This window comes from Corylus avellana, chromosome 4 (assembly GCF_965113065.1).
Source record: "Corylus avellana chromosome 4, dhCorAvel1.hap1.2, whole genome shotgun sequence".
Classification (NCBI taxonomy): Eukaryota; Viridiplantae; Streptophyta; class Magnoliopsida; order Fagales; family Betulaceae; genus Corylus; species Corylus avellana.
Window position 1 is genome coordinate 16,302,344 of NC_142493.1, and position 72,089 is coordinate 16,374,432.

General features: G+C 37.3%; 4 protein-coding genes across 6 annotated transcripts in view; 2 read left to right on the top strand and 2 right to left on the bottom strand.

The window, feature by feature from the left end:
• Positions 1–4,289: 4,289 nt before the first annotated feature.
• Positions 4,290–25,960, bottom strand: IAR1 (ZIP metal ion transporter family). Its single transcript, XM_059589508.2, has 11 exons — positions 25,312–25,960; positions 18,396–18,479; positions 18,224–18,273; positions 16,481–16,532; positions 12,704–12,823; positions 10,619–10,899; positions 10,046–10,198; positions 9,829–9,936; positions 4,774–4,875; positions 4,639–4,683; positions 4,290–4,557 (listed from the first exon to the last, which is right to left on the bottom strand). Exons 1-11 carry the CDS (start codon positions 25,610–25,612, stop codon positions 4,405–4,407), a joined length of 1,449 nt encoding a protein of 482 aa, XP_059445491.2. The 5' UTR covers positions 25,613–25,960; the 3' UTR covers positions 4,290–4,404.
• Positions 25,961–27,522: 1,562 nt separating this feature from the next.
• Positions 27,523–28,798, top strand: LOC148586371 (uncharacterized). The gene is made up of 2 exons (XM_088515593.1): positions 27,523–28,423; positions 28,566–28,798. The coding sequence occupies exons 1-2, from the start codon at positions 27,523–27,525 to the stop codon at positions 28,796–28,798; spliced, it is 1,134 nt and encodes a 377-aa protein (XP_088371719.1).
• A 28,403-nt stretch (positions 28,799–57,201) lies between these two features.
• LOC148586372 (uncharacterized) lies at positions 57,202–58,393 on the top strand. The gene is made up of 6 exons (XM_088515594.1): positions 57,202–57,279; positions 57,358–57,450; positions 57,528–57,629; positions 57,716–58,084; positions 58,180–58,188; positions 58,319–58,393. Exons 1-6 carry the CDS (start codon positions 57,235–57,237, stop codon positions 58,391–58,393), a joined length of 693 nt encoding a protein of 230 aa, XP_088371720.1. The 5' UTR covers positions 57,202–57,234.
• Positions 58,394–63,528: 5,135 nt separating this feature from the next.
• Positions 63,529–72,089, bottom strand: part of LOC132177675 (65-kDa microtubule-associated protein 6) — an 11,219-nt gene continuing 2,658 nt past the window's right edge. Inside the window, exons 2-12 of one of the 3 annotated variants that reach the window (XM_059590103.2) lie at positions 70,055–70,258; positions 67,745–68,011; positions 66,209–66,424; positions 65,982–66,137; positions 65,734–65,893; positions 65,463–65,614; positions 65,123–65,210; positions 64,972–65,045; positions 64,805–64,879; positions 64,167–64,516; positions 63,529–63,928 (exon numbers count right to left, since the gene is read on the bottom strand). In XM_059590103.2, coding sequence (XP_059446086.1) covers positions 64,181–64,516; positions 64,805–64,879; positions 64,972–65,045; positions 65,123–65,210; positions 65,463–65,614; positions 65,734–65,893; positions 65,982–66,137; positions 66,209–66,424; positions 67,745–68,011; positions 70,055–70,258 — 1,728 coding nt within the window. In that variant the 3' untranslated portion in view covers positions 63,529–63,928; positions 64,167–64,180. Of the gene's footprint in view, positions 63,943–64,166; positions 64,517–64,804; positions 64,880–64,971; positions 65,046–65,122; positions 65,211–65,462; positions 65,615–65,733; positions 65,894–65,981; positions 66,138–66,208; positions 66,425–67,744; positions 68,012–70,054; positions 70,259–72,089 lie in introns of all 3 variants that reach the window. The other 2 variants (XM_059590102.2, XM_059590101.2) reach the window with 2 other exon arrangements.

The following is a 72,089-nucleotide window of genomic DNA, read 5'->3' on the forward strand; positions in this document are numbered from 1 at the left end:
TGCAAAACCCCGATAGTTTGATAGCATGCATAATGAAGGCTAAATATTATGCTAAGGGCCCAGTCATTGACTCACAATTAGGGAGTAAACCTTCCTTCGCTTGGCGAAGTATTCATGGCTCGCGAGATCTTTTTGAAGAAGGTCTAATTTGGCAAATCGGAAATGGTGAAAAAGCCCTGATTTGGGGAGATAGGTGGATACCCTTACCAACTACATTTAAGGTCCAATCTACATGTAGTCAGTTATCTAATGAGGCCAAGGTGAGTGTGCTGATTGACAAGGATTCTTGCTAGTGGAAAAGGAATCTCCTAAAGAGATATTCAGTGAAGAGGAAGTGAGGGCTATCCAGCAAATATCCTTGAGCAATACAAACCAATCGGACAAGCAAATATGGAGAGGAACAGCTAATGGGCTTTCTTGGGTTAGGAGCGCCTATTATCTTGCCAAGGAGATGGAGGACCGGGCAAAAGTAGAGAGCTCTAAAGGTAGGCACTGCAGTGAGGTATGGAAGAGGTTATGGAAATTAAAAGTGCCTAATGCAAAAAAGAATTTTATTTGGCGTGCTTGTCATGATATTCTTCCGACCAAAGATAATTTGATGCGAAGAAAGGTTGTGAAGGACCCGAAGTGCCCCATTTGTGAGCTGGAGATAGAGACGACTTTCCATATATTGTGGGAATGCCCGTGGCAATGGATGCATGGGGCTAATGCAAATCTAACCTTATTAAGGAAAGGAAATAAAGTCCTAATAAAATAAAATAAAATCCTAAGATAAAATTGACAATTAGCAGGAATTGTGACAATCTTTCCTTTTGTACTTCCATTGTCTGAGAACGGATAAAATTCTGATCAAGTGACGCTACTCCAATATTATTTTTGATATTTTCTTTATTTTCGTTTTTACCAAAAATAAAGGTAAATATCGTCCTACATCAGACACTCCCACTTGAAAAAACTCGTCCTCGAGTTTTCTTTGGGACATGGCACATGCGGCTCCTCTAAAGAAAAGTACTTGGAGAAATCTACATAAATAGCATCAAGACACGATTTTTCCTTTTTTTCAACTTCCACAAAAATTTCTCCAACGATTTCTTCTTGGATGTCATCTTCAGCTTCACAGTTTTCTTCAAAGGAATCGGCAATTTTCGTGGTGATTGTAATGAGTTGCACCTGTGACGGAGGATGTGGTGGTTGTTCTTCCATTGGTGTAGTCGTTGGAACAAGTATTTGGTGCTCCACAAATTGTTTCTCTAACGGCAACTCCATATTAATAGCATCAACATCCTTTTCACTATAATTAATATTCTCTTCATAGACGGAGCACCTATTTGGAGATTTATGAATATGGTTACGGACATGTCGAATGTGGCTTACATCATCATCAAGGAATCTGTTAACATAAGGATACAGAACGGGTTTCCTTTGGATCCCTTAGTCATCTTGGGTATCCCTGTGCTTCCGAAGGGCACGCATTTGCATGCTTTCAAATGTCTCCCACAACTGGCGCATCTCCTGTTGCACTGTTTGTCAAAACTCATGAAATTCGGTTATTGAAACAACATCTCTTTCACGAACGTCGTCGTTATAGAAGTTGTTGTTGTAGTATAAGTTGGCCATCGAATCCAGATAATGCCGGCTCGGATACCCCATGAATTTGGCTCTTGAAAGAGCCCCTCCTCTATAAGCGGCATTGTTGGAGAAGTTTGTCACCGTTGCGCTGATTGGCCATGATCAGGATAAAGCCTGCTTTTATACCAATTGAAGTAGCGGAAGACTAAGGTAACTAATCAAAGAGCAGCGTCTTTGATTTTGCAAGGAGAAGCGCCTTCGTCTTCTACCCAAAAAGATCAAAACAAGCTCGCCTGCTAAAAGAAAGATAAAACTCCGCAGAGTATTTGAAAGAGAATTCTCTGATTTGATAATAATTCAATGAGTTTTGTTTTACATAATAATCTAGCCTATTTATAGAAGAGAAATACTTATAGAGAAAGTAAACCTAATCCTAGTAGGAATAGTAAACCTAATCCTAGTAGGAATAGTAAACCTAATCCTAGTAACAATAGTAAACCTAATCCTAATAAGGAAAGGAAAATAATTAAAGCAAATCTAACTCTATTAAGGAAAGAAAATAAAGTCCTAATAAAATAAAATAAAATCCTAATATAAAATTAACAATCAGCGGGAATTGTGACAATTTGTCCTTTTGTACTTCCATTGTCTGAGAATGGATAAAATTCTGATCAAGTGGCGCTGCTCCAATATTATTTTGATATTTTCTTTATTTTCGTTTTTACTGCAAGTAAAGGTAAATATCGTCCTACATCGCCTGTAGCCATGCTTAGATATCTTCTAAGATACTCAAGAATCTCAAGTTTATGGTGTACTGACTTGAGCTAAATGGATCCGGCAATGGTTGTCATTGTACACGGTGACATACTATTGACGAAGATGGTGGCCAATGGTTGACCAGAAGCAGTAACTGTAGACGATACTTAGGGGCGGTGGCAGCCAGATAAAAGGTTGCCAGAGATGATGGTGATCGAAAAGTGGCTAAAGATGGTAGCAATGGAAGATGGCCGGAGACGGTGGCTATTGGAATCTCGCTAAAGATGGTGGCTACTAGAAACAATGGTGGTTGGAGATGGGAAAAAAAATTGGGCCAACAACAATGGGTTAAAACATGGCCAATTATGGACCCTACGAATTGGGCCGCTTTGGTCCGATGAATTGGCCAACAAAAAGGGCTTGGGCCAACAAAAAGCCAAAAGATCAACTAACAAAAAGGGCCATTCTTTTCAAAAGAGAAATGACCTATTGTTTAGGGGTCAAATTAGTTAAACCACCTATATGACTCGTCATTTACAAAGTGAAATGCTAGGAGTCAATAAGTTACTCATATTTGACTCATATTCTCATACAAATTCAATAGATCAACCATTAGATTTGTGGGGTCTGCCATTGACTTTTATGGGTCCACATAAGTCCACAAATCTAATGGTTAATTTATGAGATATGATGGACCAAATATAGATTAAAATGGTTGTCGGAGATGGGCCAACAACAATGGGTTAAAACATGGTCAATTATGGGCCCTATGAATTGGGCCGCTTTGGTCCGATGAATTGGCCGAAAAAAGGGTTTGGGCCAACAAAGAGCCAAAAGATCAACTAACAAAAAGGGCCATTTTGTTTCCAAAAGAGAAATGACCTATTATTTAGGGGGTCAAATAAGTTAAACCACCTAAATGACTTCTTGTTTACAAAGAGAAATGCTAGGGGTCAATAAGTTTCCTATATTTGGCTCATATTCTCCTACAAATTCAATATATCAACCATTAAATTTGTAAGGTACACCATTGACTTATGTTAATCCAAATAATTTAAGTTAGTCGACAAATCAAATAGTTAATTTATAAGATATGATGGATCAAATATGGAGAAAATATTGACCCCTAATATTTCTCATTTACAAAAGAGAAGGATGAAAGCATGGTGGAACATGGAGGCGTATGAAGCACGTGGCATGATTGGCAAAAGCTTTTGGTGGCACATGACACTTCTGATTTGGTTGAAATCAACCAATGAGCTTTCAATATATGCTCAAAAGACAGGGATTCGAAGCAAAAGGATATTGAATGGTAAGAAAACAAAAATTGGAGTCCATAGGGCCATTAGGTGTTGAAGATTGGTGTTATCCAATGGCTATAATACAACGAAAGAAATCGAAGAGCAATTCAGAATTTGAAAATGGCAACATAATACAATCGAGTTTCAACTGCTAAATCAAAGAGTTACATATGATAAATTACATTGAAATTCAAATTATAGGTACAAAAATAGAAAACAAAATACAGGTCATCCTATCGTTTGGCTGTTGTAAGTAGAATCATGAGCAGCAGCAACAATATCTTCTGATATTTGAATCGTATGCGAGGAGGCTGGAACTTGATAACTTCTGCAAGATAATGTTGCAGATGTAGAAGTTGACTGGATTCAATTGCTGGTGTGGCGGATAAAGGAAACATGTTCTAACACCTTCAAGATCTCTGTACCCTTCTAAAATCAACTAGCGGAATTCAGAAGGCAAAAACCATGCAAGCTATACAAGCTGCTGTGAACAAATAATTGAATAAACAAAAGCATCCAATGTTTGGAAAACAAGGATTGTCCAAGGGCCCACTCAGGGTCCCCTTACAAATTTTCCTCGTTTTCCAAGTCATCAATCTCGTTTCTTATTTTATTTTCCTTTTTTCAATTTTTTTTTTTTTTTGTAAGCACAAGTCATCAATGTCCACTACTAACACCAAGGATGCTGTTGAATAGACATGAAAGAAACATCTTACGTTGATACTTGTTTATCTGAAGTTTTTTCAAGGTACATGTCTGACAATTGTTTAACACATTTTCATTCTACAAGGGAAATACAAAGCGCAACAGCCATGCCCAGTATGAGTGAAGTTAAATGGATTGCTGTACATTTCAATGTTGAGTTGCCCTTGTTATTCATTTCTGCAAGCACTCCAACTGCAATGTATATAAATCCACCTGCAGTAAATCCCTGCACAAATAACATTTCCTTGAGATCATGGCTCCAAAAAGTAATCATTAACCAACGCATTCCTTGCCCAATGCTTCTCACCTCAATGAAAGATGACTGACCAGGATCTTGTCCCAAGAGCAAAGCCTACAGTAACAGCAGAAAATAGATTTCTCTTTCAAACCTTTGAGATACTAATAGCAAGGGATTTTGCCATCCCTAGGAAGACAAACTTACCAGTGCAGTTCCTGCTAGTGCCACCAGTGCTGAGAGGAAGTTGAAGAAGAGAGCTTTGGAGACGCTGAAACCAGACATCACAAGAATACCGAAATCACCAACCTGCAAAAGGGCAGAAGAACCAAATGAACCAAGCTATTAACTCCCAAGAACAAAGTATAAAATAATTATTACAACAATATAAAAATGCTGAATAGGACTCAATGGGGGACAAAAATAGGTTTTATAGGATAATAGTATGGCACATTAATCACCAAATATTGTAAATTCAGAGTAGACTTCTTTTACTTCTTTTAATTGTTGTTACACCCCCACGACGTTTAGGGGGTGGCCGCAGCCTCCGAGGCTCATCTGGGGTGGCTTATTCATAGTAGACTTCTTTTACCTCTTTTAATTGTTGTTACACCACCGCGACGTTTAGGGAGTGGCCGCAGCCTCCCCCATCGCCATCGGAGGTGGCCAAGCCACCCCCAAATCCACCGGGGGTGGTCGCGCCCCGACCTTGGGGGTCCACCCCGAGGTGCTCTGGGGGTGGTTGCCGGCCACCCCTGAAATTCTAGGTTTTCCCTTTAAAGAATGGTGGGGTTTTTGGTAATTTTGTTTAACTTCAATTAGAATACATATATTGTAACCAAACTAAGGAATAGGAATAACTATTCCATTCCACTTTTCTCTATTCCTGGTAATAACTATTCTTTTTCCTAACGGAATACTTAATCCGCGAACCAAACAAGCCCTAAATATTGTAAATTCATAGTAGACTTCTTTTAAGCGCATACAATGTTACAGGGAGCTACAAATCTACTTCAAGCGCATACAAGACCGTATTTTCTCAACCAACATCACAAACAGGAATGCAATCATTTCTAAATTTTATAAATTGACGAAATATGAATTCTGCCATTCAATACCCTAAATCACGAGAGAGCAGAAGAATCCACAAAGCTTGGATCTGTTTGGCCATCTCTACTGCAAAGTTAAATATTAAACCTGCCAACCCGAGATAAGATGCAAATAACCAAAGATGAGTATTTACCTATCACAAAGGACAGAAAGATTCACCTACCAGTTCGGGTTCAACAGCGATTTCTATAGATTCACCTACAAGTGGCAATTGAAAGAACTACAAGCTCAACTTGGCTAAGGAGCTAATAATTTGATTTTTTTTTTTTTTTTTTTTGGTAATATTGTATATATTAAAAGCGCAGAGGGGCACAACTTTAGTACATAAGAAGTATATAAGAGAACGCCTAGACGAAAGAGAAAATAGAGCAAGGAAATCTGAAAAGCTAATAATAAGAGGAGCTCGGTAAACAGTTGTCCAAGTAAAGAGAAAAAAAGAAATAGGACTTGAGCTCTTCTAAGGTCCTCTCAAGATTATTGAAGTTCCTATCATTTCTTTCCCTCCATATACACCACATAAAACAAAGAGGCACCATCTTCTAGACGACCGCACTCTGTGAATTACCCCCGGACCACCAGAAAGCCATTAAGTACACCACACTATTAGGCATAAGCCAGGAAAGTCCAAAGCGACTCAAAATGGCGTCCCATAAGGTGCTAGCAACCTCGCCGTGGAGTAGGAGATGATCAACGAATTCCCCATTCAATTTACAAAGGCAGCACCGATTAACCTCAATAAGTTGTCTTTTCCTAAGATTATCCAGAGTTAAAAATTTTCCCTAGAGCCAGCCGACCAAACAAAGAAGGCCACTTTGGAGGGAGCCTTAGTCAGCCAATTACTCTTCCAAGGGCAAGAGGGATTGTCTTCGTATGCAATGATCTTATAGAAAGATCTAACATCAAAGATCCCTTTGCGAGACGGGATCCACCAAAGCTTGTGGCCAGAAGAGCTAATAATACGGGATCCACCAAAGCTTATGGCCAGAAGAGCTAATAATTTAATGAAATGATCAGTTCCCAAAATTGTTATTTCCTCCTCATTTCCAAAATTTGAGAAGCAGCAGTACAGATAGGACCCCCCTAGATGCATTTTCCAAGGATCATGCTGTAGATAACCAATACTGTTTGAAACGAAGTCTCCAATGTTTAACAACCATCAAGATGTTGGAAATTCAAGGTCTTCGCTTTACCATGGTATGTGGTAATTCATACAAGTCTGAGTAAAAAGTATCAAAATCAAAAGAGGTAACTAGTCTCGATTTCAATAAATCATTAGTACGTTTCCATCAAATGTACCTCAAATGAAATGTGAAAATTTATACCAGAAATTGCAATACCAACTCATACAGAAACAATCAAACTGCCACTCATAGAGAACCAGTGGGCATATTAAAGGATGAAGACCTACAATCTACAGATATACTCAAAATATACATTTCAGCATCAAAAATTTGAGTCCCACCCCCCCCCCCCCCCCCCCCCCCCCCCCCAATCTGAGGAGTGCATGCTACCACGCATCACAGTGGTCAAAAGTCAAGAACAAGGATAGAACTTATGATTATGGAAACCAAGTCCCAGAATTCACCCCAAAATCTAAGCGGTGAATTCTAAAGCATGCATCATAGAGGTAGTAAGGACCAAGTAAAGAATAGAACTTAAGTTACAGAAACTGAGTCCCAATATCATTTCATATTAGCATTCTTACGTCTTCCTTTTATTTTTCAGAGCTAGAGAGGCATTTGAGCACTGGGGAGAGAGAGAGAAGTGTGGGGAAGGGTGGGACCATGATGGAAAATTAAAATTACCAATATAAACACATGTTGCAAAGATAACATTTGCAGCATGAAAATGGTTGATGGTTACTTTTATCTGTGACATAGCAACCAGCCATATGACTACAAGGAAACAAGCATCCACGTGGGAGCGACATGGACAATACATTAACCTGAACCCCAAGCTATGTCTCAAGGCCAAGTAAATGTACCATAATTCCTCACTGTCTCATGCCAACGGCAAGTTGAGCCTTATTTATGCTCCCTTCGCCACCAGACTTAGATGGCCAGAAGAACATCAGAATCTATCCTTCCTCAATTGGCCAAGCAGTAAGTCCCATGATCAAGCCGCAACCAGTTTAGTATTTCCTTTAACAAAGACTAAATCATTGCCTAAAAGGCTCTATTATTCATCAGGCAACACAATTATATCGTGAAAGGCCCATAGTCCAAATGAATCCTGCAACAGGCACATCCAAGCCTATGACTATCTATGTGGCTAGACCAGGCAAACAGGGCCATAATCATTAACTATTCACACAGAATTTGGCCCGCGCACATTTTCTTTGCCACCAGACTTGAGCTTCTAAGCTTCAGATCTCAACACTCCTTTATGAGCTGTAAAAAGACTCGAGTGACAAGCACATCCAGTTAAATACCACCCAAAATAAACTTTATGTAGTCAGCCATAAGCAAGCCTGGAATAAAAGAAATTGGGCCCCATGTACCTAATCTCCTCTGCCGCCAGACTTGGCCTTCTATAGCTTGAGCATCCTTCAGATAACGATGAGCCACAAAAAAAGCTCTCGCGAAGAAAAAAGATAGCTTTCTAAACATCCAAAAAATAAACCTAATGCTGTCAAGCAAGCCTGGAATCAACTCACTCACTGTCAGATTCAAATATGTCAACAAAACTCATGGACAGACATGCTAAAATTAAAGTGTTCAACATAGACCCGAAGCCCACTCCTTGGGGAGACGGTCACAGTTAACTAAGGTTGGGCTTTCTCCACCTTTGTGCTCCTCACTAATCCAAGACATTGCTTGGGAGTTCCTCAGTCATAGTTAAACAAAAATGGGACCCATAGATTCTCTTACTTGTTTCTCTTTAAAACTCAAATTTCTCAATCCCAAACATAAAGCCCAAACCCAAAGTAAGCATTTAATGCCAAGAATAAGCGTTGCTCGCCAAAGCAAACCATACTGCCCATCTCTACACACTTTTCCCCTTTATTTGATGCAAATCATGCAACCCAGGTGCTTCCTACACTACATCTATTTTCTATACATCTAGCGAGGTCATCATGATTTCTCATGCTTCCTATTAGCCTCTTTGGGTCTCTCACCATGGACAAAACTGATTTATGTATTGGGTTAGAGGAACCCTTTATTGCTCCGATTAGAATCCCTACTTTCGCACATTTTGCAGCGCTTAGATGTCAAACTAGCGGTATCACCAGCAAAATGTTACTTCTACCAACTTGATCTCAGTAAAAAAAACCACTCCCAACCTCCTCCATTTCCTCATCCTTCCAGTCATGGACATCTTATAGCCATGTTGCTAACACAAACAACGCGATCATATTTTTAAGCAACAAAGGTCCTCATCCTCTCTATCTTTCCATTTTTCACGTCCTACCACTCTAGAATCACTTCTAACAGCTAGATCTGCGCACAAAGCCACAGGTCCCTCACTCTTGTCCCCATCTTCATGTGTATGTTATAAACATGGGGAGAAATGCAAGCACAACCAGCTAAGAACAACTACAAAATGTTCCATGGATCATCTCTCTCTCGTCTCCCTCTCCATCCTGCAGTCATTACAGTCAGAACAATTCTAACATTCATAGGCTCGATCTCATCTTCTCCTAAATGCTACTCTAACATCCTCTTACGTGGATCATATATTCTATTTCGCTCACCCAACATGAGCTCTGTAAGCCCATATATCATGTTTTTATGTCTCCCTCTCCTAGCCTTTTTCTCTTTTGCCTTCCCCATATGCCAAACTGATGCCATACTTACTTTGTGCCCTCTTGCTCTTTTGGTAGTGATTGGCAAACAGGATATTCCTTGGATACAAAGTGACCTCATCACTACCTCAAGGCCCAGCACTGCAGACCTACAAGCAGGCACCAACAATCACTTATCCTCTCTTTAGTCAAAACATGTCTTTTAGACACAAAGTGGCACATGTCAACCCCATCAAAATGACTTCCAATAACCTTAGCTTAGAACAATATGTTACTATTTGTTTGAAAAACATTCTGGGTTCAACTTATAACGACATTGGTCTCAGAAAAGGCATATAACATTATACTCATCAAATGAATAAAAGGGAAATTTCATTAAAAATGTATATATAAAGAAGAACTTGAACCTCTTGAGGAAGCTCATGTGCAAGCAAAAACAGAGTTCTAGACCACCCGCCAACAGATCCATAAAGAAGGAAAGCACTTCCTAGAGCCATTCCATCAGTAAAATTGTGCTGTTATATTAACAAGTAAAACTGTGTTATGCGAATCCATAATTTCGTTTCAGACTTGCAAAAAATTAATTAGGAAAACGCTAGAGAACAAATAGTATGGCACACGTACAACACCATCAGAAAAGAGATTGAGATAACCAAACACAAGATTTGTTGAGGATTGAGTGGGTTCTTTCTCTTTCAAATCAGTATCCTCGGTGAAGTTATTTGCAGCAAAATCTACATCGGCTTTATCTTCTCTAGCACCAGCAACAGTGCTTCTCTGCAGGATGAAAGCATGACAGAAAAGGTTCAATATACGTTCCTATGATTCCATCAAAATAAACTAGCCAAACCCCAACTCTGGCTTCTGCACAAGATACTAAAAAGAACGTGCAGGACCTTCATATTTCCAATTTGTGAATTTTACAGATTGAATGTAGGTTTTAAGTCACACTAATGAGAATTAAGATACAGTAAGAATCTTCTATGCACAACAAACATGCATGGATGTTTTATCTGTGTTGTATGAGACTGTGACTGGTCAGACAGCCTTTAGCATGAACTGTCATGTCTAATCCTCACCTTGCCTGACCTCAACTCTGGGTTCAACATTCTACCATGTCCAACCAATGGACTGGCCATAAATCAGAGCAGATCTCATCCAGCGCCCAAACTTACACATAATATACCAACTCCTCACCTTCCGAAGATGTTCACGCTGGGTCAGATCATTTTCCTTCGAAGATTTTTCTGACACTTCACCTGACACTTTTTCTTCAGATGACATCTCCAATGTCTTTCCTTCTTTTCCATCTAAAGATACTGACTGCACAATGTCATGAGAATTATTATCATCATTCAATATCTTACTGCTCTTATGATGATGGTGGTGATGACCATGACTCCATGCATGAGCTCCTCTGGAGTTCTCTTCAACATACCTCACCACCTTCTCTACAACAAGAAAAAGTACAATACCAGCTGCAACAACCAATATATCACAATAAGAATTCAAGGTATTGTCACACAAATCTACAACGCCCCTGATAATAAACAGAAAAGCAACAAAATCAACAAAAAAACAAAGCAATAGGACTAGATAGAAGAGATTACAACATAGAATTATATACTTCTCTTTTAAAGGTAAACACAACCCACGCACTCAACCGAGAAGAGATACAATAAATAATTATATACTTCGCTTTTATAGGTAAACATTACCCACGCACTCAACAGAGATTGAACCAATGACCTAAAATGTTACATACAAGCATCGAATCATCTAATAAGACATTAAATAGCTCTTATCATTTTCTTTCTTTTCTTAGGGATATAAATTTTTCAATAGATTTTGAGAAAACCTTTCCAGTTTTAATTGGTATTGCCTGCGCAAAGAATGCCTCTGCAGCGGCTCACTTGGAGTTTTTTTGTGGTTCAATCAGTGGAACGTGAGCTTTGCTAGAGCGACTTATGATTGGGAGATGGATGTCTTTACCACATTTTAGGGTGTTGTATTCAAGTTGAGTAAGTCAAGGAAGTGATTATAAGCTATGGTGGGTCTCCTCCAAAAGAGGATTGCCTAAGGTTAGATCCTTCTATTGTTCCTTGGTTTGTAGCGAAGGCTGCTGCTTCCCATCGAAAAGTATTTTGTGGATTAAGGCCCCCTTGAGGGCAGCCTTGTTCGCTTGGTCAGTGGTTCTAGGTAAGATCCTTATCATGGATAACCTAAGAAAGGGGCATGTCATTGTGGTGGATAGATGATGTATGTGTAAGAAGAATGGGGATTCCGTGAACCATCTTCTTCTTCATTGTGACATGGCTTATGCCATTTGGATTGCTTTTTTCGATCGTTTTGGTTTTTCTTGGGTTATGCTTAGATGTGTAGTTTTTCTTGGACTACTGGCAATGTGCGGAGTGCGGCTGTGTGGAAGATGGTATCTACGTGCCTTTTATGGTGTTTATGAAAGAAAATAAATGACAAGAGTTTTTAAGACCGTTAAGAGGACTTTGGAGAAGATTTAGTCCTCTTTCTTCAAAACTTTATATCTTCAAACAATTGCTTATGTTTCTCATTTGTCAATTAGTTATAGTGATTTTCTTGTCTTTTTTGCTCCTTCTAGCAAGATGCTTCATCTTGTATACTTCCTATTTGCTAACGATTTTGGAAATTGTTTTTTTGTGTTTTGATTTGAAAAGAGTTTTTTTATGTGGTAGAAGTTGATAAGTGTGTTCCGAGGGGTCCATATTTGACAAGTATTGTCTGTAGGGTCCACTGAAGAAAATGTTTAGCGAACTTTTAGTGTTTGGTGTTTTCAAAGAAACAAAAACTAAACATGCTTGTTTTGAAAAATCACACTTTTTTCAAGTGTGGAACCTAACTTCTTATTTTAAAAAATAAAAAATAAATAGAGAGGTGGCCACATGGCCTGCCCATGCAACTACCTCTTACCTATATTGTCATCATTGTTGTTATTATCATTATTATTATTGTTGTTGTTGTAAAGCCTTTCTAGGTTGGAGCTATGAACCATAATATTTTTTTGATAAGTAGGTTGGAGCTATGAAACATAATATTTTGACCAGTACCAATAGCAATGGAACCATGCAAAGTATGCAGAAAAAATGTCTACATTTCCTCTACACGAATTTGCTCATCAATCATCAAGACACATTTAGTCATCCATTTAAATCATGTACGTATATATCCATACACATAAACAAGTTGAAACAAGAAAGCATAGTTGACATGGTTACTAAGAAAAGCATCAACTATATTACTACTAACCAAGGATAGACATTCCTACAGAGAGGTCTTTCAAAGAATGCGAATGTGAAAGATCATGTCCAAGATGATCATGATGAGCATGATCTGCATTGTGATCATGCGAATGGGAGTGTTGGCCACCTGCAAAAACATAAAGAAATTAATTCATGTCAGATAATAACATAGTTAAACCTTTAACACTTCTTTTTTTTTTTTTTCAATTGTTGACCCAAGAATCAACCTAAAAAGGAACAAGCTTTTAAACAAAGTTTAATTAAACTTTTGTAAGGTTCAAAGCTTCATATCAAACATGTTTTAGGCACCAACAAAGCAAAATTGAAAAGTCTCTAAGAACACCGCCAAAAGCAGAAATTTTGAGGAGAGACACAGAGAGATGATGGAGCAGTTAGTTCTAAAAATGAAGCTGGACATCTCCAAAATAAAATAACCTAGAGAAATAAACCTAACAGCAATGAGACTCGAATTGAGAAAAGCCTAGTAAAAACCTTCAATGTACCAGTCACCTCAGAAAAAAGTAAAATATGGAGACAGTAGGATACCATTGGCAACTTCTTTTAGCTTTTAGAGAATATTTGACGTGAATTTTTTTTTAATAAGTAATCGAAATTCATTAAAACGCAAAAAGGCGCCCCCAAGTACATAAGAAGTATATAAGAGAAACCAACAAAAAAAAAAAAAAAAATCAAGAAAGTCATTTTTTTTTTAATAAGTAATTGAAATATCATTAAAAGAGCAAAGACACAACCCAGGTATACAGAAGTATATAAAAGATACACCTAACCAAAAAAAAAAAACCAATAAAAAAAAATGGGAAACTACTTTATCCCCCTCGAGCTACCATCCTTTTTGCAATGTCCCCCAATGTTTCAATTTTTTCAATGTCCCCCCAATCTACCATTGGGGTTGCAATGCCCCCCTTCCGCAACCCAAAATAACAAAAACATCCTCCACAAGATAAAAACTAAAATTGAAATATTGGAGGAGGGACACTGCAAAAAGGATAGTAATTAGAGGCGGGTTAATGTAGTTAACCCAAAAAAAGAGATTAAGAAAATCATGATAACTAGACAAACTAAAATAGTCTAAAGCAGTTGTCCAATGGTAAAGAGTAATAGAGAAAAAAGACTATAGTTCCACTATCGTCCTTTCGCAGTCTTTAAAACTTCTATCATTTCTTTCTTTCTAGAGACACCACATTGGATAAGACAGAACCATCTTCCAACTACACTCTGAAGACTACCACACTGCCCTCTCCAACACGCGCAAAGGTCTAGCCCAACACAAACGAAAAAAGCATCCCATAAAGCACTAGCAACAGCACATGAAGTAAAAGATGATCTATAGACTCCCGACTCCGCTTACACATACAACACCAATCAACCACTATGACATGCCGCTACTTCAGGTTATCCATGGTGAGGATCTTCTCTATGGTGGCTGACCAAACAGAAAACACCCCTCTCATGGGCAACCATCCAATGGTATAGGGCCTTGAAGGCCTTTAATTCCACCACCGTCCTCTCGTTATCTTCAAAGCTTTGATCGTTTCTTTCTCTTTTGATACATCACATTAAGCAAGATAGAATCATCTTCCATACTGCTTCACTTTTAAGGACTACCAAATTGCCCTCTCCAGCAAGTGAATGGATCTAGCACTCGACGAGGCATGAACCATACTAACCCCAAAAAATCGAAGATGGAGTTTCATAAGTCACTTGCTATAACACCCTAAAATTATTAGCAAACTAGGAGAGGAAAAATTCTTTTTTGGCTGAGTTGGGCTTAGAATAAAGTGGTATCTTAACAAGACCCCACTCTCCTCTACTACGACAATAACAGGGGGAGCCTCCCAAAAAAACCAAAATCTCTCCCTTTTTCCTTCAATAGCCACCAAAGCAGGAGACCAAAAGGAATCAAAGTGTGGGCTTGAGGCCTCTCTCTCTCTCTTTCTCTCCCCACTTTAAAGAGTACTAATGATTGGGTAATTGTAATTTTGATGATTGTTTCAAGAATTAGCAAATTTTGTAGAGAATTGGACAATTTGGAGGGGAAAACCCTGTTCCCATATATTGCATGTCACGATTTTGTCTCAATTGTGGAGTATTGATGTTAGCTTTGGTTTCAAATGGTTAAAGTGGGTACCGAAATGGGTTGTGATTCTTGGATTAAATGTTGTCTCAAATTGTATGTCGAGTATTAATGTTAGTTTTGGATTCAAATTATTAGTGGGCACCGATGTTGTAACACCCTGGCTCAAACCATGATAATTAAATTTGAAACTTGGAATTAATAAGTGTGGGTAGGAATTTTAGAAGTGTAAAATAAGTCAATAACTAACATGGGTAAGGCCACACTTAGAAACATTTTACTGGGGAGTCCCGTTCGAACAGGCTTTTACCTACATTTGAACGAGATTTACCCATATTAGAACAAGATATGAATAAGGCCACATGTTCGAGATTTAAAATCTCATTCGAATGAGAATAGTCATGTTCCTAATTTAATAGGTAAACTCCACTCACTAGATTAAAAGGTCGATAATCCTTAAGATTAATAGCAGATATAATCTTCGGAATAAGAGCAATGAAAGTACCTTTTAGACTTCTTTTAAACTTACCTCTAGCATGGAAATCAAGGAAAACATTCATTATATCTTCTTTTAAAACACCCTAACAAGAAGAATGGCATAGAGTAACTGTTAAGGCCCACTGAGGCCTTATTATTGTTCAAAGCTTTCACAACCTCAAAAACCTCACCTTCCTCAAACACTCTTTCCAACCAGTTGGCCTCAACCTCACCAATAGAGTCAAAAAGAAAGGTCACAAATCAAGAATTGCACCCAATTCACCCCTATCAACCCCAGAGCAAACTCCACCAGCAGAGGTTCTGGGATCCTCTGAACACCAAGACGAAACCCTTCCAATCTTGATATGTCCCTTCGGTCCTGTCGTATTAGAATTACTAGATTTATCCCTAGGCGATGAGGAAATTGCCAAAGACTTCCTCAATCTAGCCAGCACTTTTGCATACAACCTACTATCAAAAGCCTTAACCATAGTTTCTAACAACAGCGCCAACACACTTTCCACCCAAGCCAAGCAAAGAATGACCACCTTTATGAACCCCAATTGTCTTAACTCTAATCCCACAAACGCATAACAAGTGGAACAATTCTAGAACGGTGCTGAACTCAAAGGTGAGAGCTTTCCGCCTCTTTCCAGCTCTACTTTCCTGGAGTACGATATATCCCCTCCAACAACCCATACCATACTCCGCCACAAATGCCCATGCATATTAGAATACACATTGGGCAAGGAAGGCTGTGTTCTAAACCCTGGAGGATTTCACAAATTCCTTCATCCCTCTTCTTGAACCATAACCTCGACTGTTGCTAAAAACCAAGATACACTAACTTACCTACGAAGATTGATTGAAGGTTACCCCTACTCCTTTCATAAAGTCGTAACACTGAAGTCCCCTCCCCCACTACAAACTTGAAGGATTTGGATTCAATAAACCACCACCTTGAATCCCCCATAAGAAAGAAAATTTTCAATTAAAAGAACTAACCTTATATCAATGCTGGAAAACTAATAGACCGAAAAGCACTGTACTCGCCTTCATGCATCGACGAGAGAGAGGGGAGGCAACAAAAACGGCATCATTGTAGAGGGCATAATAGAATAGCCAAAAGACACGCCATTTTACATGAATTAAAGTTGTAAACAAGTGGACACATCATTAATGTATAGAAATAGTATCTGATCTAAATCATACCAAAAGCATGCGGTAATTGGTGAAGAAAAGCATCTCCTAGCATAGCTCCTGCCTGAGAATGGCCAAATCAAACTAACCAAATTAATTGACATAACAAAAAAAAAAAAAAAATGGAAAAATATATATTATTGATAATAATGAGCTCTGAATTGGTGAATATATGATAAATACCAACAACAACAACAATAATAATAATGACCTTCGAATAGGTGAATATATCTGTTGAGTGTATAAAAGGATGAACAATAATGTAAGTGAGTGGCCAATCGAGAGCAACTCAACTAAAAGTTTGACTCAGCTCAACTTGTCTGCTTAACAAGTTGAGTTTAAGACTGGATTAAGGCTCATGACCTGATCTAAACATACAATTTTTTTTTCTTTTGGGGGCTAGGTTTTATTGATTTGTGACATCAGATTTGGCCCCCCTAGAGTTCCTTTTTGACACTCTCTCTCTCATACCGCAAGTATGAGGCAAGAAAAAATAAATATGTTTCTGGCAACTAGCCATTGCGAATGACCAAAGGTGGAAGGCATAGCTCCTCCTTTACGTTCTTCGGGTTTTTTGTCTCTTGAATTTCCTTGAAAAATCTGGTTTTTCATGTTAAATTTCAGTTTTTTCTCTTTTAATTCTTTTCTTTTCTTGTTTAGCAATCTCAATTTCAAAGATAGGTTGATCTTAATGAATTATTTACATACTACAGAATTTGATTGGTGCAAATAGAAAGATTTTTTGAAGCATTTTTGCTCCTCGGTTCATTAACCCTCTTAGCCAACTTTGGCTCATCGTTTGAAATGAGCCTAATCAAGTTGAGCTCAAGCTTGAGGATCTTTTTCATGAGCAGAGCTCACGAGCTCAAATTGAACTTGAGCCAGTTCAAGCCCAGGCTGCTTGGTCTCAGCTCAGCTCAGCTCATTTATACACCCACCACCACCCCCCCCACCCCACCCCCCCCCCCCCCCAAAAAAAAAAAAAAAAAAACAATTGGAAAACATTACCATTCCATGGTTTTTAGAGATGATTAAATCAACACTCATCACATTGAACTTCATTCCAATTTCAGCTGCATGAATGCATAAGCTAATAACGTAATCCGAGGTTGGTTACAGAGGACATACTAGGCACATCGAAACTATGCCAATCAATAAAGGTTTTTGGTCAGGAGAACGTGTCTACGATGGTTGTTCAGGTCATTTGGTTGCTTTGTTGCAGATTTGATTTTCTAGCAGAAAAGAACCTACACTTTGTGTTGCTTCCTTGTAATATCAGAGGAAACATGGGAAACTCAAGCACCTATACCCAAGGAATGTCACTTTTTGTATACAATTTCAACTTTCATAAACTTCTATATTGCTGACATTCTAGACAGTTATATCAGTCCAGACTAAAGAGGAGACAAAACTTGTCACCGTTAGAACTAAATAAATTCAACTAAAACCAGCAACATGATTTTCAATGCTTATAACAAGGATTTGAAGCATAGTAATAAGAAATCGCAAAAGTTCATCATCTTCTTTTTTGTTTAATAACTTCAACATATTCACAAAAGTGATAATTGTCAATCAATTTATAATTCATAGTTGCCATTAAAAAGCATCAGTTACAAAAACCAAAGGTGCAGTAGCCTTAGTAATTGAAACAGAGGATACATATCCATAAGTATTCAAGAGATGTACCATAAATTTCATTATTAAAAATAACCACTTAAGATTAATAAAGCAAACACATAAGCTAGAAGAACTAACCCCAAATAAAGCCAATGAATCAACAACTGCTTTTGATGGTTTCCCTCGTACTGCAATAACTCAAAAGAATTCAGTCTCTTTAATTGGGATAGGTGTCATTAATTTCAGCAAAATTCATTACCAAATTAGAGAATAAGTTATTTAAATATGTATTGACAATTACGTTACTTACCAAATATTACCGGCAGGATAATCAGGCATATTAGAGAAGCCATGCTCACCAAAAAAGAGCATCCCAGAGCATTTACCCAGAGACCTACAAGCAAAAAAAGAGAAAGAGCAAAAAAAATTAAAGCGGGGGAAAAAGAAAAAGAGAGAAATATATAACCGCACCTCATATTGGGATAGTTTAAAAAGTAAATATATCTAGAATATTTTCTTTTACTAAACGCAAAGAGTAATCAAAATGGATACTGAACTTAGTGTTAGTCTAAGTGCTACAAAGTAGCAACCCATAATCAACTATCAAATAAGGTAACATAGGGTTATTTGCCAAAATCCAACACAAGAAAAGTGAGTGAATTTACTAGTCATGCCTGTGGTAGTATATTTCATGTCAATGATTACCCCTCTCTGATGAGGTATCTTTGTTTCATTCAGCCAGCCAATGAATTTTCTATACAGGCAACCTGGTAGCAAATAGTATTCCCACTTAAAAGGAGACCTCAGCAGGTGGCTTTTGGTATGTCTGAATTAGCATGTTCTTGACAGTACAAGGCCTTCTAAGATAGGATACTAGGGGTGTAAAAACAAAACCTGGAAACCTGTTAGGAAAAATTGGTAACCGGGGTGCCCAGTTCCGGTTACCAGTTTTGGGGTTTTTAAATACCCGGTTATAACTGAGTATACATATATATATAATATTAATAATATATATTTTTAATTTTATATATCTATTTTCGAATTTAGTATATTTATTATTATTATTTTACTCTAGGGTTCACAAAAATCGTAAATCAGTGCAATTTTGGTTATTTAGTATATTTATTATTTTTTTTACTCTAGGGTTTTGGAGGAAGGTTCTAAAAGAAAATAAGTTGGCTTGCAATTTTGGATCATTATCTATTTAGACCCAAGAATGTTAAAACTCAAATTAGACGAAAAAAGATTAAATTAAGCCCAAAAATTACCTAAAATAAGCCCAAAATGTAAAAAAAAAAAAAATATATATTAAAAAAACCAGTTACCCGGTCTGGATGACCGGAACCGGCCAGTTATTGTATAACCGGTTAACCGGGTACCCTGTTTCGGTTCTGGTTTTCAAAAATCAAAAACCAGATACCCTGATTCCAGTTGCCGGTTTTGGCCAATAACCGAGAACCAGGACCAGTTTTCACCCCTATAGGATACTATTCGATTTTGATATATCTATTAAATAAGTAAACCCTCTAGTATGCGTAGGAAAAAAAAAAGAAAAAAATCTAAGAGATGCTTATCAGGCCTGGGACTCCGATCAAGAATGCTTTTGATTCTGTTTTCGATTAGTCTAAGTCATCGAGCTTGGCCAGGACGTCTATGCATGCTGCTTCACCAACCGCCAATGGCAATCCTTTGGGCTTGGGTGGCTTTGAAACAGAAAAGGAATCTGCTTTGTTGGATGGCTTTGTCAATGAAAAGGGTCAATCGAATAAGAAAGAGGATAATGGGCTGGAGTTAAGGATGGGTGAAGCAAGTGTGGTCTGGATGCTTGATATCCATTGTGCAAAGGTATAGACAGGCAGGTTCAGAATTGGTGCTTTGAAATAGGGAGGAACCATTCATTTGCAAACCTTTAAACTGTTGCTTGCCTAGTGAATGATATACATCATTTTATTGGTCTATCTTGTGACAGGTTTGAAGGGCAATTTATGGCATTGTTTGCAGCTATCGAAGCGAGTCATAATCATACAGGATCGGTTTCTAACTCCAAAGCAGCCTTTCGAAGTAATAGAGAGCTGAAAAGATTATCCTGCTCAATAAAATATGATTCCACGAGAGTGAAGGGGAGGGGTATTTGGTTTATCCATGAAACCCAAACTATTATCATGTGTTGGGTTATAGAAATTGGTCATATTCAGTGTTCAAAACCATAAATCCTGTTCCCTTAATTCTCCCAAGTGTTTGGTGTGAAAAAGGGAAGTTTTTAGAGGATTCTGGGAGGTTCCTTCAGATAGCTGTCAAAAAACCGTCATGACCTTCTTGCATCTAGAAGAACATATACTCTCGGCCTGGTTCCATCAAATAGCCGTCAGAAGACTGTCATAACGGTATCGCATATGGAAGAACAAAGACTCTCGACCTGCTTTGATCAAATAGCTGTTAAAAGCCTATCATGACGATGTAGCTCGGAAATGTCTCGACAACTATTCATCTGAAAGCCGTCATTATGTTGGCTATCAAACCTACCAAGTGTCAAGAAGTTAGCAATAAAACCCTAGCTTCCATCATGACATAATTCTACTGTCATGGGGTCTTAGTCTACCTAGAATCACTTAGAAGTAATTTTCCCTTCACCATTGTTAACCCCTAGTGATGTTTTCCTAAAAAGCTTAAAGCTTTCTACCATTTGGGGCTTTTGTTTTGAGTTTGTTCAAATCAAACTATACACTACCTTGGTCCACCAAAAGAGTCTACCAAATGAGTAGGTGAGGAAAGGCACTTAAAGAAGATTAGTTATCTAGAAGGCAAGCGAGAAGCTTATTGTTGTATAGAGCCTTCAATTTACAAAAAGGGGTTTTTGTAAGTTTCTATGTCTGTATTTTAAATCTTCTTCATAATAGTGATTTCCTTGATTTGACTGCCCTAGAGTGGTTTTTCCTTTTGATGTATTCTTAGGGTTTTCTACTTCGTAACAAAAATACTTGTCTTATGGTTGAGATGTGTTTTTGTTGAGTATTGTTATTTACTTTCGTTATTTAGTGCTTGTGTGTTTGATATGGGGGTTTAAACTCGGTCTTGTGTTCTTTCATCCTGGAATGTAAGAAAGTTAAATGGAGGGAAGAAGTGCCTTAGAATTAGGAATTTACTCAGAGAACAGAAGCCAAATGTGATTTGTCTTCAAGGGACCAAGATGGAGATTATGTCCTATTGTGCATAGCTTATGGGGTTGCAATCATATAGATTGGTGTTGTTTGGACTCTAGGGGGGCCTCGAGTGGTATTTCACTCATGTGAGATAGAAGGTTGGGGTGGAGACAATCGAAGTGTGTGGATGAGTTCTTGCTTGTAATTTCTTTCAAAAATGTCATTTATCAATTTTCTTGGGCTTTCGCAGATGTTTATGGACCAAATGCTTCTTTTTTATAAGTTTCAAGTACCAAATGCTGATGGTGATAGAAGGTTTTTATGGGATGAATTGGCTTGTTTGCGTAGTTAGTGAGACTTAACATCACGCATCGAGGGGGATTTTAATGTTGCGCTTTCCTAGTGAAAGATCGGATGAGGCCCATTACTGTCCAACTATGTTGGAGTTCTCTAAATTCATTTCGGAGCAGGGGTTCATGTACATTCGACTAGTGAACGATTCTTTTACGTGTTCCAGCAATCAGGACCTCCCCTCCGGGCAGGGACAGAGCCAGAAAGTTTGATGGGTAGGGGCCAAAGTATACCTCGCAACAAGGACGGCTGGCCCCAAAACCAATTTGTTCTCTACTCGTCTTCTCGTGTTTAGTTTTGAATCATAATCCTACTACTACTACTACTACTATTAGTATTATTATTATTATTTTGTTTTTTTGCTTTTACAATTATTTTCAATTTGTTAATTCAACTTGTATGTTTTGAATTCGGGAAAAATATATTGTAATCTAGTCTAACAGGGAGTGTACAAATGGCTCTATGCAGTGGAATCTTTCCTTCATTCGTAGGGTTCATGATTGGGAAGTGGAGATCTTGGCCTCTTTTTACACTCTCTTGTATTCGCACTTGATGCGTGGGGTAGGGGATGATCGGATGTGGTGGATCTCCTCTCGTAAAGGTGCTTTTGAGGTTAGATCTTTTTACAGGATCCTTGCTTCTAAAGATCCCTCCCCTTTCCCTTGGAAGAGTTTATGGCGCACCAAGGCTCCTTCGAAAGTGGCTCTTTTTGCTTGGACGGCCGTGCTTGGGAAGACTCTAACCTTGGACAATGTTCGGAAGAGGGGTATTGTTGTGATAAACCGTTGTTGCATGTGTGAATCGGATGGGGAGTCAGTTGACCATCTCTTTCTTCATTGTGGGGTTGCGCGTATCCTATGGAATGCCATTTTCTCTCGGTTTGGTTTATGCTGGGTGATGCCTGGCAGCGTTAGGGGGCTGTATGATTCTTGGTGGGTGGGTGGCAAAGCTCGCAGTGCTGTTGTGTGGAAGATGGTCCCTCTTTGTCTTATGTGGTGCATCTGGATTGAGAGAAATGCTAGATGTTTCGAGGACTTGTCTAGGAACATTGAGGATCTCACTCACTTTTTCTTGTACACCCTATTCACTTGGACTGCTGGTTGGCTAGCACCTTTAGTGATTAGTTTCCCTGATTTCCTCCTTATGTTCTCTTCTTCTTTTTCTCCCTCTTAGTCGCTCTCTTGTATACTCCCTGTGTACTAGGGTTGTGCCCCTCTGCGCTTTGATAATGCATTTTTTACTTATCAAAAAAAATATATTGTAATCTAGTCTAATTTTGGAGGGAACAAAATTAACAAATTGAAAATAATACAAAGACTCATGCTTTTTAGTCTCAATCTCATCTATAAAGAAGAGCAGAGAAGGCAATGGTCAAGGGTGTTTATCGCTAAACAGATGTATAGAAACCTATTTAAGCAATTTATTGTCGAAAACAAGAGAGTTGGAGCCTGGAACAATAATGAAAAAATAATTATTTTCTCAAGAAAGATTTAAATGAGACCCACACTACAACAAAAAAGGATCAAACGGGTTTTTTTTTCTACGCAGGATCAAACAAGTTTAATCTTGCATAAGTACTGCTACGGCCCAACTGGGACTCAAAGTGTTCACTCTTTTCCTACTAACGGTAACGCACAATCCCACATGGACCATGTGACTCCCCGTAACCACGCTGCATTCCTACCTCCCTCATTAATCGCAGCCATCAAAATCTCTTACACAAAAAGTGAACTAAGTTGGCTGGTTCAAAGACTAATCTCTCTCACCCAACTTTTTTCTTATCTCTCTCTCTCTCTCTCTCTCTCTATTTCTTCTTATCCAAATGAAAGCGTAATTGGCAGATTTGGTACGTCATTAATGGCGATTGATCAAGAAGCAGTGAGTTAAGTGGGAGTGGAGAAGAAGAAATGCATACACATGCTAAAAATTTTTATGGGTAGGGCCAAAAACATTTTATTGATAAGGGCCAAGAGGGGGGAGAGGAGAGGGCCTTGGCCTATTCCGGCTACTCCCAACTCCATCTTTGCCTCCTGGTATCAAATTGATAGATTTCTTCTTTCCCTTGATTTGGAAGCTAAGATCCTTGATTTGATTCAAAATAGGTTATCTAGACTATGCTCGGATCACTTTCCTATTCTTCTTGATTGCAGGGTCTTCATGGAGCCAAAACAACATTTCAAGTTTGGGAAATGTGGCTAAAATCAGAGGGTTTTGTTGATAGGGTGAGATTGTGGTGGTCCTCTTACCACTTTCAAGGATCTAAAAGCTGATTTAAAGAGCTTGGAATGAGAAGTTTGGTAACGTAGGGAGAAAGAAACAGGTGATATTGGAAGAATTACGGGAGCTGGAAGAGATAACAAGGAAGGTTACAGTGATTAGTCAACTCCTTTAGAGAACGTGAATTTGAGGCAAAACTTAGATAATTTTTTGCAACTCTTTTGCAAAACTTAGATAATGTTTTAGAATTCTTTTTCAGGTTTCAATGTTTCGCACCAGGAATTTTTTTTTTTCTTCCTCTTTTAGTTAAGTTTCACATGACATCCAGATATTTTCGTAAGTTATAGTCTCTCCCATAGTAATGATTACTTGAAAAAAGAAGCCTCAAACTATCGAAGTGCATCAACCAAAGGATCATTCCACAAGTGTGCATGCCTTAAAAGTGCAAAGTCAATGAAAACACAACTACAGAATTGTATGCATAACAATGTGAAAGAACACCAAAAGAGCAAGTGTTGAGATCAAATATGCAAGAAGTACCATTGGATCCTCCTTAATCGAAATGTTAATTGGAGAAATGCAAAGCAAACACCGCACAGTCTACTTTATGGTTATATTCAGCCAAATAGAATCTGCCTTTCCAAGGATACAATGACCGATTCTGATAAAGTCATTAAGCTTGTGTGTGTGTGTGTGCGTGGGCGTGTGTGAGAGAGAGAGAGAGAGAGAGGGGTGGGCGGAGACTCTAAATTCTCATTAACATCCAAGATCAATGAAGTGGACTTTAATTTTTCATTAACAAACAATGAAAGTAAAAAAAAAAACACTGATTCAAAGACATACTCTACAAATAGAAGAACTTAAGGTGATGAACACCTACTATTTCACCAGATTAAATCAGAAGTTGAAATTTAGGCCGCAGAAAGAAATTACAGCATCCTATGGCCCATTTACTCTCAAAAGGCGTTTGTGCTCAAGAGAAAGATCCCTGATAGACCGCTAAATGCATCAACCTTCTCCCAAAATTTTGTTTTCCAGAGAGACTGCAAGGTTTACTTGGAGACCGTCTAAGTAGTAGCACATTTAGATTTTCGTGTTAATGAAAATTGTTCACATCATCCTTCATTCAAGTGAATAGTGTGACCCAGAGCAACCAAAGGAAGGAAAATGAGCAGGAGCAGCGCAGGTAAAGGCATAGAAAATCAGTTGCGTCCATATGTTACTGACTAATTGATGCTCTATGCAACTTATTTCTTACTGCAACGTGTATACAGAGAGTCGCGATCAACTTTGAGGAAATTTACTGCAATCAAATTGAGAAAGGGCAAAATTGTTCACCATATGAGATCTAATGCATCCCTAAATAGTGCTTCAACTTCATCTTCAACATTTCTTTGGGCCACAACACAAAAAACACCCAAAAACATTGCGAAATTCTAATGACTTTCTTTTCCCACACATTTCTCACCAATCAAGCACGCATTTTCACGCAAAACAATCTATTAAAGAGTAGATTACCTAGACCCGAGAGCTCCGAAGTACCACCAATATGTTCATGATGATGGTCGTGCTCGAAGCCGAACCCGTACAATTTCATATCCTCCTCCTCCGCCAACTCCTCCGGAAGCTTCGAGACCAAATGGTCCTCATGATGATGATGATGATCATGATCATGATCATGGTCGTGTCCGTGATCACAGTGGTGGTGAGCACGGGACTCATGGACCTGCGACGCACCGTGTCCGGAGTGGCCCCAGCTCAGATCCAAGCACAGCCCAACCACCAAAGCCGTAACCAGCACGGAGATACGAAATGCCATTTCTTCCAAATGTAACGGAAAGGAACTGCGGAGGTTTTGGGTGACGGCCCGATAAATTAGGGGCGTGTTTGGGGGAGGGGATTAGGAGTTGCGGCGCTTGCAAGTGCCTTCGATGGTGATGAAGCAAACGAGGCCAAAGAAAAGCACGATTATGCCGATTATGATGCCGAACATCACTACGTCCATTTTTGTACTTGAATTTTAATTTTGTTTTCCTTTTCTCATTTCTTTTTTTTTTCTTTAATTTATTTTTTGGGATTTTCTCGGGGCGCTAAAAGAGGGGATCTCACACTCACTGCATCTGTCTGATTCTGAAACCAAAGGCAAAAGCTATGGTGAAGTACTGTCTGCTCAGTCCACTGCTAGATTTGCTACTATTGGCTCCTTCAAATCATCACAAATCGCTAATCCTCCGTTGCTGTTCACTCGGTGCATCCAACGGTCCACGTGGAATTTGGTACCCCTTTAAATCCTTAATCTTCTTTTACCCTAATTTGTTAATCTTTTAAAGCTTCTAGCTTTCTTAAATCTCTTTCTTTTTCTTAAATTTAGAAAACAATTCTTAAAAAATCACATGAAAAATAGGACTGTTGGTTCTTCTAACAATATTTTAATATATTTATCATAAAAAACAATATTTTAATATAAAAATGATTTATATTTCTTCTCATTTTCTTTTAACATTTATTTGAAACAATATTTAAATTGTTGGACACAAATTTCCTCCAACTTAGTTTGGAGGAAATTTCATTCAATCCACTCTAATAAATGCCAAATATATCATTTAACATATTTGAGTTGTTAAAAAATAAATATTTTGGTTCCTAAATTAGTAGAAATATAATAAATGGCCATTAAAAATGTTAAAGAAAACATGTGCAAATGGAATCAATAAGGCTGTCACTTAGCCTGCACCTAGCAATCAAGACATAGCAAAATTCTAAATATATCCTCTCAATGGTTGACAGAACCAAATGCTACTACTCTTTTTTTTTTTTTTTTGGACATGTCCACACAAGGGAAGGGGGAGGGAGGATTTAAACTAGTGACCTTCACTTCATGAGACGTGGTCCACAGCCGATTGAACTACCCCTTGGGAACACCAAATGCTACTGCTACCATACTGTTGTAATGCCCCCAAAATTAGACTTCACCATTTTAGTAGGGTTATTAGCAATTCTTTTAGTGCAGTTAACTAGTAACTGACTTAGGGGATCATCCATAACAAGTCAGACTAAATTTAAGCGGAAAGTGGAAATATAAGATCTGAGAATTCTATAATCATGAGGTGTAAAAGCATTATCATCATCCAATGGTTCAGAGCTCCTAACTAGAAATAATTACCAGCCAAACCTGGTACTGCATCTACATTCTAGCAAGTCCTCTTATTCTTATAACCAACAACCTGATCAACCACAAATATTTTGTAAGTATAAGACTTAGTAAGTAAACCTCACAATTGAGTATGAAATGAACTTATAAGTTACAATTACGTATACTAGAATAATAAACTTGAGTTTTCACAATTATAATAGGTGTTACCTCTGCTATTATACTTCTAAATGCAGTTTTGGTTTTGAAGTGGTATGACATAATTTGAGCAACAATTAGCAATCATTTTCTGTTACTATCCTCCACAGACTAGGACTAACACCCTAGTTGTCTCTACCACGTGAGTTTGCTTAGTAAGTAATAAGTCGGCTATGTGAGCCCTAGTAGGTTTATAATTCAATAAAGAGTATCTTAGTGATGACTCAGCCCTAGTCTTTCCTAGGGTACATTGTAATAGTTTACTATATAAAGGTATGTTATGTTATGACTAAAGGCAGAGAATAATTATCATAAATCAACCTTGTGTTGTTACGCGGTCTTTCTCAAAGGCTTGTAACAACGTGGTATCAGAGCCGGCCATGGCTGCTTCTGGTTCTGCTTCGAGTTTCGCTTACAACACCGACCAGTGGCTGGATCGCTTGGAGACTGCGTTTGCTTCTGAGACACGCAACCTTCGCGAACTCTTGGCTGCAATGAACATCTGTTTTGATCAACTGCCCGAAGATCACCATTCCAGCACAGAAGAAGGATCCAATAGCCACAACAAAGGGCCAAGGACCACAAGAATAGGATTAGGGTCGAGTGGATCAACAGCCCCCAAGATTGCTAAATTAGACTTTCCCCGGTATGGAGCCAGCCACGACCCAACAACCTGGATCTATCAGGTGGAACAATTCTTTGAATACCACAGCACGAGTGAAGAAGAGAAGCTACCCTTGGTTACCTACCACCTTGAAGGGGATGCACAACTGTGGTACCAGTTGTTCAAGGAAGGCGGAGCAGGAGAGGTCTCGTGGCAGGCACTAAAAAGGGGATTACATGCAAGATATGGACCAACCTTATTCGAAAACTTTTTTGGAGGCTTAACCAAACTCAAGCAGATTGGCACAGTCCGGGATTATCAAATGCAGTTTGAGCGATTGTTGAGCTGTGTGGGAAGGTTGTCTCCTGAACACCAACTTGGGTGCTTCATTAGTGGGCTCAAGGAGACCATCCGAACCAAGGTCCAAGCAGCTAGACCCACCAATCTCACGGCTGCAGTGGGATTGGCCAGGTTATACGAAGCCAAGCACCAGGTTCAACGTCGACCTTCACTATTGGACAACCATCGACGGGCAAGCGAGCCTCCCCTGCCATCTCCGGCGTTGACTAGGGCACAAACACCGCAATTTCAAAAATTGACAGCGAAGGAGGTGAAGGAAAGAAGTGAGAAGGGCCTATGTTTCAATTGTGATGAAAAATTTGTACCTGGCCATCAATGTGCTAACTTTTTTGGTTAAAAGTGATCACCACAGAGGAGACATCAGCGTGTGACGAACTCAAGATGTAATGCTTGGAGCAACCAGTTACAGAGAGGGAAGACGCACCTGCCATTTCTTTATATGCTATCTCTGGCCTGCAGGGACCACGCATGATGCGGGTAAAGGGCTGGATTGGCCACAGCAAGGTGGTGATGCTCGTGGACAATGGGAGTACCCACAACTTCATCAGTCCAGCCACAGCAAGGAGGCTGGCTTAATTCTGGCGATTGAAGGGAATCTAGAGGTTTTAGTAGCTAACGGCGAGAGGCTGACTACTGGAGAAAATTGCAAAAAACATGACCATCTGCTTGGGCACAACCCTCTTCCAAATTGATTTTTACATCCTGCCCATTGAGGGGTGTGATGTTGTACTGGGAGCCATCTGGCTCAAAATGCTAGAACCCATACTTTAGGATTTCTCTAGGCTATGGATGAGTTTTGTGTGGAGGGGAAGCACGATTGAGTTGCAAGGGGAGCATGCACCATGTGACAAATTCACAGAAGGATTCAAGGCCATTAAGGCAATGTGTGGTGGGTTGTGGGGCATGTTGTTGCAGCTCCGAGCCATCAAATTAGGAGAACAAGATGTGGATTCACAAGAACTGGGCCCGGAGATGCAAAGGGTGCTGGAAGGGTTTGTTGAGCTGTTCCAAGAGCCAAGGGAATTACCCCCCACCCGAGCCCATGACCACAAGATTCCAACACTTCTAGACCATGGTCCTGTTAGTGTTCGACCCTATCGCTACCCATTTTACCAGAAGAATGAGATTGAGAAATGTTGTGCAAAAATCTACCTAAATTAATAGATGAATAATTGTACGTTTTACCTGCAAGTGCACAAGGTCAACATAGTAGTATATGGTGCAAGTACAGGATCATTCCCACGAGAATTGCTAAATTTATATTTAAAAATAGATTCCTTAAGCAAAAGCAAAACAAAGATTGATTGTTGAAGTGATGATAATAAAGGGTAGGGCTTTGATATCCACCACTAATTATATTTAGCTAATATAACAATATGGCAATGCTTTGATCAAGTTATGCATATCTAATGTTTATCAACCTTAGGGCATGGCATATACTCCTAAGACTATAGATTTCCCTAAGCAACAAGTTAGGCATGGCGTATACTCTAACTCTTTTCATTTCTAAGGGATTTAGCATAATTTATATTAAGTTGTTCCATAGGAAGGCATATGTTCTATGGAAATCGACAAACACATGAGGCCTAGGGCATGGTATATACTCCCGGTTCTCCTTGTTGATTAACCCAAGAACTCGGTGTGGATTTCTTTTGTTACTTATGTTAAACCCAGGACTCGGCCATCCAAATTGATTTAACTAACTAGTCTGTACCACATGCATATGTTGATCAGACACACACATATGAGGAATTCATGCAAGTAGGTATTAATCAAGTTAAATAGCACAACAAGATCATCACAAAGGCGCCAATATTGAAATATTAACAAAACATAACTAGGGCTTCAATCAAGCCCTACTAATTAAATTAGCTACACATAAAGTTGATGTTAAACATCTTCATAAAATAAAAGAAAAGAAAGGAAAAGAATAAACCCGAGACTTGAACTTGAAGAGCTCCTATTCTTCACCTTACCAAGTATATCTATTCTAGATGCTTAAGGGTCTATTTATAGGCTTTAGAAGTCCTAGACAAAGTAGTAAACCTAGGGATTTTCGTAGGGTTTTGAGACCTATTACAATTCGGAGTTGGAAAACCCTAATATGGAAAGAATGTCAATCCAACCGCCACTTGATAAGTCTCCTGCGCACGGGTGCGCTCGATCGCAAGTCTGCGATCATTCCTTCTTCTGTCATGCGCTCGATCGCTCTTGGCCTGCTTGATGCTGTGTCCTCTCGGGTATTGCGCTCGATCGCAGGTGCCCTGTAATTGATCGCAGTACTAGGGAGCTCCAATTGTCTCCATCTTCTCTTTTGAGCTCAAATCACCTAGTTTTACTTCATTTTATTCCAAAAACCTGTAAAAGTATGAAAAACACAAAAAAGAATTAAAATGGCCTAATTAACTAAAACCAAATGATTAAAACATGCAAGTTAAGGGCCGAAAATATGAATATTTTAGCACTTATCACACCCCCAAACTTACATATTGCTAGTCCCTTAGCAATACAAAACTAAAAACGAGAATGGAAAAACAGAAAACAAGAGATAAATCCATCTTTCGTGGGATGTATGATTGCATTTAGCGTATGCATCAAGCCTTTTAAACCACTAGAAATTCCCTAGTGGACGAGTGAAGTATCGTGAGGGTTTTTCATAAATATTACCTACAAACAACATGCACAGTTCATGTTATTCCAAAAATTAAAGCATCACTTCAAGATCATGATTTTCATTCATTAGCAAGTTTTTTAAAAAAATGAACTTCATCTTCACAATAAATTGGAATCTCAAAGTGCAGTTACTTACAAAGGACATGCTAAATCATCACAAGTTTAAAATTTGTGTACAATGAATTAGTACAAAATTATGAGGCTTCCAAATCTTTCCAATATGCAATGTCTCCTTATCTCAGAATTTACTGAATTTCCTACTAAAATGACACACTGACATATTTCTTTTTTTTTTTTTTTTTTTTTTGTCAGGTTGTGCAATGTTGGTTCCCTTAAGCTTTCTAATTGATCCATGTAGCGAGTATTAAGTCAATGACTCCCAAACCAGATGGTTTTAGGGCATTAAGTGTAGAGACACCCCTAAGGACCTACTAACTTGAGTAAAAAAGGCTCTACAGAACCAATTAACCATGACATTGATCAAATCTAATTTTTTCACCTTTTGACGTGAACACTCAATGCTTTGAGACAAGAGGTCCAGTTACTCAATGAAAAGCCATCAATGATCATTTAATTCACATATCTTTTTTTTTTTTTTTTTTTTTTTTTTTCTAATTACAGTTCACATAATCTTTAGATCATGTAATCTAACACTTAACTATAGTTAGATAGTTAGTATTTACTATTTAATATGGTAATACTTACTTGTATATTAACTATTCAATATAGTTATATATTTAATTAGTTAACAGCTTAACCATATGTTTAACTACTATTTATGTAACTTGTGTTAATTAACTTTCAGTTTAGTTTTGTTTTTAAAATAGTTAACTTTTTTTTTCTTTTTTTTTTTTTTGATGAAAACATCACAAGCAAGAGCTCTTACACAGAGCATAAAGCTCTAAAGCAAATCATAGCCGAAGCTAAGGTTACAGACATCAAAGATACAAACATAACAATTTAGCAATCAAGATCCATCAGTGGCATCAAACATCCGCTAACCCATGACTAGTCTTCCGTTTTAAAAGCAGATCTGCACCAGACAGACTTAATCCAATGCATAGGTAGCTCTTATTCCTCGGCCCTGAAAGTAGAGAACCTCCAAGCCGAAACTCATCCTCCTCGACCCAAAAGCCAAGATATCGTTCACATCCATAGCCCAAGGGTTTGGACCAAAATCAAATACCCTGAAGAGCATCAAGCGGGCAGATCAAGAGAGAGGACAGAGCCTTATTACAAGCAACGAAAACAAATACAGGGAAAAAACAAGAAGTAAAAAACAAATAAAGGGAAACAAAAAAGACAACAAAAAGGAAGCCAACAAAATACAAGGAAAAAAACAAAATGAAAGAGCACACTAGGCGGATGACAGCAGCCGGAAGAAAAGCCGACCGCGAGCTTGCCAGAAATCGATGCGGAAGGTGGTGTTAGAAGCTCATCACGGAGGGGGACGCGTGAAAAGACCCAGCAGTGGATGGTGGATGGCGAAGTAGGCTCGGAGGAGATTGGCGGCACACTCAAAGAACAGAGGTATAGTTTGAATGAATCTCCCAAGAGCGGCACCCACAAAGTGTGCCAAAGCTAGCAAATCAAACACAACAATGACAAAACAACAAGAAATAAAACGATTACATGTAAATAAAAACATAAAAACAAAAACCCCCAAAGCAGAAAAACACGTCGGAAAGGAAGGCTGCCGGGGAAAACTAGCTAGAACACGAGGACACAGCTGCGGCAGGTGGCGTTGGACCCGGACGGAGTCGGAGAACCTGGTGGTGGGGTGTGCAACAAAATGGGTCTGGCAAAGGATAGTAGATCGATCTCTGACTAGGCCGATCCAAGAGCCTAAAACAAAAAGATTGGACAAATGAGGGGAAAGAGGTGGAGAAGAAGGGGAAGGAAAAAAACACCTCCCAAGGAGCTAAGGAGCATCAGGTAAATAGACTAACTCACAAAGAGAAGAGGGCGAGGGGAGGGGGGGAGGTAGCAAAGGATGAGGGGAGGAGGGGGAGAACAACAAAGGTTCTTCCCCTCCTACGGCGCTCTCTGTTAGAGATGGAACCCTAGTAGAGAGGGGAGGGCGAGGACCCTGACACATTTTTGGTCCATTTTAAAATAGTTAATTTACTTAGTAATACTAAGTTAGTATATATTAACTAACATGTATATATATATATATATATATAAGTAGCATATACTTATTTTTTTTGTCAAAACAACCTATAGTTAACTCAATTAGTGATTTAATATATATTAACGTAGTTAATATGTTAGTTTATCAACTTGGGTTTGCTCTATGCTTTTTTCAGAAATTCTGGCCGATGATTGGCAAAGAGATATGTAAAGCTGTTTGATGTGGTATTTTTGTGTCCAAAAATATCAATAATAAAAATAACCACTCGCAATAGGACGAATCTTTGTAGGATACGGCTACAGAGAGGGTGTCGAACCTCAAGGACTGCAGGGGTTTAATTATCAAAATTCGAAAGATTAAAATTAACTTAATTAAAAGAGAATGATTTGTTTGTGTGAATTTAAAGTGCATAAAATAAACGGAAATAAAAAGAGTAAATAGATGAGAGAGAGAGTAGGGTATTGACTTCACCTCTATCCGCACAACAATGGCTAATCATAATTAATCCCAGAAATTCATTCTATGCATGTTATAAATAAACAAGAAACTACCTTATTAAAGAATAAGCATAATCTATCTTCGGTTGGCACGGATCGTCCACCTAACTACTAAGATGCGGTACGACCCGTCTTCCTAGGTATAAATTATCAAATTCTTTAACAGGATACACACAATCAATGAATAAGCATAACCCATCTTCGGTTGGCACAAACTGTCTACCTAAATTACACTAAACTAGGGTGTAGTACAATCCGTCTTCCCTAGGCATGGCCTATCAAATCCTATTGATCATATGTCAATTAAACCCATTGTATAACCATCATCCTCATAATCACAGAAAACAAGAATGATTTGATTTCAATAAAAGTAAAATACTTTCTAAGACAAGAGAAGAATTTCACAAATATTGATATTGGAATTTAAGAACAATTGCATTTAATAATTAAGAACATAAATCAATTGTAGCAATCCTCATAGTTATACAATCAACATGCATAAATTGAAAATCTAGAAAGTAAATACAATCAAACCATTGTGCTTGGATAGGGCTACATCAACACCCTATTACAGAATTAGCCACTCATCGGGGTGCTAGAATGGCCTCCTGCCATGGATTATCTCCTCTTCAACTTGTCAAGCCTCCAAGAAGATTTTTGTATCTAAAACTAAGCACACCTTCTCTTGAAGGTTAAGGGTCTATTTATAGAGAGCAAGCCAGTCCTAGAAGCCCTAGGAAACCTAGAAATTTCGGAGATTTAAGTCCAAGTCCAATTAGGATAAAGAAAACCTAAGTCCAAATCGGAATAGGATTCGCCCAGAATTGCGTTCCTATCTTGCGGGGCGATTTTGGCATTGCGGCGCTCCGAATTAGGAAAATTCTATTTGACAATTATTTGTAGCAATTTGAGTTAGGTTTCCAGTGCCGCTTGAATCACCTCAATCGGATATTTGAGCTGAAAGTTATGACCAAAATACCGAGATGTATGCAGAATCCAAATTTGAATCCAATCCGATTTTGACTCCAATTTGAAAAATTTCGAATTAATCCTTTTCTTTATTTGATTAAACTTAACCATGATTGGTTAAGTTTAACCATATCTTCTAGGTCTTCTCAAAGTATGCTTTTAAGCCCAAAATCAATGGAATTAATTGCATATTGATTTATAACCTGAAAACACAAAAACAAAACAAAATCAAACAAATAACAATGCTAAGGAATTAACATATGCAAATTAAGGGGCTTGAATGTGCAACATTTGGCGTTTATCACACCCCCAAACTTACATATTGCTAGTCCCTTAGCAATACCAAACAGAAAATAAACTGAAAAACAAAAAGATAAGTCCATCTTTCGTGGGATGTACGATTGCATTTAGCGTATGCAACAAGCCTTTTAAACCCCTAGGCATTCCCTAGAGGACGAGTGAAGTCTCGTGAAGGTTTTCCAGGAATGATACCCACAAACATTGTCATCATTATGTCATTCAAAAGGATAAAGTATCACAAAAATAATGGTTCTCATTCATTAGCAGGCTTAAAATTATAAACTTCATCTTCAAAATTCCAAGGAATTTACAAGTCAAATCACTTACAAATGGCAATTGAGATACATAAATTTCAATTAGTGCAAAGTGAACTAACACATAATCATGAGGCTTCAAAATAATTCCAGTATGAATGAATCAACATCTCAGAATTTATTGGACTTTATATCAAATGAAACAACCAAGGCATACATTTTTTTTCTTTTTTTTCTTTTTTTTCTTTTTTCTTTTTTCTTGTCGTAGGCTTTGCAATGCTTAGCTCCCTTAAGCTTTCTAATTGACCCATGTATCGAGTGTTAGGTCAATGTCTCCCAAACCAAATGGCTTTAGGGCACTAGGTGTAAAGACACCCCTAAGGACTTACTAACTCGAGTCAAAAAGGCTACGAAGCTAAGCTAGCCATTTTATTAATCAACCCAAAAAATTTCACTTTTTAACGCGAACACTCACTGCTTAATGAGGCAAGAGGTCCGGTTACTCAGTGAAAAATTCAAACTTGATTTATTATTATTTTTATTTATTTATATATTTTTTTTTATAGCATGCCAAAGTTATTCACCCAATATGTCACCCAACAAAATTCAAGATATTGAAAACAAACATAATTGGTCTCAAATTCATACCTCACATACATGTGCTAGTGTGCTCAATATAGATTTAAATTGAAATAAGAAGCATCTCATGTTGCCAAAAGTAAGTAACAAGACTTAAAATCCCTAAGTCATATGATCATGTGTTCATAACTTTAAGCCTATCAATGAATTCCAAACCAAAATCAAAGCTCAACCATATGCTTAAGAATGACATAACAACAAAAATGGACCGTGTTTTGTTTTTCCATACCCCCAAACTTGAATCATACATTGTCCCCAATGTATGTATAGAACTAAAGAATAAGATCAAGAGTATAGAAATACCTGAATGAGCAGATGTGGGCATATCATACCCCTAAACTTGAATGCAAAAACACATGTCCTAAAAATAAAGTGATACTCCAACCAAATACCAATCAAGTGCACACATTGTTGTAAAAAGATAAACAAAGAATGAAACAACAATGGAGAAAATAAACCTGGATGGAGATCATATGCCCTAGTGGAGTGGAGGGTCAAGCACACAGGGCCTGCACTTGATCCTAGGAGGTATTTCTCAATGTAAGTCCGAGTCCTGAAGGATCTTACCTCGATCCTTCAGAAGTCCAATCAAGCTCTTCCATCCCTTATTCTTTATGATCATGTAGCACTCCACAAGGAAGAGGATTCTTCTTAACATCCCGAAACTGCCTCTCCCAGCGAATAGGTCTTGATGCTCCCCATGACAATGTTCAGGGTGTTTGTCCCGAACTGATTTCATGATCAACCTCTTGTCTCTATGGGAGTTCTCAAAAACTGGGGTAGCCAGGGAATTTGCAAAAAAATTTTCCACCCCAATGAAATCAACTTCAGCAACTTTTGAATGAAATATGTCCCCTGTGGGGTTGTCATCAGGTGGTGGAGTACTTGAAGTGAGAGGCATTGGCTCCGGTGGGTTGCTCCATGATGGGGCTCTAGATGGAGGATCAGGAAGTGGGTCTTCAACAGTTTCTCCAATGTCATCCAAGAGGTAACATGCATTCTGATCAGGAGCATTCTGGAAGGCATTGAAGATGTTCAATCTGATCTTCATATTTCCAAAGGAGATCTTCATTACTCCGGTTCGGCAATTTATGCATGCATTGGCTGTGGCAAGGAAAGGTCGCCCAAGGATGACAGGAATTTGCTTCTCTGGATTTGGGACCGGTTCTGTGTCCAGAACTATAAAGTCAACTGGATAGTAGAACTTGTCCACCTTGATAATGACATCCTCCACAATCCCGCGGGGTTTCTTGATCGAGCGGTCAGCCAATTGCAAGACAGTACTTGTCGGTTTCAATTCCCCTAGGCCCAGTTTCTGATATACCGAGTATGGAAGCAAATTAACACCAGCTCCTAAGTCGAGGAGAGCTCTCTCAATCTCGGTGTTTCCGATGACGCATGAAATTGTAGGCGCTCCAGGGTCTTTGAACTTTGGAGGAGTGTTATGCTGAATCAGAGAGCTTACTTGCTCGGTGAGAATGACCTTCTTGGGAATGTGCTTCTGATTCTTCCTCTTTTGAGTGCATAGGTCTTTGAGAAACTTTGCATAGGCTGGAATTTGCTTGATGGCCTCAAGGAGTGGGATGTTGATTTGAACCTGCTTGAAGGTTTCCATCATGTCTTGTATCTTCTCTCCTTGTTTCCCGAAGTGGGAAGGTGCCTTGAGACGTTCTGGGAAAGGGGCCTTAGGCTCATATGGTACCTCAGGAGTGGGGGTAGATGATGAAGATGCCTCGATGCTTACTTGTTTACCCTTGTCTAGATGCAGATTCTGTGGGGCCTCGATTTGCTCATCCTTCTTTTCTTCCACATGATTGTCAACCAGTCTTCCGCTTCGCAATGTGGTGACGGCTTGAACTTGCTCCAGCTGAGATGTGCTTCCTTCTACCACGTATAGTCCCCTAGGGTTGGTCACTGGCTGACTTGGAAGCTTTCCTTCTTCCCTCCTGTTGAGGGTATTGGCAAGTTGTCCAACTTGAGCTTCTAGTTTGGCAATGGAGTGGGTATGTGAGTTTACTCTTTCCTCTTGAGATTTGATTGACTGCTTTATCTCGCTGGTTAGCTCATTCACTGCTTTTAGAATCTGATCCTCAAAATTAGACTCTGATGGAGACTGGTAGTGCTGCTGTGGAGGCCGGTAAGTGGACTGAGGTTGGTAAGGCTGCCTGTTGGATTGAGCTTGATTGTATGGCCCTGGGGCTGAGTTGCCCGAATTTGAGTTCTTCCATGAGAAATTGGGATGATTTCTCCACCCGGGGTTGTAGGAATTGGAGTACGGATCATTACCTGGTTTGGAGAAAGCTGCATTAACCTGCTCATTAGCAACATCAATATAATTTCCAGCAAGAGGGCAATTATTTTCATGATGCATAGGACTTGAACAAAATGAGCAAGATTTATGTGGTGTGTGCCTGTGAGCAGTATTAGGAGTAAAACTAGCAGTCATCAAAACTTGATCTAGCTTCTTGGTGATAGCCTCAACTACTTGGTTGGCTATGTTTGGGGAATGGCCTGCTTCATACAAACTCTCCGTCTTGGGTGCTTTAGGTGCTGGTGCCCTTCGTCTGGCGGAAACCTGCTGAAGAGAATTGTTACTTAAGTTTTCAAACATAGACCATGCTTCATTTTCACTTTTCAACATGAATGTCCCCCCACATGATGCATCTACCATTTTTCTATTGGACTCGGTCAGGCCATCATAAAAACACTGCACTAGCTGCCATTTTGGGACAGCGTGGTGTGGACATGATCTAAGCAAGGTCTGCAACCTATCCCAAGTCTCATGGAAATCCTCTCCCTCGTACTGGGAGAATGTAGTAATGGCTCTCCTAGTATCATTGGTCATGCCTATGGGAAAGTACTTCTTAAGATATTCTTGTTGCAATTGAGCCCAAGAAGTGATAGAATTGGGTGTTAAGGACTGGAACCAATGTTTGGCTTTTTCCTTGAGGGAGAAAGGAAAAAGACGCATCCTTAGGGCATCCTCAGTGAATCCATTCATTTTAGTGGTCTCACAGATTGATTCGAAATCACTGAGGAATTCATAAGGATTTTCAGTACTAAGCCCTAAGAAGGAAGGTAAACTTCGTATAGTGCTAGGCTTAATTTCATAATGGGTTGCCGTAATTTCCGGCAACTGAAGACATGTGGGAGTAGTGTAAGTGGTAGGAAGATAGTGATCTTGCAATGCTACGTGGTTACCGTCCCCCATAGTCTCAGTGGAACGTTCCTCTAACAAATTAGAGTTCTTTTGGGATCTAATTTGTCTAAGAGTGCGTTCGATTTCAAGGTCGCAAGAGATTAATGGAAAAGATAAAGAACGACGACCTAGCATAAACTAAACAGAAATTTAAAAGAAAACAGAAGAAAAAAAAAGTTAAGCTAAAACAGAAAACAAACAAGCTCACAAACGGCCTTAGTGTGCACTTAGGGTCTGGATGCAGGATGCCGCAAGTGCGCTCGATCGCACGGTAGGGTGCGTTCGATCGCAGTCACAGAGAAGGCAGCTTACGGACCTGTTTGCAGTTTCTGAAAAAGAATAAAATCAACGCAAAACAGAATTAAAATTTAGCAACTTAAAATAGGAAAATAATTTATTAAGCTAAAGTTAATCTCTAAAATTTGACAATAAAACCGTTAAGCAGTCCCCGGCAACGGCGCCAAAAATTGATGTGGTATTTTTGTGTCCAAAAATATCAATAATAAAAATAACCACTCGCAATAGGACGAATCTTTGTAGGATACGGCTACAGAGAGGGTGTCGAACCTCAAGGACTGCAGGGGTTTAATTATCAAAATTCGAAAGATTAAAATTAACTTAATTAAAAGAGAATGATTTGTTTGTGTGAATTTAAAGTGCATAAAATAAACGGAAATAAAAAGAGTAATAGATGAGAGAGAGAGTAGGGTATTGACTTCACCTCTATCCGCACAACAATGGCTAATCATAATTAATCCCAGAAATTCATTCTATGCATGTTATAAATAAACAAGAAACTACCTTATTAAAGAATAAGCATAATCTATCTTCGGTTGGCACGGATCGTCCACCTAACTACTAAGATGCGGTACGACCCGTCTTCCTAGGTATAAATTATCAAATTCTTTAACAGGATACACACAATCAATGAATAAGCATAACCCATCTTCGGTTGGCACAAACTGTCTACCTAAATTACACTAAACTAGGGTGTAGTACAATCCGTCTTCCCTAGGCATGGCCTATCAAATCCTATTGATCATATGTCAATTAAACCCATTGTATAACCATCATCCTCATAATCACAGAAAACAAGAATGATTTGATTTCAATAAAAGTAAAATACTTTCTAAGACAAGAGAAGAATTTCACAAATATTGATATTGGAATTTAAGAACAATTGCATTTAATAATTAAGAACATAAATCAATTGTAGCAATCCTCATAGTTATACAATCAACATGCATAAATTGAAAATCTAGAAAGTAAATACAATCAAACCATTGTGCTTGGATAGGGCTACATCAACACCCTATTACAGAATTAGCCACTCATCGGGGTGCTAGAATGGCCTCCTGCCATGGATTATCTCCTCTTCAACTTGTCAAGCCTCCAAGAAGATTTTTGTATCTAAAACTAAGCACACCTTCTCTTGAAGGTTAAGGGTCTATTTATAGAGAGCAAGCCAGTCCTAGAAGCCCTAGGAAACCTAGAAATTTCGGAGATTTAAGTCCAAGTCCAATTAGGATAAAGAAAACCTAAGTCCAAATCGGAATAGGATTCGCCCAGAATTGCGTTCCTATCTTGCGGGGCGATTTTGGCATTGCGGCGCTCCGAATTAGGAAAATTCTATTTGACAATGATTTGTAGAAATTTGAGTTAGGTTTCCAGTGCCGCTTGAATCACCTCAATCGGATATTTGAGCTGAAAGGTATGACCAAAATACCGAGATGTATGCAGAATCCAAATTTGAATCCAATCCGATTTTGACTCCAATTTGAAAAATTTCGAATTAATCCTTTTCTTTATTTGATTAAACTTAACCATGATTGGTTAAGTTTAACCATATCTTCTAGGTCTTCTCAAAGTATGCTTTTAAGCCCAAAATCAATGGAATTAATTGCATCTTGATTTATAACCTGAAAACACAAAAACAAAACAAAATCAAACAAATAACAATGCTAAGGAATTAACATATGCAAATTAAGGGGCTTGAATGTGCAACATTTGGCGTTTATCACTGTTCTCTTCTGTTTAAATTCTGGTAGATCTCTTGAGTCGATTAATGATACGAATATAGTGCTCATCCTTAAAAAGAAAGTGTCTACTAGGGTTACGGATTTTCATCCTATTAGCTTATTGAATGTTATTTATAAAATGGTGTCTAAAGTGCTTGCCAATAGACTCAAATGGGTCCTACCATACATCATCTCTCCGAACCAAAGTGCATTTGTGGCTGGTAGACATATTATTGATAATGTTATAGCTGCCTATGAGATCGTGCATACTATGAAAACTAGAATGAAAGGGAAGACGGGCGTTATGGCATTGAAACTCGACATGAGTAAAGCGTACGATCGAGTGGAATAGAGCTTTCTAGAAGGGGATATGAATAGATTGGGTTTTGCAAGTAGATGGTTTCTTTAATTATGAAATGCATAAGCTCAGTCTTGTACTCAATCGTGGTAAATGGTAGTCCAAACGGCAGTATTCTCCCGTCTTGTGGTATTTGTCAAGATGACCATTTATCCCCTTATTTATTTATCTATTATGTGTGCTAAGGCGTTGAGTGCTATGCTACAAATGACGGAAAGGAATCGGGAGATTATAGGTGTCCCTATTGCATGTGGAAGGGTTAAGACTAATCAAATGTTCTTTGCAGATGATCATCTTCTTTTTTGCAAGGTGAATTTTCATGAATGGTCAAGGCTACAGAAGGTGTTAGAGAAGTATGAGAAAGCATTGGGGCAACGGTTAAATAAAGAGAAAACTTCGCTCTTTTTTAGCTAGAATACAAAGGATGGGATTAAAAGGCAAATTTTGTTAGCAGCCGGAGTACAGGCCACTCATAGTGTTGAGAAATATTTGGGTCTGCCAGCCATAATAGGACGATCCCGGAGGATGGTGTTTACATTTGTGAAAGAAAAAATTTGGAGCCGCATTTGTAATTGGAAAAACAAATTCCTTTCTCATGCAGGGAAAGAAATCTTACTGAAAGTTGTAGCCTAGGCAATCCCTACTTATACTATGAGCATCTTTTGAATCTCAAAAAATATTGGTAGGGAGATCAATGCCATGATGCAGCGATACTGATGGGGACAATATGAGAAAGAGTCGAAAATTCACTGGAGAAAATGGGTACTTCTAAAAACCAAGGTGGGATGGACTTTCGTGATTTGGAGAGTTTTAATAAAGCTTCACTGGCAAAGCAGTCTTGGCGGATTATACAGAATCTCAATTCTCTCTCTGCTAGGATTCTTAAAGCCAAGTATTTCCATCACGAATCGATCATTAATGCTAACTTAGGATGTACACCATCCTATGTTTGGAAAAGCATTTGGTCGGCTCGAGATCTTCTTAAGGCGAGCTTACAATGGCAGGTTGGTAATTGTTGTCAGATATATATTTGGGAAGACAAGTGGTTGCCTCATAAAAAAGAGATTGTCAGTTAGAGAAGAGATTAACAAGGAGGCAAGGGTAGTTGATCTTATTGACTGGACCTCTAAAGGGTGGTAGACCAATCGATTGAGGGAGCTATTTGATGTGGGTACGATTGAGGCTATATGCCAAATTCCTATTGGCTCTATCAATAATACTGACGTGCTGTTTTGGAATGCCACATTGCATGATGAGTTCTCGGTGAGGAGTGCCTACCATCTTTAGAGAGAGTTAGTCACATTTATCAAAGGTGAATGCTCCCGGGCACAACAACATAGCTACTTGTGGAAGCAGATCTGGCAGATGAATACTCCTAATGTTGTGATGGTGTTTATATGGAGAGCATGTCATAATGCTCTAGCTATGAAATCAAATCTGTGCCGACGAAAAATCACAGAGGATCCTTTATGCCCCATTTATGGCACAGAGGGGGAAACTACGGGGCATGTTTTATGGAGCTGTCCGGCCGCAAAGGACCATATGGAGTAGGTGTTATAGACACATTTAGAAAAGGAGTGTCAATCACAAGGAATTTGTGTCTATATGGGAGGAGCTTCTAAGACTTTTGAGTAAGGAGGACATGGAATTCATGGCGGTGGTTGCTCAACAACTATGGCTACGATGTAACGCTTTTGTTTATGGGAATAAGATCAGCCCGTCTAGCATAGTGGTTAGATGTGTCAGGGAGTTGCTAGAGGCGTATCGTGCAGCAAATTCTCGAAAAGAGGGAATTGTTATTAGGGGGAATATAAACGATCTCAGATGGAAAGCTCCCAATAATGGCTTTGTTAAAGTGAATTGGGATGTTGCTGTTGATAAACATAGGATGAAAATGGGTATCGGCATGACAGTTAGAGATGGGATGGGAGAGGTTCTAGCTACTCTATCGTCACTAAGAGATCATATTATTGAGCCAGATGTTGCAGAGGCAATTGCGGCATTGAGAGCAACCCATCTATGTTGTGAGCTAGGGTTTTACAGGGTGGTTTTGGAAGTCGATGCTCTTCAAGTGGTGCAGGCACTTAGGAAAGATGACAAGAGTTGGAGTCGCTATAGACATATTATTGAGGAAGCTTAAGGGGTATTAAGCAGTCTTCATAGTGGGAAGGTTAATCATGTTATACGACATCTCAACGGTGCATCCCATTGTCTTGCGAAATAAGCGTTGTAGCTCCCCGGCTTTATCAAGCAAGACGTAAGTGGAATTATCTAAATTCTAACGTGACACTACTGCATGTAGGCAGCCCTTTTTTTTGTCTTCATCATAAATTTTCCCAAAAGCATAAATGTACCAAAGCATCTTATTCAAACTTCACATTATATATACATCCACAACTAATATTTCAGTCTAACCAAAAACTACCACAAACAACATGTTAATAGTGTCTTGGTATCAATTTGGCATCAATTTGGCACCATAATGACATATCTAATATTTTAATACTATTTGGGCATCATAACAACTATATAGTATTTATTTATTTCTTTTATATTTTCATATGGGCATTACTATGGCATTAGTGTAATTTTTAATAAAAATCTCTAGCATTACTTGTGCATCACAACAACGCTATTGTAAAATACCTAACAAAATTTAGGTAGCACAATGACGCATTTGTAATATTTAAAAAGGATGATTGAATACAATATCCTTCCCGAAGATATTCAATCATACTTTTCCGAACAATTTAGGCATTATAACGACATAATTTAAATTCTAATAACTATAATTGACATAAACTAGGGAATAAAAGAATTATACCTAGCAATCCAAGCCTATATTCTATGTTTTTTTTTTTTCTTTTTTCCTTTTCTTTTTTTTTTTTCACTATGCGAGAGGGAGAGAGTTATTTTTTATTATTATTTTTTTTTCCCGAAGAAATCCTGCAGTGTCGTGGGCTATTTATAGGGAGATTTTGGGACATGGATGGAAATAACCCAAAAGCTTTTAGATAGTAAAATCAAAACTTAACTGCCAAAATTTTTGTAGGCGCCGTTATTCCTTGTGGGCGCCGAAATTGGCTTGGAGAGTTTTTTTTTTTTTTTATTATTATTATTATTTGCAATATTGAACCAACCTTATATATATATTCTTATTTTATTAAATTAAATCATTTTTATGAGCCTAGTTTAAACTGTCTACTTCTCAATTTAAAGTGATAATATATTAGGGGGTGTTTGTTCCATAGCAGTATTCATTTGTAAAAATAAAAAAATAAAAAGGAAAATGAAAAAGTGGTATTGGAAAGTGAAAAATTTTGTTTTGTAATGATTTTTTTTTATTTGAATAGTAATAAAAAGTAAATGATATGATATAAAAAATGAATGATTTGATATAAAAGTAAGAATGTTTATTTCCAAAAAAAAAAATGAAGTGAATAGTGTGGTGGAATGTGGGGGAATGGGGTGGGGTTTAACAAACAAGGCCTTAGATCTAATCTTAAGCACAATATTTGTACTAAAGTATTCTTAGCCATCCTAATAAATTCCTTGAGTGTCATATCCTCTCCTCCTTATTGAAATTCCATCCTCGAAATTTGAATGTGACATATATAAATTAATGATGTAGCATATATCTACGCATGCTTATAGCTTGAATATACCCAAATATAGTTAAAGCATCACTTACCTATTCCTTATTAGAAGCATGCTCAGTTGGAGATTGAGGAATTTCATCCCAACCATTTTGTGGTGTAGGTGGCCCCCAGTTACCCCAGACATCCCAATTCCCTCTGGGTGGATCCTAAGCACCCATGTTACCCGGTAGAATGCCTAAAGAGTCAGGTGGCAAATTAGGACGGTCATCCAAGGCCATAAATTGTATGGTCAGTTCAGGGAGTGTATTCCAACTGTTTGGACTAGGTGCCAGACTCACGCCCTCAACAACTTCTTTGCTTTTTGAGTCCATCTATATTAAAGTATCCATAAATGGTAATATCATGTAACGACATATATTACTCCTATATATGCATATAATCCATCATATGATATATATATATATATATATATATATATATATATATATATATATATATCATACTATTTAGCATAACCACATAGATATAGCAAGCATTTAAAGACATACTGTGGAGGGTTTTGTTTTAAACTTTTAAACAAATGTGGGTATCTGTTTCTCATCTCTTGCTCTAGTTCCCATGAAGTTTCTTCTACGTCACGATTTCGCCATAGTACTTTTACAAGCGGAATTGTCTTGGTCCTTAGTTGTTTCTCTTTGTGATCCATGATTTGAATCGGCACTTCTTCGTATGACAAGTTCCTTTGAATCTGCAGAGGTTTAAAGTTGATAACATACGAAGGATCATGCACATATTTTCGTAGCGTAGATACATGGAACACATCATGTATTCCAACTAACTCTAGTGGTAATGCAACTCTATATGCCATTGGTCCAACTACCTCTTTCACCTCAAAAGGGCCTATATACCTCGGGCTCAGTTTACCCTTCTTTTCAAACCGAATTACACCTTTCATTGGTGAAACCTTAAGAAATACTTGGTCGCCAACTTCTAACTTCAACTTTCGTCGATGTTGGTCAGCATAGCTCTTCTATCAACTTTGAGCCGTTAACATTCTTTTCCGAATGAGAGTAATCTTGTCCTTGGTGTCTTGTATTATTTCTGGTCCTAATAGTTGCTTTTCGCCAACTTCATCCCAATATAGGGGTGATCTACATTTGCATCCATATAATGCCTCTTATGGTGCCATCCCAACAGTTGCTTGAAAACTATTGTTATAGGCAAACTCAACTAAAGGTAGGAATCGAATCCAATTACCTTTAAAATCGAGTATGCATAACCTTAGCATATCTTCAATGATTTGAATGGTCCTTTCTGATTGACCATCAGTTTGTGGATGGTATGCTATACTAAAATTCAATTTCGTTCCCATTCCTTCTTGTAATCTTCCCCAAAATTTTGAAGTAAACCAAGGATCTCAGTCAGATACTATCGAAATAGGCACATCATGCAACCTAACGATCTCTCGTACGTATAATTCTGCCATCTTTTGCATAGAGTCATTAATTTTATTGGGAACAAAATGAGCACTCTTAGTAAGTTTATCCACTATTACCCAAATAGAGTCTTGTCCGCTTGGTACCCTTGGTAAACCAACTACAAAATCCATCGTTATTTAATCCTACTTCCATTCTGGAATGCTGAGAAGTTGTAGTGGTCTTGCTGGTCGTTGATGTTTAGCTTTTACTTGTTGACATGTTGGACAGCGTGCTACGTACTCTGCGATATGACGTTTCATACCGGACCACCAATACATCTTTTTCAGGTCTTGGTACATCTTAGTACTTGCTGGGTGAACCATATACTAAGTTTTATGTGCTTCCTCCAATATCTCTTTTCTCAGCTTATCATCCTTTGGCAACACCACTCTGAAATCATTTGTTCTTAAAAGATTATTAGAGGCAAAGTGAAAACCAAGAGCTTTTCCTTGACCAGCTTTTTCTCTAAGTTCTTTTAATTTTTGATCTTTTTCTTGAACTACCATGATCCAATCTGTTAGCATTGGTTGGATAGTGAGTGTTGCGATGCTCATCCCACTAGTTGTTGACCTTGTGTCAAATCGAATCATTCCAAATTGCTGAGCAAGCTAATCTAGAGTCGGCATAGAGTTTGATGCTTCACCTCGTGATTTCCTATTTAATGTGTCTGCAACAACATTTGCCTTACCTGGGTGATACAGGATACAACAATCATAATCCTTTATTAACTCTATCCATCTTCTTTGCCTCATATTCAGATCTTTCTGATTGAATATATATTTAAGACTTTTATGATCAGTATATACCTCACACTTTGATCCATAAAGATAGTGCCTCCATATCTTTAAGGCAAAAACTACCACTGCTAATTCTAAGTCATGAGTAGGGTAGTTCCTCTCGTGATTCTTTAACTATCTTGAGGCATAAGATATCACTTTACCTTGTTACATAAGCATGCACCCCAATCCTTTATGAGAAGTGTCACTAAAAATCACAAATCATTCTTCTTCCAAAGGAAGAGTGAGAACTGGTGCAGTTACCAATCTCCTCTTCAATTCTTGAAAGCTTGCCTTGCACTCGTCACTCCAGACATAACGAGTGTTCTTCTTTATTAATGCAGTTAAAGGCCCCAAGAGTGCGGAGAACCCTTTTACAAATCTACGGTAATAACCAGCAAATCCCAAGAAATTGCAAATTTCCTGAACATTTGTTGGCCTTTCCCATTTGACCACAGCTTCTATCTTACTTGGATCTACTTCAATCCCATCTCTAGAGATTACATGTCCCAAAAATGAGACCTTCTTCAACCAAAACTCACATTTCTTGAGTTTGGCAAACAACTTCTCCTTTCTTAGAATATCTGATACCTTCTTTAAGTGTTCCAGATGTTCATGATAGTTAGTTGAGTAAACTAGTATATCATCAATGAACACCACTACAAACCGATCAAGGTACTTATGGAACACTCGGTTCATTAAGTCCATGAACACAGAAGGTGCATTGGTTAATCCAAAAGGCATAACCATAAATTCATAATGGCCATACCTCGTTCTAACAGTGGTTTTCACCCTCCCGTACCTTAAGTTGATGATATCCTGACCGAAGATCAATCTTTGAGAAAACCAAAGCTTCCTTTAATTGATCAAACAAATCATCGATCCTAGGTAGAGGGTACTTATTCCTAACAGGCACCCAATTTAATTGTCGATAGTCTATGCATAGCCGCATCAACCCATCCTTTTTATTTACAAACAACACTGGTGCTCCCCAGGGTGACACACTTGGACGGATAAAACCTCTGTCTAACAGCTCCCCCAGTTGTTCCTTTAATTCTTTTAACTCCGCTAGTGCCATACGATAGGGTGCTTTGTGAATTGGTTGAGTCCCTGGCACTAAATTGATAGTGAACTCAACTTCCCGATCAGGTGGTAGTCCTGAATAAACCTCTATAAACACATAAGGATAATCGCAAACCAATGGAATACTCTCCAACCTCAATTCACTCTCCGGCTTAGTCGTTACATAAGCCAAATACGCACAACCACCTTCTCTGACACTCCTTCTTGCTTGCACTGCTGATAGAAGTGGCGTAGTGGCACGTACTCGAGATCTGCAATACTTGAACTCCTCAACGCCAAGTGACCGGAAGGTAATTTCTTTCCTTTGACAGTCAATGCTAGCATGGTGCTTTGACAACCAGTCCAACCCTAAAATAACGTCATAGCCTAGCATTTTAAATACTACTAAGTTTGCTAGGAGAACCCTTCCTCCAATCCTAATAGGACAATTTTACTACCTTACTACATGTTAGGGTGCTTCCTGCTGGTGTAGCTACCGTTACATTCTGCCTGAGGGGTTCAAGACACATATCATAAAGTTTTGCATATGTGGCAGAAACAAATGAATGTGTCGTACTCGAATCAAATAGCGTGCATGCAAGGCTAGCAAATAGAGGAATGGTACCTGTCACCATATCGGCATCTTCTGCTTTAGTATCAACTTTATCTGGGGTGAGTGCATACACCCTAGCTTGTGTAGGCCTTTGTGGATTGCTGCCTGCCTGTGATTTGGATCCTTCAGAGTCGGCCATAGGGCAGTCTCTGACAAAATGATATGTTCAACCACATCGGAAACATGTCCCTGTTCCCGATTTGCATTCTCCAGTATGTATCTTCCCACATTTTGGACATGTTGGCCTCTGTCCTCCTTGGTTTACTGGACCCTTCCTTCCTGCCTTCTGTTCTGAGCCACCGCCAATTGCAAGTTTCATTGCAGGACGTGTGGCATAGGGAATGAATCATTTCCTTTTTTCCCTGGCAGCTTCATAATCCTAGTGTCCCCTTTTTGCGATAGTAGCAACATTCACTAATTTAGTGAAGTCTTTGATTTCGAAGCAAGTGACCCTATCCGTGACCCTATCCCTAATTCGTAGGTGCAAGCCTTCTTGGAATTTTTCAGTCCTTGACTCCTCATCAGGAACCAAGTTCAGAGCAAACCTTGCCAATTCCATGAATTTGGCAGCATATAGCTCTATAGTCAAGTTACCTTGAACTAGATTCTGGAATTCCTTGGCGCAGAGTTGTTGGGCTCTAGGAAAGAATCTATCATTAAATTCTTTCTTAAAACAGGCCCAAGTGATCTCGGCTCCTCTCAATTCTTAGTCCAATAGTTCTTTCTTGGTCTCCCACCATCTGGATGCTCCACCTATAAACTTGTAAGCGGCGTAGAGGACATTCTGTCCATCAGTGCAGCCCATTACTTCGATAAATTTCTAGATATCAGTAATCCAGGATTCTGCTGCAAAACACCCTTGACTACCACCGAAGGTTTGGTAGTGATGTGCACAAAAGTCTTTCAAGGAACAACCTATTTGTTCCTCTCTCATTGCTGGGCGTGGAACCCGGGCCATAGCTTCGGCCAAGTATTGGGCAACCTCTACAAGGTCTGGATGCCCTTTTTCATAAGGTGGGGGTGGTGGTGGAGGTAAAGGTACATGATTGCCTCTATTTTGTTCAGGTTCCAACTCCTCTGAATTGTCACCACTTTGACAAGGCATTTAAGGTATTGGCTGCATTGGTTTGTAATAGTATAATTAATTAACCCTAACACACACATGTATAATAACATAAGTAATATACATATAAATATTGAGTAACATGTAGTTAATTATATTTAATATATATATATATCAATTAACTAGATAATATGTTAGTTTATGAACTAACTAATTAGTATGTTAACTAATACATACACATATAAATATTAAATAACACATATAACATATATTAATTAATTATTCATATACATATTTAAAATTTATATAACTCATTTTTTTGTAATATATTAATATATTTTGTATATATATATACAAGATTTATGAAAGAGCTAATGAATCGTGTTAACAAGCTGGGCGATTCGAGCCTTAAACGAGGTGAACTCATGAGTTCCCGTCAAGTTTGATCGAACGAGCCAGGTATTTATCACTAACTAATCCAGCGGGTTTCAACAGTAACAAATGAGCATGTATAGTGTCGAGCTCGAGTTTGGGTTGAGCTTAACCGAGTAGGTATCGAGTGAGCTGTCGAGTTGTATCAGCTTGTTTACACCCCTAACCACGACCAACTTCCTTTGACCAAATGCCATTCGGATGGTCAAGTCTTTACAGCCACCTACTCCCATGTTTTCTGAAGCATTTAAGTTGTCGGCCATTTCCAGCTGTCTTCCCACCTACTACCGTTTGAACGTGGATAGGTTAAATGTCATGCTGACACGTGGCAACTCTAGCTGACCCCATGATGATTGAAAAATCATTTCTCCAAGCTTCAACCACTACCATTCGAGCGGCAGGCGAGCGGCAAGAGAATGGGCAACACTGACCTCCCAGTGTTATTTGAGCGTTCGAAAGGCTAGAGAATGGTGGTCCAAACGGATAACACCGACCTCCTGTAAGTGTTACAGAAACTCCAGAAAATGGTGGAGACAACTTAAAAAAGTTTTACTCACCAAATTTAGCCAATCAAAAATCCTAACAATATAAATCATTGCTAAATAAAAAATACTAACAATATACTAACAATATAAACATGCAATTGTAGCATAGTGATAATTAGTTTGTGTTTTATAATCATCTTTCTTCAGACCTCTCGTACTTAGGTTCTGAGCCCCTTCATGTCCGATATGTCCTACCACTTTAGAGATTTACCTATTTGGTGCTGGCGACTACACCGTCCTAGCTTAGTTATGTATTAGGCTTGTTCGACGGTTATACTCCATCTAGTGAGTTGCTGACATTTCCTCGTGGCCAATGCCTCAGCCTTAAGGTGGCTATCTTATCAGCCCATTTTTATTAGACATTGTGCATGTTATTATGAGCAGTTAAAATAAAACTATAAATAAAACTACAAAAATCTGTATTATTGAATATCAACATCACCATCAGTAAGTAAGAATACTTAAAGTAGACTGCATGTATGGATCATCACTGGTAATTTCTGCAATATGGTCTATTCATTAGTCAATGGACACTCTATTGAACCCATACTAAACACTTACTCATTTTTATTCCCCCAATAGACCAAGAATTAGGATCCTCTTCATTTCATTTGAACTGGATAATATCAAGTTAGCTATATTGGAGGGGTATTTTTGTACCCTAAAAAAGTAAAAAGACAAAAATACCCCTCCAATATAACTAATTAGATCTTATCTAGTTCAAATGAATTGGAGAGGATCCTGTTCCCTAGACCAAACCTTATTAATTAATCTTAATCCTAATTTACACATTTCATTAATTAACAGTCTAAGACAATTGCTCCACTAATTATAAAGCATGAATTCATATTTGGTGACGAGTCTTTAATAAAAAGTCCCATCAGTCCATTTAGTTCTTATTATAAATAAATAGCTTATTTGTGTCTCTTTAAAAATAGCCTGCTAATATAATGAGTCCTTTCTTTTATTCAATTAATCACCTTACTTAAATTCTATCTCACGTGAACACACGCTCAAATAAAAATAGCTTAAACCCCAAGATTTTATAGACGGAGAAGCTTCTCTCTACTAGGGTTTCTTCTCCTAGTAGAGATCACAAATTAATATCTTATCAGAGATTATTTTTAGAATATTAAAATAATCTTATCATCAAATTAATATCTCTTAAATAATGGTTTTAAAATCTGTGGCGCTACAATACTAGAGAACTTATTGTAAACACATAGAGTCCTAATCGAGAGACAACTAGATAGAAGGTTACAAAATCCTAATTTACCCATTTTTGACACTATAAAATGTTCTGGCTCATCATCGAATGTTCGGACTGGAGGTCGAACATTCAATCAAAATTCTAGAATACATGCAAGACTCATATGTCCGAACCGTAACGTAACAAATCTCACCCTAGCATCCTAATAAGTTCATAAAAACATAGTAAACTATAACAACATGCAAACCAAAGAAAACAGTAGGTGTTTTAAAACATTTGAAAAGCTTTTTTGTTTTTTTAAGGAAAATAATAGCATAAACTCATTAGGGCACTCTTAAGACTTTGTAAGAAGCAAGAATGTGACGTCCGAGGCATTTAAAATTCTCTTAAATTTATTTATAAAACTCTATGAAAATGTTATCATTTAGCTTCTATAAATATCTAAAAGTTTAAGAGAATTTTATTGCAAAGTTTAAAAATACTAATTGGGGACGCACGTCCAAGGCATATGCTTAATTCTCTGTGTTTAATAATAATAGATGGATCTTGTGTTCGACAATAATAAATGTAGTCCATTTTGTGATATTTAATATTAAAAACTCAATACCATATATAAAAACTATTTATAACATAAAGTTAATATCTATATCCTCAACAAGTGCATATTTAAATTCTTGTACATGTACAAATTGATAGTATAATATCACATCTATAGCAAAAAAGAAACTCTTAACTAAAAATTAATCTAAATGCCATATATATTGTAAAGACAGAAGAGAGCATATGCTTTTTACTTTAATATGCGAATATAAAAAGACAAATTAATACACTATATAGTAAAAATGTATTTTTTTTAAATTATTTATTAATAGCTGAAGTCTTTAAATAAACAAGTCAACATATTTCTCCATTTGTATGGAAGAGAGTGGTAAAGATAAAACAATTGAAATAAATGGTAGCTAAAGAGCATCTCCAGCAGCTTAGCTAAAAGACCAATATTAGCTATATTTAGCTATTATTGTTCTTTTTTTTTTTTAACTCCAACAGAGTAGCTTGCCATTAGATAGAATAGCTACATTGTTATAGTGAATAGCAATTTCGAGCTATTCACTGTAGATGAATAAAATATTGTTTATTTTTCTTTTGTTTATTGTTTTTTTATTTCACCTCTTTTCACCCAACGTCTTTTATTTCTTCTGAACACCTCTTCACATCTACTACGTCTCTCTCTCAAACACAAAATTTATCTATCTCGCTCATAAAATTTCTTCACACAATTGCATGAAAAAAATTGAATGCAGAAAAAATTTATTTCATGGAAACAGACATATAGAAACAAATCAGTTGCAGTTGGATGAAAAAATTTAATGTAAGAAAAAATTATTGCATAGAAACACACGGATTGATGGAAACGAATCAATTACAGTTGGATGAAAAAATTTACTTATGTTATTAATTTTGAGAATTAGTACATGTATGTGAGATGAATGTTTCTCATATGTGTTTATTTTTGTTTTTATGAATGATTTCTATATAAGTGTTTGTTTTTCCCTTTAATTAAGTGTTGGCAATAATATAATAAAACAAGACTGAGAAATAATATTTTAAAGCAAGTAGATAATGAAATAGAGAATTTGTTGGAGTGTGCAGTGAAAAAACAATAGGTAAAATAAAGAATTGCACTTTTTCACTAGGTAAAATACCTAATGCTGCTGGAGATGCTCTAAGGACAACAAAATAGATAACAATTAGCTTAAAGTTTTATTCCAAATCTTATAGTGGAAATTGAGTTACACTTAAAATTCTCTTGACTGAGCCGGACCCATGTAGATGAGTTGGACTTGACTTCTCTTTGGCAACCCCTAATTGCTAGTGTATCTTTGGATAAGCTTATCAGTTTTATGGACTTGATGAATGTTATTAAATGGCATAGCTGTATATGCTTCACAACTTCAGGACTGGAGAAGCCAAATATATTAGGACCAGATTTATAGATTCTATCAATACCTTCAGCACCTGAACCATACATACATCGAATAGACATATATACATGCATATATGTTTACACATCAAACTATGCAAAAGGGTAAACATACATGTACAAGCATATTGAAAAATGAAAAGAAACAAATTATATGCTTTGGCCTAATACAAAGAAACACAATCTACTAAAATATTTGAAACTAGATAGAGAAAATGTCCATTGAAATAGATGAGAAAACACCATTTTAAATGAAAACAAATTAATGTGGATTTATTAAATGTGATATAAAATCTCACAAGTGTGATATAATAATCCAAATAAGTATATGATGTGCTTGTGCAAAAGATTAAATCTTTAGAATAGTTAAGAATTGTCTCTTTTCACACTTCCAATAAGAACTTTAGCACATTAACATAGAATGACCTGAAAATTTACAAGCCTCTATAGAACTTCGAGCCGATTTGGTCGACGGGTGTGACGAAGTGATTCGAGTTCGTTTGCCCCTGATGTTGACAATTGAACAACTACTTTTCAAGAAGTGCAGTAGCTCCGATCGGGGAGCAAATAAACTCGAACCACTTTGTGCAACCCGTCGACAGGATCGCCTTGAAGTTTTGTACATGCTCATAAAATTACGGGCAATTGGATCAACTTTAGTCACTACAATAATATCAGATCCATAGTTATTGTACAATGAATATTACTCAGCTTTTAATCTCAAAGTCATCTATGATTAGGAGTAGGCTTCAAGTTATCCAAACAAACATATAAGTGATTTTGTTTCTATAGTGACCCAAATATTTAACTAGGCTAAGATAGCTTGGTTAGAAGGTTAATTGGACTTTTGAGTCATTAGAGACAGCTAGAGGGTCAATTTGGGAATGTGGACTTTCTGGCTGAACGCTTGTGTGGGGACTACGCGAGTGATCGCCTGAAAACAGTACACAAACGCTCGTGAGGGGACTAGATCGAGCGTACGTTCACTTTTGGTTGATCACTAGATATTGCCTGAGCGTACGAGTGCAACCCTAAAACCATTGGGTAAATAGTACACGAACGCTCGACACTATATTTATAAGGTAAAAAAGCTGAGAAGCACTACAGGAACAAGCTTGCAGTGCAGTGAGCACTCGGTACCGAGCACTCGTTGCAACATAGTACCGAGCACTCGTTGCACTATAGTACCGAGTGCTCACTGCACTGCAAGCTTGTTCCTGTAGTGCTTCTCAGCTTTTTTACCTTATAAATACCCCTCTCCCACGCCCTTACCAACCCATTCTGCCATTTGAGCCCTAGAGAAACCCTACTTGAGTGTTGTTGTGAGCCTTTAAGTGATTTCCTTGGTATTCTTGGAGAGGAAGGAGGAGCCACTAGAGGACTCTTGCAGTAGGAAGGTAATCATCTCTCCTTAGTGTTTTCTTACAATGTTATGCTAGCCTTATGCTTTATAGTAGCTTAGTTGTTAGAAATCTAGAAGTATAGGTCTTAATCTTGTTATAAGCATTTCCTTTCCATTAGACTTGTTCTTGTTGCATGGAAATGTTGTTTTGGGTTAGGAAGTGTTAGAGGACCTTTTGTAGCATTAGAACTTGTTTAGAACTGCTTAGGAGATCATTAGACAAAATGAGGTTCTACCTGAATTCTTTGGTCGAACGCTTAGGCTAGGGTCCAAGAGCTAGCCCAAAAGCACAATGTACAAATGTTGTATTGTGAATAGGGTTAGATTCCATATAAAAGACTATAAACAAACTCTACGTACCCAAAACAGTGGTATAGTTGTTCAAGGTGAGCATAAAATGAAGGATATTGAATTCTATGGTGAGTTGAAGAACATTTTGGTGTTACGTTATGGTCGAAATCGCATGTATCTATTTGAGTGCGATTGGTGGGACGTTGGGCATAGAACGGGAATACAAACAGATGAGCACTTTACAAGTGTGAATACATCTCGTACATGGTATGCATCTGACCCATTTATCCTAGCATGCCAAGCTTCACAAGTATTTTACTTAAAAGATCCTAAATTGGGTGGTAATTGGCAAGTAGTGCAAAAAGTGACAAATAGAAACATATACAATGTTCCAACTGTTTTAGAGGGAGAGATTGAAGAAGATGACGAAGGCATTGGTGATGAGGAAGAAGATGATGAATGTGTTGAGGGTAATGCACTTGTGCAACAAGGAAACAATGTAGACTTAACTTCGTTACGTAGAGATGATGTGAAACCAATAGTAATTGATGAAGTATATGTGCACCTTGATGAACGCATGTTCCTCAATGATGACTTCTCTAATGAGGGGCACGAAACAAGCTCTGATGATGAACAAGATCTAGATGATGAAAGCATGTTCCTCAATGATGACTCCGCTCATGAAAAAGAGTTATCTTGCAACTCTGATACAGATTCTGACGATAGTATGTGTTGAATATTATGTAAATGAATATTTATTCTATGGTAAGATGATACGAGCTACAGATTTGTTTGTCTCGTTACCAATCTTTCAATTATTGTATATGTTTGTATTTTCATATTTTCATATTCATTGTTTTTATTGTGGAATCAATTGTACGCAATGAAGATCATGAATCAAGGAAGATCGCGTGTGTCTGTGGCTCATTCTACACCATTGCATCTCAATGATGAAGTTGAAAATGCAAGTTTAGAATCACAAGTGCCTCTTAAAATTGATGTAACACCATGTCAGACGACGACTGAGGGACCCTCCAATGCATCTTGTAAGTGCACATATTTTGTCTATGCTATTGTATAGACTATGAACAAACTACTTCACCAAAAATACTAACTATGTTTCATATTTTGTCTCACAGCAGTTATGTCCAACAAGAAGAAAAGAGGTTCGAATAAATCCACTAAGTTCAATCAGCTTTTTAAGGATGGTCGTTTTGTTGAGATAACAATCTCTTCCAAGGCAAGAGGACCTGTAGGCAAAAATGCAAGTTATTTTAGTAGGAGGTTGACACATGTCGTTTGTGAACACGCCGAGCTCTAGCATAGTTCTTGGACTCGTGTCCCACCAAGTGAGTGGCAACGGTTAAAAGCTCGTGTTTTGGTGAGTTGTAATGTTTGAGGTTATGTTATTTACTATATATAATATAAAATGCTAAGACTATTGTTATTTATAATATATAGGTTGAGTGGACTTTAGACGAGAATCTGGCTAACCACATTGGATCTATTGAGTTGGCTTTATCAAATAGTTATAGAACACTTTGTCATGGTTCTCACCGTCATTTTCTTAAATTCGGTGGTGATAAAGACTCAACAATCGCGAAGACAAAAGTTTCAAAGCTTATCTCATAGCCCATGTGGCTTAAGATATGCGAGTCATTTGAAAAGAAAGACTGTAAGGTAAATATTTTTAAACTAAATTGACAACAAATTTAAAGGAGTATAATTTTGTAATAATTTAGTGAAAATTTGTCACAGGACAAGTCAGCATGTAATAAGAAGAATAGATCGGAGTTGAAGACCAATCACACATCCTGCTCTAGATCTTTTCTTAATCATCGCCATAGTGAGGTAACAATTTTATACTATTACATTATTTTAATAATTATGTTTAGAGCATATGTTAATTATATGTCTATTATGTGTAGACAGGAGAGGATGAAGAAGAGCCCAACCTAATTGACTTTTATAAGATCTCTCACATAAAGAAAGACAGGAAATTTGTGACTCCGCAGTGTGAAGAACGATACGTAAGTAGTTGAAATTTCTAATTTTTGTTAATATCTTGTCTCACATTGTTATACGGCTAACCTGTTGATTTTAGTTGCTTCTGCAGAATTTGATGCTAGAGAAGTTGGCTGACAAAGAGGTAGAAGTAGATGAAGAGGAAATATTTACACAAGCTCTTGGTGGGAAACGTTCTAGCCATGTTAGAGGGATGAGAAAATTTATCATACCTACTCCATCCTCTTCTTCGCAAGTATATGGCAACCAACTCAACCTTGAGTTGGAGGAAACAAATAGAAAAATAGAGGAACTGCAAAATGAGTTGGTGGAAAAAGATAGAAAAAGAGATGAACAAATAGAGGAACTGCAAAATGAGTTAGTAGAAAAAGATAGAAAAAGATATGAACAAATAGAGGAAATTACACAAGAATCAAAGCGCCAATTTGATCTCCTAATGTCACGTGTTTTAGGTAAAATGGTTGTGTGATAGATATGTTTCGTTATGCTTTAATTGAACCTGAATAACTAATTTTTTACTGATGACATCTTTGTTTTCTTTTCTATATGTTATAGGAACACAAGGTGTGAATATTGCTCATTTTGATTGGAATGTTTAAAGAGACATGAAAATGGGTAAGAATTTTACTCATTTTGTGATTTCTTTACTACTTTGATGGAATTTGGATGATTGATTTTCGGATGATTGTTTTAGGAGCTGGTTGCTCTTTTAGTTGGTTTTGGTAGCTGGTGTTTATCGGCTATTGTTGTAGTTTCTGCAGAAATGTAGTTTGGTGTTTGTGGAGTTGCTGTTTTAGCAACTGTGGTCCAATTTTTACAGGAGAGTTGATTGTAATCACTACAAAAAAAAATTACTATTTTCTGACGTAGCAAACAGTACATGATTTTTGCCACGTCATCATTTTCTGACGTGGCTTTTTTCGCCACGTCATAATTTTTAGCACGTCAGAATTTTCTGATGCACTAAAAAATTGGCGGGATTTTGAAAATTTTCCCTCTTCTTATTTTCCCTCAACTTTTTTCCTCTTTTTATTCTTCCCTCTTCATTTATTTTCCCCACACTCTCTCTCTTTCCTCTCTCAATCTCCCTTCTCTCCACGGCAGATCGAAGAAAGCAGAAGAAAAAGAAAAGGAGAAAAGAAGCAGAAGAAAAAAAAAAAAAAAAAAAAAAAAAAAAAGAGAAGAGAAGAGAAGAAGAAGAAGAAGAAGAGAAGATGGAGAAAAGTGAGAGCTGGCCAAAGAAAAGAAGAGAGAGAAAGAAAAAATTGAGAAAAGAAGAGAGCCGGCCGTGCCGTGCAGAAACGAAAAAATTTTCTCCAAAATTTTTTCGTGGTTGAGCGGTGCAGAGAAATTTCTTTGCACCACTTGAGTGGTGCAGATAAATTACAAAATAATAATAATAATAATAATAATAATAATAATAATTAATACATTTTTTAATTGAAAAAAAAAATTCCAAAAATTTTTTTTTTAAAAAAATTATTATTTTTAATTAATTTTTAAATTTCCTGACGTGTCAATTTTGACGCGTTAGGAAATTTCTAACGTGTTATATTTTAACATGTCAGAAAATTTTTTGACATGCCAAAATTGACCCGTTAGAAAATTTTGACGTGCTAAACAGTAACACGTCAAGAAAAAAAATTTCCAGACACCTATGCTTCTGACATTCAACACACGTCAGAAGCGTTACGTCAGAAAAATTTTCTGATGTGTCAAACACCCTCACACGTCAGAAAACTCCAGTGAGAAAAAAATTATTTTTTTGTAGTGAATGTTTTTGTTTGGTCATAGAAGTTGTGCTTATTCATCGAAGAAAGGGGGAAAAAAAATGTATTTGCAATTTGCAGAAAATTCCAATGTTTCTTTTGGGAAGTTAGAGCACTTATAAACTTTGGTTTGCTAGGGCGTTGAGGGCATGTAGTCGTACATTTTGGGATGGTTAGGTTTTCTTAGATATTGGGTTGTGATGATAAAACATATGATAATTTAATTTATCTTCATTAAAAGTGAACCTTGGTGTGTATGATATGTCTGGAATCATAGCTTGATATGATGCCTTCATTTTTTTTTTGTTGGTTGATGAATGAGCCCTTTCATTGGAGTTAATAAAGCCTCATATAATACTTGAGAGTGGTGATGTTTGCATTAGTGGCAAGCATCTCTATTGATTCAAATTGTTATGATGTGCCTTGAATTCACTGCCTAGTTGATAAGTTCTTTACTGTACACATTGTCACAAATTCTGCTGCTCAATTCAATCATATTAGGTTGATCCAAAATCTTGGGTTTATAGGAGATGTTGGTATTAGAGGTCTTGCAAAATTAAGATTTGGGATGTTATTTTCCTTTATCTTTGGGATTGGGGGCTGTGGATATTTACATCCACAATATGGGCTATTTTGGGTAGACATGAACTAGGTACAAGGATATGACACGATATGGACTTCTCAATTTGGAACTTTGCAAAGAGGATTCGGGCATGGTGAGGGTGCTGCAATGTTCATATACATACACAAATCGTTAATGTGAAAGAATGAAAATCCTTTGATTTGGGTTGTTGTTGTATTTGTACGTGCATTTTTTGTGTGTGAGTATTTGTATATATTTCTAAAAAATAGTCTTAGAGGTTTGAAACCGACATAATGATTGTCCCTTCATTTGACTTTTTTATGTTTAATTTGAAAAGACTCATATCCAAAGTGCTCATTTTATATATTTAAAGCTTGTTGGTGAATTTTTCTAATCAAAGAACTTCTTGTAGGATTAGGGAGATGTCCTTAGTGCTATTTGATGGGCAAAGAATGAATTGTTGACAATGATGTTACCACTGCCTCAACGATTTTCTCTATCATATCCATTTGCTGTTTTCTGCTAAATTAGTTGATGGAGAAATTGGCTTTTTTGGCTAACAATAAATCTGTTAAGTTGAAAATTTTGATCACTTTAATTTGGAATTGTTGCCGTGTTCTCTGTTTTGGATTATAGTTTTGTTGTTAAAGTAAGTCTTATTTATCATTTGTTTCTTTCATACATTTTGCTTCATGGAAATCTTCATTTTCCTTCCTATCACAATAAAATAAGGAGAAGGAAATTACAATACAGATTCTGAAGTGGAAAAGAATAATTTATTTTTCTACCTTTGGTATGGTCTTCCAGAATGAATTATTCCATGTTAATTGTTGAGTTCTTCTTTACTTTTTTTTTTTTTTGGATAAATAAAATGAAAATTGTAAAGTGTCTTCCATGCTATTTGTGAAGTATTGTTTGGTTGGGAACCTGTTGCTTTGTCTTGCCATGATTTGCTGTATCAATTATGGTTTGAAATTCCTCTATGCTGTGATACATGACGGACAATGTTATTTTTCTATTGCGTTTTTTCATGTTTGAGTAGCAACTGTTTGTCCAACTATGTGGTTATTATATTAGACACGCTTTTAGTTTTTAAGTGAGTTTTCTTGTCTAATATATGCTCTTCTTCTCCGTGCAGTTACATATGGTATTGATGAGTCGTACAAGGTATCAGTTCTTACATCTAGGAAGCCTTCTTTGGAATCTTTTTTTTTGCTGCTTAGCTACATATGAAGTTTAATTTCTCAAGGAACATTGTTGTTGATGTATGCCTTCTTTAACACTTGCTTAAAAACTTGACAATTATGTAGTTTTCTCAGTCCATTTTTTAGACTTCTTCACTTGTAATTAACTCTGTTTTCAGACATTTTAACATATTTAATTAGAAAAAAGAGTTCTTAAGTAAGCTTTAACATATTTTTTATGTTTAGATCATTCATACCAAACAATTTAAAACATTAATCGGCCGAAAAGAAAAGCATTTGATGTTAACGATGACGATCATCAGCAACACTGATGTGTGCATCTAATGTGTGGGTCATTAGCGACGACAAAAATGCCGTTGCTAATGTGTGTGTCATCAGTGACAACAAATGTTGTCGCTGATGTGTGCTTCATCAGCAACGACAAATGTCGTCGCTGATATGTGCGTCATTAGCAACGACATTTGTTGTCGCTGATGTGCGAGTCATCAGTGATGGCAATGTCGCCGCTGATGTGTGCGTCATCAGCAGCGACAATGTCGTCACTGATGTATTGTCGTCGCTGATGTGTGCATCATCAGCGACAACATTGACTTTAAGAGGCATTTTCAGCGACAAACTTTGATAGTTATTAGCGACAACATTTGTCGTCGCTGTTTAGTCTTTAACGACGGATTACTTGCAACGACTATGAGTGACGACCGTAGTCGTCGCTGATGACCATCAGCAACGACATGTGGGCCTTTCGCGACGACTCAAGGTCATCGCTAAAGACCGATTTTCCTGTAGTGAACGTCCGCACAGTCCTTGAGGTTCAACACCCTCAATATAGCCCTATCGTACAAGGATTCATCCTATTACGAGTGGTATTTTATTATTGATATATTTTTGCTTAGAAAAGACCACATCACTCTACTATATATTTTTTAGGGGAAACTTCACTTAACCCTTTTGAACTTTTCACTTTTGTAATTACCCTTTAAAGTTCAAAAACTCTCAATTTAGTGTATCGAACTACCAATTTTTTGCAATGTCACCCATCCGTTACATTTTTTCATTAAATCCTAACAGATGGATGTCAAAATTACTAAAATGCCCATATTTTTCCCCCCAAAATTTTTTTTGCAAAGATTCAGGGGTTGGTCAAATTTTAACAAAATTTGCATAAATACTCCCACTTGAATCTTTGAAAATTTTTATTTTATTTTTATAATAAAAGGGGTATTTTGGGAGTTTTGATAGGATTTAACAGAAAAACCTAATGAAGGAATGACATTGGATAAAATTAGAAATTCGATGCACTAAATTGAAAATTTTTGAAGTTTAGAGAGTAATTGGAAAAATGATGAAAGTTTAGGTTAAAAGAAGTTTCCCCTATTTTTATTATTCAATTAACCCCTTAATGACTATACTTATATGTAACACTGAAAACCAATCCAATGAATATTTCGTAGTCGAATTAAAGTTACTTATAAATGTCACTTTAATTCACTAGCTCTTATCCATGAAGAACTGATTCAATCACTTGATCATTCTTTGTACTTTTTGAAATCATACATTCACTATGTACCATAAACATTTTGGTAAATCGTACCAAAACACTCAAGCCTAATATTAAGAAGATAAATTGCACCGAATCTACATCAAGTAGAAAATTCCTTATTCCTTTAATTTAGTTAAAGCAAGTTGGATTCCTTTTTGGAGATGAAGTTTCCGCATGTTACATGTAATCACCCAATGCACTGATAATTTTGATCGTTAAAAAGTTTCACTTCTTTTTAACTCATAAATGTATCAAAGTGATATCTGCTTGACATGTGAGTCGATTTGAAGTTTGCGGTCTATTGCTTGGATAAAAAGGGTGTATGGTTTTTACTCGATTTCATATTATTACTTCCCGTTGTTAAAAAATGAAACAAAAGTGGTTCAATTACATCGACTCTTAGGTGCTGTAGAAAAACACTAAAGGAGATTTCTTATAGTTTTTTCAACAGTCCAAATTTAATTCAAAGTTTTCCACAAAAAAAGTGTGAGAAATTAAATCTGAATCGTTAAAAAGACCAAGTATGATCTAATGTAGTTTTTAAATCTGCCTTTGAACTCTTTAACTTAATGCTCTCACCCAAAAGTGAAGGCAGAGGAAAGAGGGGATAAATCTGTCAATGGCTTCTGCAAGAAACATAGGGCAAGACACAAAATACACGCCAAAAATTCATTTCACTACATAAAGTTCCCAATTGAGACAACTAGCTGCAGGTCAAATTTTGTGAAGATAAACAGAATAAACGATAGCAGATGGCAGACATCAATTTTTCATAGGCTACATAATCACAACATCCTAAAATTCGCATAACCAAAGAAATGAAGGTTCCTAAATAAATGGGGGACATCACACTGACATACGTATATACATACATGGGTGCACAAAACACAAAAGCATAATCCACAAAATACACTGTCAGCGCTACTATATCAACTCAAATATATTAGTTTTCCCTATTTTGGAGGACAAGACTTGAAGAAGTTAACAAGTAATTCCATACAACTATCTACCAGTTTCACCATTCTTTCCAAAGGCCAATGTTCTTCAAAGCAGATGACATCCAAATTCACATCCTCAATTTTCAGTTCCTATTACCAACTACTACTAACAAATCAATAGCACAAGCTAGTGTACAATCCCTTTCATATTCACAAGGTTTACATTGGCTTTAACTGAGTGTACGGTCATCAAACATGTAGACGGTAGCCTGTTCCTGCACAACTACATTGTCTAAATTAAGTCCAATCATCAAAGCGGAGAAAAAAAAAATTTAAGGTTCTCAATATAGCCAGCTATTATATTTTGGCGACCACAAATGTTATTACTTGAGAAGTAGCATTTTTTTCAGTTTAACTAGTGTTATTTTCTCCCAGGTTCCGCTGCAAAGGATGGAAAGCACAGCAACAAAACAATACAAACAGTGGTCAACAGTAGGCAATACATACCAATTTCCATTGTTTCAATTTAACCGAGGAGAGCCGGACTCAGAGCCATAGACAGATGCGTAAGACATTGTGTCTTCTTTCGATATGGCCACAAAGTTCAGTGGTGCGGTAGACAACCTTCTCATTTCCTTGAAATATCCATTTTGGCGCCCAGAGTAGGATCTAGGGGTGAGGAGCTCTGGAGTTCCACTTCCAACGGAGTTACGACGAGGTGTTGGAGTCATGGATCCATTTCCATTTGCGCGATACCCATTCGGCTTCCTAAAGCTGTTACTTTTTCTCGGACTAGGTTTAGACCCATAAATGGATTCCTTCTCAGTGAGGAGTAGATCATGCAGCTTCTTCTGGTCCTAAAATGCAAAAATCAAAATGTCTACCATCATCTACAAGAAGCTCAGAAAAACTCAATACAGGACCATCTGGAAGCATACAATAAATATATCACACTATTTCTAAGCATTAGACAAGAATCTAGTCATTTTATCTCTGTTAATTGGCATCTTCCAATTGAAAGCAAATAGAACAAGGCATCTCAAAATTGCAAGAAGAGATTAATCGTCTTGTTTCGTAACTTACATGACCAATGAACACAACAGAATTTCAGAATGATGCATATATAACAATGAAAGTCGAGTTACCCTGTGTCTCCTCTTCTCCTCTTCTTTCTGTTGTCTGGTTAGTTTGTACTCCTCCAGTATTGATACCAACCGTACCTGCAAAAAAAGTTGACATACAAGTTTAGAGAGAAACAAACGTGACTTAGAAAGCAAATCCAAGAAAGCTCATATTACGTTTTGGAACTCACCCCATCATAAAGAAATAACATCTTTTTTTCATCTTCCCAGACTAGTGTTTTGTGTATCAGATTGTCAACAATTGCTGGAAAATTTAAGTGGTTAGCTCCAAAATATCGTGCAGCAACAGAAAAAGGGTAGCATCACTCAAGAATGCAATACCTGGAATTTTGCTTACAGTCACTCGAGCTCGTTCTGCTCGTTTAAGATTAATGTGAGCACCCCTCCCTGCATTGTACCGGTTCTCATCCTGTAATTCAACAAAATGCTCAAGGTAAAGAGTCCTGCTTCCATGACACTCCATCAGCTATTGCTTGTAAATCACGTCAGTCCATTTGAGTGAAGGTATTAACTTATAAGCTAGGTCCAAAAACAAAAGCAAGACGTGCAATATGAAGAAGACAACAATTAAGGAAAGAAAAGAAATCATCCAAATCCCTAATCTTAATTCTTTTCCAAATCAAGCACAAGGAGACACTCAAAGGACAAAGTTCCAGCTTACCAGATTGTAGTCCTCAAGCCAATTTTCCTCTTCACAGGCAGAAAGCCATCGGTCTATCCTATCCATTATTTCTTTTCGGCCCACAGCTTCCTCTTTTGATTTAACAATTTGTTCTTCAATATTCGCCAGAAGTTCAGAAGGATCCACAAGACCTGAACAAACAGAGCAAGGTTCGTATGGTACCATTGTATGTCCAAGCAAACAAAAAAACTTGCACACACATACACATACACATACATCCAAAATTATGGTGGGAAATAAAATTTCTTACCAGAATCTATCAGTGCACTGGATTTCTCAGCAGCAGTACTTGAATCAGGTTCAATATGAGTCATTCTACATATCTCCTCCAGTTCTAACCTCTTCTTCATAACAAGTTCCTTCATTCTGCTTGCTTTCAATTTAGTAAGCCTCTGCACTTCTGCTGATGCCTGTAAGAGACCGAAGAAAAACTTGAGAATTTATTTTCAAGAATCAACAAGTTAATAAAGAAAAAGAAAATTCAGAGTGCTTTTGGACCTGTTCAATAGTCTCTGTTGAAAGAACACCAAGTTCTGTAATTTCTGTGTCTGATGATCTAAGAATGGAAGTAATCCTTGAAAAGTTATTTTTCTCTTCCTTCGGGGAGTCCATCAAATTCCAAAGTTCAAACAGTGACGCTACAATATCTTTTAGCTGCATTTCCAAGCAAGCTTTTCAATTTAAATGCAAAGGCAACATTAACAATGACAGGTTATCTGCATTACCTTCAAGATTCGAGCTTTTCTTTCTACTTTCAACTTGACAATGGCCTGTTCTAGACCTTCCAAGGTGCTATTGCTGATATTTGTGGACTGTTCCATGCTTGTCCCATGCAAGCTTGGATGCACTTCACTCACAGTCTGCCCAAAATCCAAGCCAAGCATGCCGCAGAGAGAATGTACCTCATTCACATATTCCAAAACCTTATGAAGGCGGTCAGACTGCAGAAAGAAATGGGTATGCTCATAAATATGATACTATCAAATATGATTAAGATGGAAAAGTATATTCGCATCAGCCCCAAACACTAAAAATGCAGAGAATCTACTAACCAGTAATATAAGAGGTAATACCACAATCTTGAACTTCTCAAAAATCAAGAACCATATAAATTTTTGAGAAAACTTAAGAAAACCGCCCTGAACTTCTACTTATTTTGAAATTACTCTCCCGAAGTTCAAAAACTTTCAATTAAGGTATCAAACTTTTAATTTTTTTCAATTATCCCCTTATGTTAGGATTTTCCGTTAAATATTGTCAAAATTCTCAAAAGATTCCTTTTTTTATTATAAAAAATTGTAAAGATTCAGGCATTTATTTTTTTATAAAAAAAAATATTTTTGCAATATTTTTGCAACATCTTTCCAATATTTTTTATTGTTTTGTATAAAAAATCGGTACTTTGAGAATTTTGACAAGATTTAATGAAAAATCATAACGCAAGGAGGTAATTGAATGAAATTGAAAGCCCGATATCCTTAATTGAGAGTTTTTAAACTTTAGAGAAGTAGTGTCAAAACGATTGGAAATTCAAGGGCGTTTTGTGAAGTTTCCCCTAAATTTTGCACACTATTTTATTAATTATTGGAAAAATTACTTATTTAGTCCCTGAGATTTGGAGTTGTATCAAACTGATCCTATCCATAGTATCTTAAAGATAGAGGGTAAGCTATCTGTCCAAAAGACTCTGCTGTCAAATTGTTTTACAAAAACCGTTGATCCACACATGGATCCACATCACCAATTGTCGATTGATACGTGGCATAACTAAGAATTCTTCTAAAATTACAGTTTTATCCCCAAATTAAAAAAATAAATAAATAAATAGGGTCGTCACCAGGTGGAGGGCGGCCTCTCCTCAGAGAAGGGGAGCTGGTGGCTGACCCCTCTGTGCAGGGCAGTCAGCTGTCTTCCAATGAGGGAGGCTACCACTCCTCTCTTTTTTTTCTTCTTTTTTTTTTTTTTTTCTTTTTTTTTTTTTTTAAATTTGAGGATAAAACTATAATTTTTACAATGCGCTGAGCCATTAGTTATGCCACGTGTCAATCAAGGATTAGCTATGACTTTGATCCTCGTGTGCATCAACCATATTCCATCAAAAATGGTTGACAACAAGGACCAATTTGGATAGATAACTTACCCCATGGATCTTTAAGATACTTTTAATACCCCAAGAATTAGTCTGACTGACGGCAATCCATATCATGATGCAAGTACCCACAAGGGATTTCAAGATCCATTTCATCACATTATCTGGATACCTTCTCCTTTTGGAGAGTGCGAAGATGTGTCTGATATTCAGTGATCTTTCTTAATGAGAAGTCCTGTTCATCCAACGTTAATGAACTCATCACCGCATTGTTGACAAGGCTGTATCCAGAAATCTCCCCACTGATCTTTTCAATTTGTGCCTTTATATCTGCAAATTGCTTCATTCGCTCCTCTTTCTTCATTTTTAGGTCTTCTACCACTGGTGTAACAGATGCAAGTTTTTCTTTCAAGGATGCTGACCTCTTCTCTGTCTGAATCTGTATATTCACCATGAGATTCAGAAAAGGTGTATGACAATTCTTAAAAACTAGGAAATGATCTGATGAAGATATGGCAACCAATTGATTAACTAAAATACGACATTTGTCTGTTTTGACAAAGAAAAAGAAAAGGAAATACTTTATCAGTTCATATCTTTGTTGCCAAATTTTTGTAGTCGTGGTGTGGTCATAGCAAAAGGTGTAAGCACAAGTTGTTAATCCTTTCTCTTTAAAAGAAAGAACAGTGGAATTTATAATATTTCGCATTGCTATTTTGCTAATGAAGAAATTGTCCACCAAAATTATGTCAACAATTTTAAAAGACAATTAAGGGTAGTGTTGTCTCTAAGTAAGTCAGATGAATATATATATATATATATATTTTTTGATAAGTATATATATATATAAACACACAAGAAAATGGAACCAGGAGGAGAGAAGTATTGAAGGACCAGGATGGTGTCTCTATGTACTTTCATCATACATCATGTAGATAGATTCTAGGAAAGTTACACAATATACCGCTTGAATTGGTAACTGTACATATAAAGCATGAAATCATCCCATCAGCAAATGCAATTTTCTTTTTAGAAATTCTCTTTCTTTTGTTCTTTTATTTCTTGTTTGTGCTTTGGTTTTGTTTCATTTCCTTTTTCTTTTCTCCCTTCTGTGGAAGAAATAAAGAGCACCAGTCAGCAATATAACACCAGGTGATCTAATTATTCACCAATTCCGAATAAAGAGAGCCTACATAATTGGTATTCTTTGATTTGAATGAATTGTACCGTGATCTTCTAGCGAAAATTCATTTACAGGTCAAATCTGTTCCTAGCCGTATTGGATAAGACTACTTAGATACTCCCTAATAAACGTTGGATACTTCTTAAACATGTCTACTATTTGAAAATTGGTATTTTATTTGAAAACATTTCTAAATCTCGAATAAAATCCCAGGAAGAGTATCAGAAGGAAAGCCTCAAACCTTAAGATACAAACTAGGTCCAAGTAAAGAAGAGGAATATAATTGTATGATTGAAAAAAAAGGGGGAGGGGGGTTATGACATTGGTATTGAACATTTTAACAAGAATGATGCATATTCTTTCTGGATGTATGAGCTAGTGATCCATGTGCAATTTAACAAATTGGATATATATATATATATATAGAGGAGAGAGAGAAAAAGAGAGAGAGAGAATTTACAGAAATTAGCCACAAAAAATAAATAAATTATCAACATACAAAGGGCCTTGTGAAATTTAGCAACTAGTTTTAAGAAGATATAAGCTAGACACATTGCACCATTTTCAAACTCATAGCACAGCCCTAGCTTTAATCCCAAAATCAATTCATAGTCAACCCCAGTTACTACTATCCCGACAACACCAACATATATATGCTAAAAGATTTTGAATTAGTCTCAGCCAATTTGCTAAAATTCTCAATGCCATTACTAAAAATTTCATAAATCTTATATAGAAGGTGTTTAGTCCTATTGTTTCAAACTTGATACTTTCACTGTTCATAGAAATTTAGGAATGAGACCATCAACAAACATTTTTTTTTTTTATGTAAGTAATTGGCCCAAGGGGAGGAAGAAGGAGAAATTCGACCTAGTGACCTCCGCTTTATGAGGGGTGGTCCCAGCCGATTGAACTACTTCTCGAGGTTGACCATCAACAAACATATGAGAAAAGTCATAGGTATTTAATCAAATAAGGTGTAGTTACATATCCTTATCACCATTATAATTTAGGAGCCATGTTTTCTAGGCCTCAAACAATCTCTCGTAAACAAGAGCATTACATCCACACGGAAAAACAGTCTTGATCCCCACCAGAGAGAGCCTAAACCAGGGGATCAGGACTTCACCTATCAGTAATCACAGTAAATGGTACAGGTTAAAAAGGGGAAGAAAATATTCAGAACTTAACTACTCTGATTTATTCATACTTTAAAAGGCAGAAAAAGGCTAAGGCTAAAATTGAAAAAAGAAAAAAGCACAATAAGCAGAATGCATGGATGAAACATGATTATCATACCGGTGAATGAAGATTTAGTTCCCCAAGAGCAGCCATGAGTGTCGCAAGCTCAGCTTCTTTGGCTGCAACTGACTGGTGGAGGCGAGCTTTGACATTGGCAGCCTCCTCAACCTTTCTCCTGTAGACTTCCAAGCATTCTCTCTCCAACTCCAATAGCATGTGGTCTTTGTCTGCTTCACTCTCGCCAATGTCATTCCATATTTGCTGCTCTCAAAACAGTGGCAAAACTAATTAAGGAACTTTGATATGTGAACAATGTTACATCTCTTTCAAAAAGGAGAGATTGAATAGCTTACATGTAGATGGGATGTAAAAATTCTCTATAGACTAACTAAATTGAAAGGCACCAATCAAATGTAATCCAAGACCTAAACAATCAAACTCCCTTGTGAACAAACTCAATCAAAATTAACTCAACACTTGAACAGAAGCAAAACTGAGAAAGAGGACCAAGAAATTTATAGTAAATTAAGGTGAATTGGAACACCAATTTAATTCAACCTAAAACCTCAATGCACACCAACCCCATACCTAAATAAAATTCATCAAGTTGACAAAAACTTTTTATTTTTATAAGTAATCAAGATATCATTAAAAGCGTATGGCGCTCACATGCACATAAAAAGTACACATGAGGAAACACTTAACTAAAAGGAAAAATCAAGTTAACAAAAAGTAAAAGTGGGAAAGAAAATTATTCTTTAAAAAAAGTTAAAAATTGATACGAAGAAAGAGCAAATTTGTTACAGAAGTATTTCGTAAACCACAATATAAATTTCATTTATCGACCATTCCTCTAAGCGATAGGAAGGCAACAAAACCTATCAAAATGTAGATAATAAAACAATCCAGTTGTTAAAGAGATTACTTAAGAAAAGACCAGTTAATTCAAACCAATCCCAACCCATATCTCACAAAAGAAACCACAAAATGTGTACAAAAACAGAGACACCAGCAAATGGCATGATTCAACAATGAGCTTTGTTGAAGAAACATTTAAAAAGATGGAGTAACTCATTTGAATAAGAAAAACCAACCTAAACACATTATGTAACACCCCACGAAACGTAAATGCAGTAATTTTGCATAATCCACATGGCGCTACTACTACTACCATAAATACGCAGCATAATTTGCCATGTATATTTTTTTGAAACCACAACTCATTTTATAAACTGTAAAAAGAACACCAAAGCTCTAATATAAACATAACTTCATTCATTTATAACTTAAACACTTGTTCTATGTACAATCATTAAGTACATCATACCGATCATTAAGAAATTGTTACTCTGCACAACTAAAGAATGGCATCGCTAATGACTAAACCCCAGACCTGGCTGATCTTTCACCAAATCCAATATGCCTTAAAAGCTAAACCTTCCCCAAACCCTAGGGGCAGTAGTCTAGATGACTGTTGGGCTTCTCCATGCCCATTGCAGCCATATTTGTAAATTTAGATGATTCTACAGGTGAAAAAGGTGAGTTCATGGCCCAATAAGCAAATTCCTCCAACCAATATTGTGTGTGACGTGAGCCCCCATTTACTTTAAAACTTCTCTATTTTTTTTTTTTTTTTGTTTTGTTTATCAAGTCATTTAAAATACAAGATGGCCAAACCAAACCTTTCTTTCACAACAAATGCAGGGTTTTTGAAAACCATCGCAACAATGCACTTTTGCGGAAACGTCAATGTAAAACACTTTTCTTAACATAAAAATGAGAGAGAGACATTTAAACCATAACATGCTCATGGTAGATGGTACAATACATATTCATAATCTGAAAACATATTATTACTTCCCCACCTAACACTGGGTCATTAAGCCTACTCCTCCACTTAACACTGGGTCATCAGGCGTACTCTCCCACTTGACATCGGCTCCTTAAGCATACTCCCCCACTTAACACAAGGTCGTCAATCGTATTCCTCCACCTAATACTGGGTCATTAAGCGTACTTCCTCGCTCAACACTAGGTCATTAAAATTCTCATTTCAATTGAAACTTTATTCTTTATAAGACTAGTCTTTCAA

Bases quoted from the DNA above. Each gene is read 5' to 3' on its own strand.
- LOC148586371 (XM_088515593.1), top strand. From the start codon at position 27,523: ATGGCTGCTTCTGGTTCTGCTTCGAGTTTCGCTTACAACACCGACCAG. The intron at 28,424-28,565 runs GTGCTAACTTTT...TCTGGCCTGCAG, and splicing joins ATTTGTACCTGGCCATCAAT to GGACCACGCATGATGCGGGT.
- IAR1 (XM_059589508.2), bottom strand. From the start codon at position 25,612: ATGGCATTTCGTATCTCCGTGCTGGTTACGGCTTTGGTGGTTGGGCTG. The intron at 12,824-16,480 runs GTATGATTTAGA...ATGTTTTTGCAG, and splicing joins CCAATTACCGCATGCTTTTG to GTGGCCAACACTCCCATTCG. The intron at 10,900-12,703 runs GTTAGTAGTAAT...TGGTTGTTGCAG, and splicing joins TGTAGGAATGTCTATCCTTG to CTGGTATTGTACTTTTTCTT.
- LOC148586372 (XM_088515594.1), top strand. From the start codon at position 57,235: ATGTGGCTTAAGATATGCGAGTCATTTGAAAAGAAAGACTGTAAG. The intron at 57,280-57,357 runs GTAAATATTTTT...AATTTGTCACAG, and splicing joins TTGAAAAGAAAGACTGTAAG to GACAAGTCAGCATGTAATAA. The intron at 57,630-57,715 runs GTAAGTAGTTGA...TTGCTTCTGCAG, and splicing joins CGCAGTGTGAAGAACGATAC to AATTTGATGCTAGAGAAGTT.